This window comes from Triticum aestivum, chromosome 3A (genome assembly GCF_018294505.1).
Source record: "Triticum aestivum cultivar Chinese Spring chromosome 3A, IWGSC CS RefSeq v2.1, whole genome shotgun sequence".
NCBI classification, from domain to species: Eukaryota; Viridiplantae; Streptophyta; class Magnoliopsida; order Poales; family Poaceae; genus Triticum; species Triticum aestivum.
Window position 1 is genome coordinate 364,404,339 of NC_057800.1, and position 72,089 is coordinate 364,476,427.

At 47.5% G+C, this 72,089-nt stretch overlaps 1 protein-coding gene across 2 annotated transcripts; it reads right to left on the reverse strand.

Annotated features, from left to right (window-relative positions):
- Positions 1-13,484: 13,484 nt before the first annotated feature.
- LOC123061297 (zinc protease PQQL-like) lies at positions 13,485-43,898 on the reverse strand. Of its 2 annotated transcripts, none has more exons than XM_044484361.1 (21): positions 43,579-43,898; positions 43,216-43,462; positions 43,007-43,132; positions 42,638-42,775; positions 42,413-42,550; positions 42,064-42,321; positions 41,617-41,754; positions 41,238-41,307; positions 40,863-41,076; positions 40,587-40,692; positions 16,230-16,463; positions 15,915-16,079; positions 15,671-15,820; positions 15,499-15,590; positions 15,266-15,347; positions 15,094-15,177; positions 14,871-14,987; positions 14,674-14,784; positions 14,397-14,477; positions 13,988-14,182; positions 13,485-13,894 (listed from the first exon to the last, which is right to left on the reverse strand). In XM_044484361.1, exons 1-21 carry the CDS (start codon positions 43,818-43,820, stop codon positions 13,817-13,819), a joined length of 3,066 nt encoding a protein of 1,021 aa, XP_044340296.1. In that variant the 5' UTR covers positions 43,821-43,898; the 3' UTR covers positions 13,485-13,816. The 2 variants fall into 2 exon arrangements, with proteins under 2 accessions (XP_044340296.1, XP_044340297.1); XM_044484362.1 differs by having other exon boundaries at positions 43,584-43,872.
- Positions 43,899-72,089: the final 28,191 nt, after the last annotated feature.

Below are 72,089 nucleotides of genomic sequence, written 5' to 3' on the forward strand. Positions count from 1 at the left end.
AGATAGATCCCCATAGGTCTTTGGGTCAGCAATGAGGTGTGATACATAGCTCTCTTCGTCCGAATCCTGAGATGACATCTTGCTCCAAATCTGCTACAAAAACAGCTCGAAACAAAAACAGAGGATATTTGTGTGATACAAGAGTCAAAACCTTTGGGAGATTATATAATGAATTTTTAGCGACCAAAATAGGTATTGTGCAAGAAAACGGAGTCCGGAGAGCACACGAGGTGCCCACGAGGTAGGGGGCGCGCCCAGGGAGGTAGGGCACGCCCTCCACCCTCGTGGAGCCCTCGTGTCCTTCCCGGACTGCTTTTTATTTTTCTAAATATTTCAAAACAGAGAAAAATTGCCATTAGAACTGTTTTGGAGTCGGTTTACTTACCGTACCACATACCTCTTCCTTTTTGGAGTCTGAAACATTCTGGAAAGTGTCCCTTATGTATTCCTTCGGGGTTACGGTTTCAATAACATTGGTTTCAACATTTATAGGATTACCTGAGATATAGTGTTTGATTCTTTGACCGTTCACCACCTTCGGATGTGTGCCTTCGAAGTTGTTGATTTTTATGGCGCCGGAATGATAGACCTCCTCGATAACGTAAGGACCTTCCCATTTAGAGAGAAATTTTCCTGCAAAAAATCTTAAGCGAGAGTTTTATAACAATACATAATCACCTACATTAAACTCACGCTTTTGTATCCTTTTGTCGTGCCATCTTTTAACTTTTTCTTTAAACAACTTGGCATTCTCATAGGCTTGGGTTCTCAATTCTTCAAGTGAGCTAATGTCAAATAACCTCTTCTCACCTAAAAGTTTGAAATCATAGTTGAGCTCTTTAATATCCCAATATGCCTTATGTTCTAGTTCGAGAGGTAAGTGACATGCTTGTCCATAAACCATTCTATACGGAGACATACTCACAGGATTTTTATATGCAGTTCTATAGGCCCATAATGCATCATCAAGTTTCTTGGACCAATTCTTTCTAGATCTATTAACAGTCTTTTGCAAAATTAATTTGAGTTCTTTATTACTCAATTCTACTTGACCACTAGACTGTGGGTGATAAGGAGATGTAATTCTGTGATTAACATCATACTTAGCAAGCATTTTATGGAAAGCACCATGAATAAAATGTGAACCACCATCAGTCATTAAATATCTAGGGACTCCAAACCTTGGAAAAATAACTTCTTTAAGCATCTTAATAGAGGTGTTATGATCAGCACTACTAGTTGGAATAGCTTCTACCCACTTAGTAACATAATCAACAGCAACTAAAATATGTGTATATCCATTAGAGGCAGGAAACGGTCCCATATAATCAAAGCCCCAAACATCAAATAGTTCAATAACAAGTGAATAATTCATAGGCATTTCTTCACGTCTACTAATATTACCAATTCTTTGACATTCATCACAAGATAAGACAAACTTAAGGGCATCCTTGAAGAGAGTAGGCCAATAAAAACCGGATTGTGATACCTTATGTGCAGTTCTATCTCCAGCATGGTGTCCTCCATAAGTTTCAAAGTGACACTTGCATAGGATATGTTCATGTTCATGCTTAGGTACACAATGCCTAATAACACCATCTACTCCTTCTTTATAAAGATGTGGGTCATCCCAAAAGTAATGTATTAAATCATAGAAAAACTTTTTCTTTTGTTGGTATGTGAAACTAGGTGGTATAAATTTAGCAACAATGTAATTAGCATAATCAGCATACCATGGAGCAGTATGAGAAGCATTTATGACATTTAATTGTTCATCAGGAAAGCTATCATCAATAGGTAGTGGGTCATCAAGAACATTTTCTAACCTACACAAGTTATCAGCAACGGGGTTCTCAGCTCCCTTTCTATCAATAATATGCAAATCAAATTCTTGTAGCAAGAGAACACATCTAATAAGTCTAGGTTTAGCATCTTTCTTTTCCATAAGATATTTAATAGCAGCATGATCAGTGTGAATAGTTATTTAGAATTAACAATATAAGGTCTGAACTTATCACACGCAAATACAACTGCTAAAAATTCTTTTTCAGTAGTGGCATAATTTCTCTGGGCATTGTCTACAGTTTTACTAGCATATTCAATAACATTTAATTTTTTATCAACTCTTTTCCCTAGAACAGCACCTACAGCATAATTGCTAGCATCACACATAATTTAAAAAGGTAAATTCCAATCAGGTGGTTGAACGATAGCTGCAGAGATTAATGCTTTCTTAAGTATTTCAAATGCTTCTACACAATCATCATCAAAGACGAATGGTATATCTTTTTGTAATAAATTAGTCAGAGTCCGAGAAATTTTTGAGAAGTCCTTAATGAACCTCCTATAAAAGTCGGCATGGCCAAGGAAACTTCTTATACCTTTGATGTCCTTGGGACACGGCATCTTTTCAATAGGATCAACTTTAGCTTTATCAACTTCAATGCCCCTTTCAGAAATTTTATGCCCCAAGACAATACCTTCATTAACCATAAAGTGGCACTTCTCCCGATTCAAGACAAGGTTAGTTTCTTCACATCTCTGCAAAACTCGATCAAGGTTGCTTAAGCAATCATCAAAAGAGGATCCATAGACGGAGAAATCGTCCATGGAAACCTCACAAATCTTTTCACAAAAATTAGAGAATATAGCCATCATGCATCTTTGAAAGGTAGCAGGTGCATTACATAAACCAAAAGGCATACGTCTATAAGCAAAAGTACCGAAAGGGCAAGAAAAAGTGCTCTTTGATTGATCATCAGCTGACACAGGTATTTGAGAGAAACCAGAATATCCATCTAGAAAGCAAAAATGGGTATGTTTGGATAATCTTTCTAGCATTTGATCAATGAAAGGTAAGGGGTAATGATCTTTTTTAGTAGCCTTATTTAATTTTGGAAATCAATTACCATCCTATAACCTGTAATAATTCTTTGCAGAATCAATTCATCTTTATCATTAGGAACGACAGTAATACCTCCCTTCTTAGGAACACAATGGACAGGACTTACCCACTGACTATCAGCAACGGGATAAATTATACCTGCCTCAAGGAGCTTTAGTATTTGTTTTCTTACCACTTCTTTCATCTTAGGATTCAGCCGTCGTTGGTGATCAATAACTGGTTTGGCATCTTTCTCCAAATTTATTTCGTGTTGACATAGAGTGGGACTAATGCCCTTAAGATCGTCAAGAGTATATCCAATAGCAGCACGGTGCTTCTTCAGAGTTTTCAATAATTTTTCTTCCTCCTTCTCTGAAAGGTTAGCACTAATAATGACAGGATATATCTTCTTTTCATCAAGATAAGCATATTTAAGAGTATCAGGCAATGGTTTAAGCTCAAACACGGGATCACCCTTGGGTGGAGGAGGATCCCCTAAGATTTCAACAGGCAAGTTGTGTTTCAGAATAGGTCCATATTTAAAGAACAGTTCATCTATTTCCCTTCTTTCATTCATAAACATATCATTTTCATGGTCTAGCAAATATTGTTCTAAAGGATCACTAGGAGGTACGACAATAGAAGCAAGACCAATAATTTCATCTTTACTAGGCAGTTCCTCTTCACGGTGTTGTCTATGAAATTTAGAGAAGTTGAACTTATGAGACATATCACCTAAACCAATAGTAACAACATCCTTTTCGTAGTCTACCCTAGCATTAATAGTGCTTAAGAAGGGTCTACCAAATATAATGGGACAAAAGCTATCTTGTGGGAAACCAAGAACAAGAAAATTAGCAGGATATTTAGTTTTCCCACACAAGACTTCAACATCTCTAACAATCCCAATTGGTACAATAGTATCTCTATTGGCAAGTTTAATTGTGACATCAATATCTTCTAACTCAGCAGGTGCAATATCATGCATAATTTCTTTGTATAAGTCAATAGGTATTGCACTAGCACTAGCACCCATATCACACAAGCCATGATAACAATGATCTCCTATTTTAACAAAAATAACAGGCATGCCTACCACAGGTCTATGTTTATCTTTGGGACAAGGTTTAGCAATTCAAACAGTTTCATCACAGAAATAAATAACATGCCCATCAATATTATCATCCAAGAGGTCCTTAACAATAGCAATATTAGGTTCAACTTTAACTTGCTCAGGAGGTGTATAGGTTCTAATATTGCTTTTACGAACCACAGTTGAAGCTTTAGCATGATCTTTTATCCTAACAGGAAAAGGTGGTTTCTCAACATAAGCAGTAGGAACAATAAGATCATTATAAGTGATAGTCTTTTCTTCAACTTTAATAGGTGCAGCTACTTTTACTTCTATGGGAGGATGATATTTAAACCACTTCTCCTTAGGGAAATCAACATGAGCAGCAAAAGATTCACAGAAAGAAGCTACTATCTCAGAGTTAAGTCCATATTTAGTGCTAAATTTACGGAAAACATCGGTATCCATAAAAGATTTAACACAATCAAACTTAGGTGTCATACCTGACTCATTACCTTCGTCGAGATCCCAATCTCCAGAGTTGCATTTAATTCTTTCCAATAAATCCCATTTGAATTCAATAGTCTTCATCATAAAAGAGCCAGCACAAGAAGTATCGAGCATGGTGCGGTTGTTATCAGAAAGCCAAGCATAATTTTTTTGGATAATCATTTCTCTTGGGAGCTCATGATTGGGGCATGAATATAACATTCATTTAAGCCTCCCCCAAGCTTGAGCGATGCTTTCTCCTTCGCGAGGCTAAAAATTATATATATAATTGCGATCACGATGAACAAGATGCATAGGATAAAACTTCTGATGAAATTCCAATTTCAATCGTTTGTAGTTCCATGATCCCATATTATCACATAGCCTATACCATGTCAATGCAACTCCCTTCAAAGATAAAGGGAAGATCTTCTTCTTGATAACATCATCGGGCATACCTGCAAGCTTAAATAATCCACAAACTTCATCCACATATATTAGGTGCTCATCATGATGTAATGTTCCATCTCCTGCAAAAGGATTAGCTAGCAGTTTTTCTATCATACCCGAAGGAATTTCAAAGTAGACATTTTCATTTTCAGTAGGTTCAGTAGGTTGAGTAGGTTGAGGAGCAACTCTTTGCTCTACTGATCGAGGTGAAGATACCCCGAACAAGGCCCCTCAAAGGATTACTTTCCATAGTAACAAGTGACAGTAAATTTCAGCACACTATATAAATTTTTCCTTACCAAATTCCACCTACCAAAGGCGCTTCACTCCCCGGCAACGGCGCCAGAAAAGAGTCTTGATGACCCACAAGTATAGGGGATCTATCGTAGTCCTTTCGATAAGTAAGAGTGTCGAACCCAACGAGGAGCAGAAGGAAATGATAAGCGGTTTTCAGCAAGGTATTCTCTGCAAGCACTGAAATTATAGGTAATAGATAGTTTTGTGATAAGATAATTTGTAACGAGCAACAAGTAACAAAAGTAAATAAAGTGCAGCAAGGTGGCCCAATCCTTTTTGTAGCAAAGGACAAGCCTGGACAAACTCTTATATAGAAGAAAGCGCTCCCGAGGACACATGGGAATTATCGTCAAGCTAGTTTTCATCACATTCATATGATTCGTGTTCGGTACTTTGATAATTTGATATGTGGGTGGACCGGTGCTTGGGTGCTGTCCTTACTTGGACAAGCATCCCACTTATGATTAACTCCTATTGCAAGCATTTGCAACTACAAAAGAAGTATTAAGGTAAACCTAACCATAGCATGAAACATATGGATCCAAATCAGCCCCTTACGAAGCAACGCATAAACTAGGGTTTAAGCTTCTGTCACTCTAGCAACCCATCATCTACTTATTACTTACCAATGCCTTCCTCTAGGCCCAAATAATGGTGAAGTGTCATGTAGTCGACGTTCGCATAACACCACTAGAGGAGAGACAACATACATCTCATCAAAATATTGAACGAATACCAAATTCACATGACTACTAATAACAAGACTTCTCCCATGTCCTCAGGAACAAACGTAACTACTCACAAAGCATATTCATGTTCATAATCAGAGGGGTATTAATATGCATATAGGATCTGAACATATGATCTTCCACCAAATAAACCGGCTAGCATCAACTACAAGGAGTAATCAACACTACTAGCAACCTACAGGTACCAATCCCAGACTTAGAGACAAGAATTGGATACAAGAGATGAACTAGGGTTTGAGAGGAGATGGTGTTGGTGAAGATGTTGATGGAGATTGGCCCCCTCCCGATGAGAGGAGCGTTGGTGATGACGACGGCGATGATTTCCCCCTCCTGGAGGGAAGTGTCCCCGGCAGAACAGCTCCGTCAGAGCCCTAGATTTGGTTCTGCCAAGGTTCCGCCTCGTGGCGGCGGAGTCTCGTCCCAAGAGCTTGCGTATGATTTTTCTTCGGACGAAAGACTTCATATAGCAGAAGATGGGCACCGGAGGGCCAACAGGGGGCCCACGAGGCAGGGGGTGCGTCCAAGGGTGTAGGCGCGCCCCCCCACCCTCATGGCCAGGGTGTGGGCCCCCTCTGGTATTTTCTTCGCTCACTATTTTTTTATTACTTCCAAAAATAACTTCCATGGAGTTTTAGGACTTTTGGAGTTGTGAAGAATAGGTCTCTAATATTTGCTCCTTTTCCCGCCTAGAATTCCAGCTGCCGGCATTCTCCCTCTTTATGTAAACCTTGTAAAATAAGAGAGAATAGGCATAAGTATTGTGACATAATGTGTAATAACAACCCATAATGCAATAAATATCGATATAAAAGCATGATGCAAAATGGACGTATCAGTGCGCCACCGTGGCGCGGCGGCTATGGCCCTGGCGCGGGCGACGGCGCTCGGCGCCCCTCTCTCCGGAGCCCTCGACTTGGGCGTAAAAGGGCAACGGATACCCAGGAGGTGGCCGCTCATACCACAGCCGCGACACTACCGGCCTCACGACTATCTCGCGACAATGGGATCGCCTCTTCTTCGGTGGGAGTAGCTCGGGCTCGTTGAGGGGAGTCTTGCCCTTCTTCGCGGCCGAGAACCTCTGTATCGATGCCATGACCGCGCCAGCAAGCAGTGGAACAAGGAAGAAGAAGGAGCGGGAGAAGCAAAGGAAGGGATGGATTACGGGGCCTCCGCCCCCCACTTCCCATTTATAGCCAAGGGGAGGCCAACCGCTGGCATCCACGATCTAAGGTAATAATGATCTTTTCTGCATGCAGCAGGCACTCGTCAAGTCGGGCAGTTGCCGAGACAGCGTGGGAGGCGGAGACGCCCATGTCCAATCAGTCGCCACACGCCAACCGTTGCCGCAGGCTGTTGGGGCCTGCGGCGCTCCGCACTTGCCCTTTGGCTTCGCCTCGAAGCCAAGCCCGAGCGTGCCTTGGGCCCGGGGGCTACTGTCGGCGTTCTGGGAACAGGGGTCCCCAGACTAGCCACCACCATGGAGAGAAAGGGATCAGCTCATCCAGATCATCCCCAATCACACAAGTTCACCAAGCACAAGAACACCTCTCCTCAGGAGGTTGTTCTTCCCTTGTAACTGTTCATCCTCAGCCCAAGAGGCAATCCACCACACCACATTGAAGTAGGGTATTACACCACAATGGTGGCCCGAACCAGTATAAATTTTGTGTCTCTTGTTCTTCGGGTTCGTCGAGCTAGGCCATGAGATCATACGGAGTGCAAGCTATAAGAGGGAGAGCTCTTTGTGCGCACCCCAGTGTTCGAACCTCAAGGGTTTTGCCGGAACCCGAAATCCGACAGACTCAACATTAGTCATAAAGAACTCACATGCTTATTGCAAAAATCTATTAGTCATCGAAACAAAGTACTACGCGCATGCTCCTAGGGGGATAGATTGGTAGAAAAAGATCATCGCTCGTCCCCGACCGCCACTCGTAAGGAAGACAATCAATAAATACCTCATGCTCCGACTTCATCACATAACGGTTCATCATACGTGCATGCTACGGGAATCATAAACTTCAACACAAGTATTTATACAATCCACAACTACCCACTAGCATGACACTAATATCACCATCTTTATATCGCAAAACTATTGCAAAGAATCAAACATATCATATTCAATGATCTACAAGTTTTATGTAGGATTTTATGACTAACCATATGAATGACCAGTTTCTGTCATCTCTCTAAATAGATATAAGTGAAGCAAGAGAGTTTAATTCTTTCTACAAAAGATATGCCCACGCTCTAACAAATATAAGTGAAGCAAAAGAGCATTCTACAAATGGCGGTTTTCTATGTGTAGGGAAACAGACAATCCAAACTTCAAATGATATAAGTGAAGCACATGAAGCATTCTATAAAGCCATATTCAAAAGATATAAGTAAAGTGCAATGAGCATTCTATAAATCAACCAAGGACTATCTCATACCAGCATGGTGCATAAAAGAAAAGTGAAAACTAAATGCAAAAGACGCTCCAAGATTTACGCATATCACATGAACGAAACGAATCCGAAAACATGCCGATACTTGTTGAAGGAAGATGGGATGCCTTCTGGGGCATCCCCAAGCTTAGACACTTGAGTATCCTTGAATATTTGGGTGCCTTGGGCATCCCCAAGCTTGAGATCTTGTATCTCCTCCTTCTCCTCACATCGAGACCTCCTCGTTCTTCGAACACTTCATCCACACAGAACTCAACAGAAAGCTCGGTAAGATCCATTAGTATAATAAAGCAAATCACTACTCTGAGTACTGTTGCAAACCAATTCATATTTATTTTTGCATTGTAGCTACTGTAATATAACTTTTCCATGGCTTAATCCACTTTTAGAAATCGATAGTTTCATCAAAACAAGCAAACTATGCATCAAAAACAGAATTTGTCTTAAACAGGACAGTCTGTAATAATCTGAACATTCACCATACCTCTGGTACTCCACAAATTCTGAAATAATTAGGAAAAATAAAAAAATTGTATAGAAAGATAGTGCAAAAAGTTTCAGAACCGTTTGAAGTTCCAGTAAAAAATGTAAAATCGCGCACTACAGCCAAAGTTTCTGTTCTACACCGCACAAACCAGCAAGCAATGTAAACATCCTAAAGGCAAATCTTGGCACATTATTTTTTTAATACAATGAAATTGTATAAGGGGATAATTATTTTTGTTGAAAAGTTTCTGTAATCAAGATTCACAAAGTTTCCATGAGCATGAACAAAGTTCAAGGAGCTCCCCCACTTCAACAATGCTTGTCTCTCTCACTTCCACTTTCCTTTTTGAAAAGTTTTGGGTTCCCCTCTTTATTTTTTATATTTTTTTAACTATATAAAAGAACTCAACAGAAATAATGACTCTCTAAAACTTCCGGGTTGTCTCCCTGGCAGCGCTTTCTTTAAAGCTATTAAGCTAGGCATATAGTGCTCAAGTAATGGATCCACCCGGATCCCAAGGTATATCAAAGTCAATTTTTATTAACAATGATTTGTGATTTAGTAGTGAGCACAAAGTAACATATATCATGCAACAACGAAGTCTAACTCTCTTCCTATGCATCGGCATGTCATAGAAAAATAATTCATGCACACATAGTAAAGGCCAATGCATAGTATAAACAGTTTCTTGCAATTTTATCATATTGGAAACATGGAGAGGCGGAGATGTAGTCCTTCTCTCGTAATAATTGCAAGTAGGAGAAGCAAGCACATGCATATTATATCTATCAAAATCATCATGTGTAGTAGTAAAACGCAACCCATCAATATAATCCTTAATAAGGGCAAACTTCTCCGATATAGTGTAGCCGGGAGAATTCAAAAAGATAATAGGACTATCATGCATGGGTGCAATAGCAACAATTTCATGTTTAACATAAGGAACTATAGCAAGTTCATCTCCGTAAGCATAATTCATATTGGCATTTTGGCCACAAGCATAGCAAGCATCATCAAAAAGGGATATTTCAAAAGAATCAACGGGATCATAACAATCATCATAGCAACCATCCTTCGGTAAGCATGAAGGGAAATTAAACAATATATGAGTTGAAGAGTTGCTCTCATTAGAAGGTGGGCATGGGTAGCTAATCCGCTCTTCCTTCTTTTGTTCTTCGCTCTCCTCATCATCTTTTTTCATCCAATGAGCTCACAGTTTCATCAATTTCTTCTTCCATAGACTCCTGCAAAATATTAGTCTCTTCTTGGGCAGCGGAGACTTTCTCAATAAATTCATAAATATCATAATTGTATTTATAATTCTCATAGCAATATTTAAGGATAGCTAATTTTTCAGGTCTATAAACTGAATCATCAAAATCTTCAAACTCTTTAAACAAAGATTCAATTTCATAAGCACCCATAAAAGCAACGAATTCTTCTATTTGTTCCACATCATAATAACCATATATACCATTAGTATAAGAAGCCAAGGTTTCATTATCATTAAATTCACATGAAAAGGGCAGGTATGGAGCCTTCATCCTAGAGCAACAAGTATAATCATATCTCAAGCATAGTTGCCGAGCATACCAATGCAACATATAAATTTGATCCCATAATAGTTTTCCTTTTTGAGTCAAGCGATAATCCCTAAAGTATTCACGTTGATCCAACGTTACTCCCATTATAAAGTTGAATGGGGTTTTCTCGAAATTATCAAAGTAGTACATAATATCTTTCACATAATGAGCATCGAGGGTTTTAGGAGGTTCCCCATCTCCATGAGTAGCAAGTAAACCTAATTTTTTTGGTATTTCGTGTTCCATATCCATAACTAAAGATAGAGAACAACTTAGAACAGCAAATAAAAATTACTTAGTAATAAAGCAAACAAGCGCACACGAGAATATTCACCCCACGCTATAACTCCCCCGCAACGGCGCCAGAAAAAGGTCTTGGTAACCCACAAGTATAGGGGATCAATTGTAGTCTCTTTCAATAAGTAAGAGTGTCGAACCCAACGATGAGCTAAAGGTAGAACAAATATTCCCTCAAGTTCTATCGATCACTGATACAACTCTACGCACGCTTAACGTTCGCTTTACCTAGAACAAGTATGAAACTAGAAGTACTTTGTAGGTGTTTTTGGATAGGTTTGCAAGATAATAAAGAGCGCGTAAATAAAAAGTAGGGGTTGTTTAGATAAAGAAGCAATAAAGTTAGTATAGCGAGTGTGGAAAAGTGGTGGTAGGAGTTGCGAAATTGTCCCTGAGCAATTGACTACTTTATTAGACCGATAGTAAGTTTTATGTGGGAGAGGCCACTGCTAGCATGTCATCCCTGACTTGGAATTCTATGCACTTATGATTGGAACTATTAGCAAGCATCCGCAACTACTAACGTTCATTAAGGTAAAACCCAACCATAGCATTAAGATATATTGGTCCCCCTTCAATCTAGTATACATCAATTTCTATGCTAGGTTGAAGCTTCTGTCACTCTTGCCCTCCAATATGTAGTCCTATCAACATACAACTAACCCTATAGTGTGATCCACGCGCGCGCTCATATGATGGGCACCAAAGGACAACAACATAACCACAAGCAAATTAAACCAATCATAGCGATTCACCAATTACCAATAGGACACCGAAAATCTACTCGGACGTCATAGGATGGCAACACATCATTGGATAATAATATGAAGCATAAAGCACCATGTTCAAGTAGAGGGTACATCGGGTTGCGGGAGAGTGGATCGTTGTAGATAGATGGGGGAAGGTGATGGAGATGTTAGTGAAGATGACGGAGGTGTTGGTGTATATCACTGTCACACGATGATGGCCCTGGCGGCGTTTCGGCGCCACCGGGAGAGAGGGGGAGACCCCCCCCCCCCCTCCTCCTTCTTCTTCTTCCTTGACCTTCCCCCTAGATTGGAGAAGGGTTTCCCCTCTGGTCCATGGCCTCCATGACGGCGGAGGGGCGAGAGCCCCTTCAAGATTGGATCTGTCTCTCTGTCTCTCTCTGTTTCCGCGTTCCAGATTCTGGCCTTTCACCGTTTTTCAAATTCCCAGAGATCCGTAATTTCGATTGGGCTGAAATTTTAACAAGATCTCTATCTGGATATTGGCTTTCTTGTGGCGAAAGAAGGGCACCAACCGCCTTACAGGGTGGCCACGAGGGCCCAGGGCGCGCCTGACCCTCTGGGGCGCGCCCCTGCCTCGTGGCCCCCTCGGGCATCGTCTCGCGTTGATTCTTCTTCCCAAAAATCATGTATATTCCAGAAAAAATCTCCGTCAGATTTTATCCCGTTTGGACTCCGTTTGATATTGATTTTCTATGAAACAAAAAACATGCAACAAACAGGAACTGGCACTGGGCATTGGATCAATATGTTAGTGCCAAAAATAGTATAAAAAGTTGCAAAAAGTATATAAAAGTTGTAGAATATTGGCATGGAACAATCAAAAATTATAAATACGACGGAGATGTATCAGCGCTCGGTCATCCGGGCGTTGTAGAGTGTCAGACGTCTAGTGTCTTCCGGTCGTCCGGCCGCTGTAGACTCCGCAGCTCCGTCTTCTTCCGTTTTTGCTTCCACGCTTTCCTCGCGGATGGTGTAGTTGTACACTTACGCTCGCACTCCTTCTCGATGTCCATAGCGTTCCAATATGCACACGAGTGAAGTGTCAAGTAGTATACCATCCTCAAAGGGGTCAAGTAAGCACGTGCAAAAGAAATGATTCATAGAATACTTTTTATGTATGTGAAGTAAATGTCGCACGAATCACTTGTCAAACAAGCTCTTGACATGATATGTTCATAGGATACTCCGTGTCATCTTTCTTACAAGTGAGAGCGGCAACACAGCACTGCAAACGAGGGCCTCTGTACTATATGTGTTCACTATTGTGCGTGTATGTTTCACAAAGACCTGGGATAGGGGTGCACGGGCCGACAATTGCCGAGGCAGCTCGGCCGAAAGATCCCACGATGGTAGCCAAACAGCACAGTGTGATTGGCCAAAGGCTTATTTGCCACAGCCGACCAAGTTTGTTTGTTTTTTTTTTTTTTTTTTGAGGAAAGCCATCATGGCAATTTTTATTGATCTAGAATCACAGTTACATCATCAGCTAGAACAGCACGAGTAAAATCTGGCTCCCAAGAACGGTTCCCCTCACTGATCTAGCCAAATTATGGGCTGCTCTATTTGCCACGCCCGACCAAGTTTGTTAACAACAACGGAGTGACATCTTTAGTTTGCAGATCACGTTTGCCAAATTTCTGGAACCCCAGATGCCGTTACCTCTTTTTCTTTTACTTTACAAAATGCCAAATCACCGCTTTGGTCGGTGCAGCTAGTGGTGTCAGCCGGACGGCCACCTATGTGCCGATTCATCTCTTGATTCTCTTCTGCCGACTCCTGATGCAAATCGTGTGCATGAGGCAAAGGCCGAAGGGACAATGCAGCAATGCGTTATGAGACTTTTGCCCAGATGTTTGCAAGCACGATTTTAGTCTTGTTAATAGGAAAAACCATGGCCATGAGAAGAAGAAAAGGATGCAAATGGTGTTGATGTAAAAAAAATGGCAAAGCATATATGAAACGGTGCATCTATTATTTTGCCATCCTGGGTACACAAAGCACGTGCAATCGATCTCGACAAAACTGAATCTGGCATAAGCGTTCTACCATTTGAATCAACTGGGAGGTGCCAGTAGTAATCAGCGGCTGTTACACGCACGCATGTGGCAGTAAACCAATGTTGTTACAATCTTACACACACGCAGCAACGAATCAGTTAGCTACCGATTTCTGTATACCTTCTTCCGTGATGAAGAATCACCGCACCAACAACCAGATTTGCTGGCTGATGGTGAGATGGTAACAAACATCTACCAATTTGGCTCTTAACTTAAATGTGCTGTGCACTACGATCTCAATGCACCCCGTGAGTATCTCCACAAACTGGCTGCTAAGACCAGTGCACCAGCCATGCCAGCCAAAATCTGCAGAGTGGGCGAGAATTATCAAAATGATCGCATTTTGGGTGAAAAATTTAACTGAGAGAATTGCATGCCATGGTAAATACAATATCTAACCTTGGCATCTCTGCTAAATCCACCAGAACTCCAACTAACCACCGATATCAACGAATTCCAACGAGATGACTTAGGCATAAGGATTACTACCGTGTACTGTTTTTTACATGGGAAAGATATCACCCTTCGCAAGGCCATTTGCATGGCCTGTGGTGTCAAAGCTTCTCTAACTTTTACACGTCCCTCATCTTGAACCTGCGCAAAACAGAAAGTAAGCACTCAACAACACGTCATTTCAAATATACAATTTAAACTAGAGGAAAGTAAGGCTGAAAAATATATGTTCTGGTGATGATCGGTAATATCTGTAAAATATGAAGGCACGTCCCTCTGCTGATAATATGTTTTGTAAGCCAGCAAATAACAGGAGAAACATGAACTCAATAACAGATAGAAAGCTTCACACTACCATGAAGGTGGATCCAACATCTCCTGAATAAATCCTTGATTGATAGCTCCGCAGAATTCGATCCAACCAGTAATAATTTTCCTGCAGTTTCACAAGAAAAAAACTGTAAATATAAAGTGCCAAACCATATCAGCATTAATATTTACATAAAGAAAACTCCCACTAAACCTGCAATCCGTTTTCATGCACTCTTTGTTCAATTTCTAGGATGGTCGTAAATATTAAAATGCCAAACCATATCAGGATTATAAGTACATAAAGAAAACTTCAACTAAACCTGCAATCCGTTTTCATGGGCTCTTTGCTCAATTTCTAGGATGGTCCATACATCTTCTTCAGAAGGGCCTTCTGTCTGTAGATATGATATCTCTTCCAGAACAAAATCAACCTGAAAAAATTCTGAGTGTCAACTCCGAACTGAAGCCTCTTATAACAAGACTACATAATTTTAACCAGAAAGTCAATAAATCATACGAGCCTAGATGACATGTCTGGATCGCATGAGAAATTCACACTTATGTCTCCACGAACATCTCCACTTCTAGAAGGTTTGTTGCCACCTAAGAAGACACCTACATTAACTGAGTAGACCTGCAAAATGAAAAATATATTATACGTACTAAACTCTAAATGCTGCAGTCCATGTTGGAAGGGAATAATCAATCCAGATGGTCTTTGCTTGCCCAGGATATTTTACCTGTCCATATTTGAAGCGGAGTACTTGCATGATTTTTGTTTCAAGAAGTTTACTTAGAAATCCAACATAGTGAATATCCTCCGTCTTCGCATAGAGCAGAATATAGTGTAAGATCAAGGTTAGGTTTTGAAACAAACTATTACAGTATTATATTATTTCAAGGGCTGCATACCATCATTGTGCTCTTTAGAACCACTGGAAACCCTAGTTGGACGAAGCACTGAGCTTCAACCATAGGGCTGCGGACAACTTCTCTGCAAAACAAAAAAAAAACAGTTCAGGGTAAGATTACTAGTGTTTGGCAGGATAATTTCTGGAAAAGGAAAAAAGAAACTGTGTGGTTGCTACACCCTGCACGTGTGCAACTGATATAATTAGTGCAAGGAAAAAAAAACAGCAGCAAACCTAATTATGGTTTCCGGAAACTTGAAGGGCAATCCCTTTAGATCCTCACGACTAAGTGGCTGAACTGTATCCTGTACCTTCGGTATCCCACCCTACAAAAAAAGAAGAGTCCATCAGCATTACAAGGGTTTGGCATCTACTTTGTAACAATCAGAAGAGGAACAGAACATACCAGGTACTCCAATATCAGTGGGATTGAGATGTCTGGGTCTATGTTTCCAACTACTACAACGGTAAAAGCTGATGGATCCTTGAAGCAACTGTTGAAATATTCACATGCTCTGATTGGATTCACTTTCTTCAAATCACTTATTCTAATTGGCTGCATAATGGAGCTTGTAAATTTAAATTTAAATAAAGAAATAATAGGAAGAAAGCATTGGGAACTTATCAGTGTTCAGCTTATTAAGGTGTACCTTAAAGAAGTAGGAGTTCCCATAATTTATTTCCCGTGAACGATTTGCAAATGCAGTGTAAGGATCTCTTTCCTGAGCATAGATAGCTTCCTCCGCCATTTGCATGACTATTTTTACTTCTTCCTCCCTTGGCTCCACCTTTGTTGTAAATAGTTGGTAGACAAGCTGTATTTCAGAAGGCAGTCAAGGATAAGCATAGACCCACTTTTCACAGATACAAGTGATATGATTGCTATGTGTATAGTGCCGTCAGCATGTTCCTGTAAATTAGAACACACTTTATGCTCAATTAAGAATGCTTGAAGATAGGCAAACCTGTAAACCAGTCTCAAGATCTGAAGGTGAACAATCGCCAGAAAATGATCTCATGTACGCCCCAACTTTTGTACCAACTTCAGCTCTCTTGCCAGCAAGCATGTCCATCAAGACAGAAGGTTTGTAGCCAAAAATACCAATTTCTCCTGCTATTGTCGAGCCCATTGTGCATGAAGTATATTCATCTTCAGATAATTCGGACAGACCACCATAGGCAAACCCAGTAAAAACAACCTTCATATAGTTCAACATATAAAAAGAATGAAACATGTCCTTATCACAAAGTAACAAAAGGTAAATGACAACAACAACAACAACAACAACAACAACAACAACGACAACAACAACAACAAAGCCTTTAGTCCCAGACAAGTTGGGGTAGGCTAGAGCTGAAACCCATACGGTCTAGAAACCAACTCATGGTTCTGGCATGTAGATAGCTAACTTCCACACACCCCTGTCCATGGCTAGTTCTTTGGTGATATTTCAGTCCTTCAGATCTCTGTTTACGGACTCCTCCCATGTCAAGTTTGGTCCGCCCCGACCTCTCTTGACATTATCAGCACGCTTTAGCCGTCCGCTATGCACTTCTGGAGGCCTGCGCTAAACATGCCCACACCATCTCAGACGATGTTGAACCAGCTTCTCTTTAATTGGTGCTGCCCCAACTCTATCCCATATATCATCATTCCAGACGGGTCCTTTCTTGTGTGGCCACACATCCATCTCAACATGCACATCTCCGCTACACCCAACTGTTGAACATGTCGCCTTTTAGTCGGCCAACACTCAACGCCATATAACATTGCGGGTCGAATCGCCGTTCTATAGAACCTGCCTTTTAGCTGTTGTGGCACTCTTGTCACAAAGACTGCCAGAAGCTTGGCGCCACTTCATCCATCCAGCTTGCTCTCACATCTTCATTGATATCACTATCCTTCTACAACATTGACCCCAAATATTGAAAGGCGTCATTCGAGGTACCACCTGCCCAACAAGGCTAACCTCCTCCCCATGCCTAGTAGTACTGAAATCACACCTCGTGTAATAAAACCTTTTGATTCCAAGATTTGTCTCCTAACTTTCTATTAACCCCCGTCCTGACTATCATCGACTAGCATCACATCATCCGCAAATAGCATACACCATGTATGATAATGTTGTGACAAGTGTTCGAACAAGGGATGGCGACACTGATGACTTCTCATTTAAAATAGGACTGCACCAAGGGTCAGCCTTGAGCACTTATCTTTTTTGCTTTGGTGATGGGTGAGGTCACAAGGGATGTATAAGGAGATGTCCCATGTCCTTGATGAGGGTAATGTACTTTGTTGGGACTTTGTGTTTCTCCAAGGCCCACCAGATGACATTCTGCGATATCTTATCGTAGGCCTTCTCTAAGTCAATGAACACCATATGCAGGCCCTTCTTTTGCTCCCTATATCTCTCCATAAGTTGTCGTACCAAGAAAATGGCCTCCATGGTCGACCTCCCAGACATGAAACCAAACTGATTTTTGGTCACGCTTGTCATTCTTCTTAAGCGGTGCTCAAATACTCTCTCCCATAGCTTCATTGTATGGCTCATCAGCTTAATTCCACAGTGATTAGTACAACTTTGAACATCCCCCTTGTTCTTGAAGATTAGTACTAATATACTCCGCCTCCATTCTTCTGGCGTCTTGTTTGCCTGAAAAATGAGGTTGAAAAGCTTAGTTAGCCATACTATCATTATGTCTCCGAGGCCTCTCCACACCTCAATGGGGATACAATCAGGGCTCAACGCCTTGCCACCTTTCATCCTTTTTAAAGCCTCACTGACCTCGGACTCCTAGATTCGCCGCACAAAACGTCTGCTGGTATCATCAAAGAAGTCGTCCAATTCAATGGTAGAGCTCTCATTCTCACCATTGAACAGCTTGCCGAAGTACTCCCATCATCTATGCTTAATCTCCTCGTCCTTCCCCAGAAGCTAATTTTGCTTCGTCCTTGATGCATTTGACTTGGTCAACATCTCTTGTCTTCCTCGCTTGGATCTTGGCCATCTTATAGATGCTCCTTTCGCCTTCCTTCATGTCTAAGCGCCAGTAGAGGTCCTCATACGCCCGACTCCTTGCTTCACTCAAAGCTCGCTTTGCGGCCTTGCCACCATTCATCCTTTTTAAAGCCTCCCTGACCTCGAACTCCTAGATTCGCCGCACAAAACATCTGCTGGTATCATCAAAAGGAGTCGTCCAGTTCAATGGTAGAGCTCTCATTCTCACCATTGAACAGCTTGTCGAAGTACCCCGTCATCTATGCTTAATCTCCTCGTCCTTCCCCAGAAGCAAATTTGCTTCATCCTTGATGCATTTGACTTGGTCGGACATCTCTTGTCTTCCTCGCTTGGATCTTGGCCATCTCATAGATGTTCCTTCCGCCTTCCTTCGTGTCTAAGCGCCAGTAGAGGTCCTCGTACGCCCGACCCCTTGCTTCACTCAAAGCTCGCTTTGCGGCCTTCTTTGCCACCTTGTACTTCTCTATGTTGTCTGCACTCCTACCCAAATGCAGGTGTCTGAAACAATCTTTCTTCTCCTTAATAGCCTTCTGGGCATCATCGTTCCACCAGGTATCTTTAGCTTCACTTCTACTTTCCCTGGTCATCCCAAACTCCTCTGAAGCCACCTTATGAATGCAAGTCGCCATCTTCATCCACATATTGTCTGCATCACCTCCTTCGTCCCAAGGGCCCTCCTTAATGACCCTCTCCTAGGAAGTATGAGTTGCCTCCCTCTTGAGCTTCCACCACTTCATTCTAGCGACTTTGGCGCGCTTCTACCGCTGGACACGAATCCGAATGCGGAAGTCAACCACCACAAGCTTATATTGAGAGGGACGACACTCTCTCCAGGTATCACCTAACAATCTAGGCAAGCACGGATGTCTTCTCTTCTCTCGAGGACGAAATCAATCTGGCTAGAGTATTGACCACTACTAAAAGTCACTAGATGTGATTCTCCCTTTTTAAAGAGGGTGTTAGCTATGATCATGACCTGGGCTAGAGTGAAGCTCGAGACATCTTCTCCTTGATTCCTGATGCCATATAGCCATAGCCAAAGCCCCCATGCACCCCTTCAAAACCTGTATTAGATGTACCCATGTGGCCATTGAGGTCTCCTCCTATGAAGAGCTTCTCACCAATAGGTACACTCTTAACCATGTCCTCCAGACCTTCCCAGAACTCCCTCTTGGTGTTCTCATTATGGCCTACTTGCAGGGCATACGCGCTAATAACATTGAGAACTAAGTCCCAAACTACCAGCTTGACCAGAATAATCCGGTCCCATGCACCATGAAAAAAAAACTATGACTCAAGCTTCCAATTGATAGCAATCACTAAATTAACTTTCTGAGTGCATGGTTAGTTCATCAAGGCCAAATGATTAAAGAGAGACAGAAAAACCAAAGGTCACCAATGTCTTGTTTCTACTATACTACCCAGTATACATGAGATTGGGCAATACCTTCATGTCTGGCTGGCGATCGAGCACATCACGCTCTCGAACGCCCCTGACCAGCTAGTTTGGAGATGGACGGCCTCCGGTACTTAGGGCCTGTTCGTTAGCCCTCCACGGCCACCAACTCCTCAACTCCATCGTCAGGATCCTCTCGCCAGCTTCTCCCGAGCGAGCCGGGAGCGGGCGAAATGTTCAGGGACACGGCTTCTCGCTCGTTCCAGGAGTCAGTCCGAAGCCCATGAAATTGTCCCAATCTGGCCCATTCAACTCGAAATTTGTAGCAGGCTCATAGCCCAATTCGTTGTCGGTTCCTTTTTCTTCGCGGTGGGATTGGTCGGTCGTGGGGGTCGTGGGATTAGAAGCTCAAACCGGTACGCTCAGACTCACTTCGTGGTGGCAGCATCATGTAATTTTGATCAACTCCTGCTTCTTCAGATCCTGGGAGCTGGGAATTGCTCGCTCCTCAACTCCACATAAAATACACTACCGTGATAGCCAGCTTCTCTCCTCCATAACCATGATTTGGAGCGTTCGGCTCAGCTCCAGACTTGAGTCATGGAGTTGAGGAGCCGGAGGGCTCCCGAACACGCCCTTACACTACTAGCTCCTGCTACCTAACCACCTTCCAGGGATCCACAATTTCCTTCTCTTGGAAGCTCGTCTGGAAGAATTGGGCGCCACCGCGGGTGAAGTTCTTCCATTGGTTGGCAGACCAAGATAGGTGTTGGACGGCTGATCGCTTGGCTAGGCGTGGTCTCCTCCAGGCAGACTTGGCACGAAATCCTCTCCTGGCTACGGATGACCACCGCAAGACCAAGCCACGAACATTCGCTCATGGACTGGTGGCTGCACGCCAGGCAAAACACGCTGACACCGATGCGCAAAGGCCTAGCCTCCATTGCCCTCCTGGCGTCGTGGATAATCTGGAAGCAACACAATTGCATCTTCCACGGCGCCCAACCCTTGGTTCACGTGCTGGTCTCCAGGATCAAGGATGAAGCCCAGCAGTGGGCACGAGCTGGTGCCCGCGGCCTTCGTGCTGTCCTACCGTCCACCTGGGATGTGCACTAGTTTCACTGATCCTCATTTGTACTTGACCTCCTAGGAGGATTGTATCCAAACTCTACTTTTTCCATGCAATGAAACACAAAGGTCCTTTGTGTTTTCTCGAAAAAAAATAACTATAGTACCCAGTACTGGAGTTCATGCGCTTGCCTGGTAATCAATAACAATTACTCTTAACTATTTTGTCCAAAACTAAACTAAATGCTGAATTATATATCTTACTAGCACATATGCCCGTGCGTTGCAACGGGAGATATAGTGACGTATCCACCGAAATATCCAGCAACATGTCCCAAGAACATCTAAATGATGCCACCCAGCAACGGCAAGAAGGCGTGCACCAAGGTCTAGTAATACTTCATAGCAATTGTACGGGCATGGCCAATTCACGCGAATTCAAGTGGGTGAGATTAGTTAGTGTGGGCCCCACAGTTGAATTAGGGGGGTGATTAGTTAGTGTGGGCCCACCCTTGAATTCACCGGGGAGAGAAATTAATTAGGGTGAGGAGAGATTTACGTGGCTTCGTCCCCAGATGCGTTGCGGAGCGTTACAACGCTTGCAGGTGAGTAAGTCTTTTCCCAATTGTACATTAAGAAGCATGCTATATATACAATGCTTTTGATATGATTTTTATACGACGATTCTGATCTTAAAAGGCCCCCTAATTTTTAAATCTTAAAGGCATTATTTGTAATCTGTCGTGAAAGAAAATCTCACTAAGCATTAGAAATAATGAATTATAATTCCTTCGCATTTGAACAAACAATCCCTACACATACAATACTTTTGGTACAACAATTCTAACCCTAAAGGACCCCCTAATTTTCAAATTTTAAAGGCATTATTTGTAAATTGAAGCAATTTTAAAATCTCATCAACTTTGTGTTAATTGCATGCCATGTCTGGGTAATTGCTTTGTGTCATATCATACACCTTTCTTTCTTTCTTGTTAAACTCTTCTTCCTTATTTATGCATACTGATCATGCCCTCGTATTATAATTTCTTTGCAACATATTATTATCTCCTTCCTTCTCCCTTGCTTTAGGGAGCTCACCTTCCTTATTTATGCCCAAGGATCACAACGCTGGTATTATATGGTCATTATCCTCTCCTTTTTCTTTTTCGAAAGTCTCTTTCCATATATATATATATACCCTCTAATCACGCCACTCTTTTTCCTTATTGATGCCCACTGATCACACGCCACACATCTCATGAAATCTAAGCCATATATGTCAGCCACCTTTGTTTCCTTATTCTCAAAGGTGTTTTCCTCACAAACAGGGCCCATTATTACTAATTAATTCTCCAGGCTGCTTATTGATGTTGAATCGGAAACATATATAAATCGGTAGAACGGCTTGTAAAGCAGCAAGGTGGTACTAATTTATAAACAAACAAACGTTTTGTTTTGTATCCTGATGCTTTAGCTGTGTTGGTTGCAGCTTTGGGCCTCGACGTGCAACATTGTGAGTTCGATTCCATGTAAAGACGTTTATTTTCTGCATAATCTCGGTTGCATGTCATATTTTTTGCATGGGCCGATTTCGGGTCAAGGCCCAGTAAGGTGATTTAGCTCAGCCTGGCAAAGTTGTATCAAGGATGAAGAGTACGAGCAGGAGCAGCGTGACGGACGAAATTGTCGTGGTTCCCCAAATTAGTACCACCTCGCATATATGTTTTTAAATTCAAATTGAAAACGTAAATTCACAGGAAGAAAGCGTATTGTGACGGTGAACCCACGGAGTCAATCCATGCTTTATTATTAGGGAAAGATAAGTATGATACGTCATTTATTTCTTTTATCATGTAGCAAAACACAAACTCCGCCTATGTTGTCTCAACATAGCCGGTCCCAAGCCCGGGTAAAGGAGGAGGGTTGTGATAGGCTTGGCGAGCCAACGTAAAAACTCAGCCACTCTTATGGAGATGAAACCCAAAAGATATGGACAGGGGTGCGTGAAAGCTTGCTATCCATGTGCCAGAGCCATGAGTTGGTTGCGAGATCTTATGGGTTTCACCTCTAGCCTACCCCAACTTGTTTGGGACTAAAGGCTTTGTTGTTGTTGTTGTTGTTGTATGTAGCAAAACACAAAACAGCAAATATACTACTAAGTGTTGTACTGTCTCGAGATCTTCAAACTAAAAGTAGCAGCTTTCAACTGTTATCCATGACTCACAAAATGGATGTGCCATAGGTAGGTCCCCACAATGCACAAAGTTAGTACTTTTGCAGTAATAATTGCTCATAGGAAGAACTGTTATCTATGAATCTCTTGTCTTCCAGCCGTAGGTGCGGTGCTGACAGAATCATTGAAAGCTACATTTTCATATCACTCATTAGAGAACATATGTCAATGTTTTACCACTGGAAAGGAAAAATGTCAATACAGAACTTCTAAAAGTTTGGCAAATGAATTCAAGCTGGCAAGACAGCACCGCCTCAAAACACCCAAGGACAGAAATTTATCCTCGATCGCCATAACCCTATTATATTTAGAAGTTAGACCCTATCTTCATTCTAATTATACCATATATGTGGTTTATCCTAATAAACTTGCAATAAAACCTGATATGGAGAGGTATGCAGATCTGTGGTATATGTGCCCAAGTACTGCTGGCCCATAAAGGCCCAGGCCCATGTGTGTGCTGACCTATAGGAGGAGGAGCACGACGCTGTCTGGACAACAGCACCACAACAACACATATCGAACAGGTTAGGCATCCCTCCTCTGCTCCACATGGTATCAGAGAGAGGTTCATAGGCGGAGGCGACGGCGACGGCAATGGCGGGGTATGGCAGGGCGACGTGGCTGCATGCGAGCTGGATACGGGGCGCATCTCCGGCAGGCGAGGCGCGGCGGCTTTGGCTGCACGTGGTGTGCGTTCGCCGGGATAGAGATTGAGAGAATGCTGCTGCTGTGTGGTATGTGCTGCTGCTGTGTGGTACTTGCTGCTGCGTACGTGCTGATTTTAGAGTAGGGGGGCACAAAATAGTGGAGAAGAAGAGATTGCGTATGACTGGAGCTGCTGCTGCTGCTGCGAGCTGCTTCTGCTGATTGGAGAGGAAGGAGGTGGAAGAAGAGGTGGTGCTGGAGGTGCCGACGAGCTGCTGCTATCTTGGGAGTGTAAAGTAGGAGCTGGTGGTGCCTGTGTTGTGCTGCTTCTGCTGGAGGTGTTGCTGCTGCGTGTGGCTATTCAAGGAGGAAGGCTAACTGCTGCGTGTGGCTGCCTGGGAAGATCGTAGATGATGTGGTTGTGGATATGTTCAACGACTTGGCAGAGACCAGGGTCATGGATTCACTGCAGCCGGATGATGGGTGTTTGTGCGACACAGAGGAAGGAGGAAGGCATGTAGGAGATGAAGGAGAAGACCATGACCGGAAGAGGACGCATGTGTTGGGCAGGTGTGAGCTGCGTGAGGCAGAGAAGGCGACGGTGAATGGTGTTGGTTTGCTGTGGACATGTGCAGCAAGTATGTGGCGGCAGGCGTGTGCTTTGCTGCTTTCCCCCGGCGAAGAGATGCATGAAGTAGAGAATACGGGTGAGACCGAACAGCATGATAGCCACGAGGATACAAGTCTTCCAAGTTTGGCTCATTTTATCTATACAAATGAGGCCAACACTGAAAAGGCCACAATTGCTGCTCACATAACTGATCCGGAGTGGGTATTAGACTCTGGTGCATCTCAACATGTTGCAGGTGACTTCAGGGAATTTGAGTCATATGATCAGCACATTCCCTCTCCATGTAACAGTATATGTACTGCTGACGGGAAATTGCGGCATATTAAGGGCATTGGGACAGTTCAATGTACCCCTACTATTAAGCTATCTTCGGCCCTACATGTGCCAGCTTTCCAGGTCAATCTGGTGTCTCTGAGTGCTCTAATCAACCATGTGGACTGTAGGATAACACTGACAGAGGAATGTGCTTGATTCAGGACAGAGCCGACTGGAATGAGAATTGGGACTGGAATAAGGCATAGGGGACTATGGAGGTACATGGACTGTGAGGGGCTTGGTCAGATGGGCAGCTCAGTGTTTGCGGCGATTGTGGAAGAAAGAGTCATCGATGATGAAACATCACTGCGGAATGGGGCATGTATCCTTTGCTAAATGTACAAGTTGTTTCCTGCTGTAATGAATGTAGTAGATAAGACCGTTTCGAAAAAAAAATGTAGTAGATAAGAACAAGCTAAAATGTGATGCGTGTGAGTTTGCAGAACACACGAGGACATCTTATGTGAGCAAGGGACTTAGAAGTATATCTCCATTCATGCTTGTTCACTCGAATGGATGGACAAGCCATGTGGTGTCAGTTAGTGGTGCAAGGTATTTTGTGACCTTTATTGTCATGGGTCTATTTGATGCATCACAAAGATGAAACTTTCCAATGCTTCAAGAATTTATATGCCTATGTGAAAAATCACTACAATGTTCAGGTACAAAATAAAGAATTGATAATGGCACTGAGTATGTGAACAAAGCGTTTGGGACTTTCTTATCAGAGCAAGAGTTTTGCGTCAAACCTCATGTCTGGACACTTCTCAGAATGGAGAATGGAGTGGCTGAAAGGAAGAACTGATACATTCTGGAGGTTGCTCGATCACTGATGCTTACTATGAATGTGCTGAAAGTCTAGTAATTGGATCCCTGACAAACCAACATATTCTTGTGGAGTGAAGTTGTGATGGCTGCAACATACCTGATCAATCGCACATCATCGAGAGTACTAGGTATAAAGTCACCTTCTGAGTTGCTTCTGGGAAAGAATGATTTTGTGGTTCCTACCAAGCTGTTCGGTTGTGTCTGCTTTGTCGGGGATCACAGGCCATCTGTGGGCAAATTAGATCCACGGGCCGTCAAGTGAATCTTCATCGGGTATTCTTATGGGCAGTGAGGCTACAAGTGTTGGAGTTCTTTTGAACGGAGGACCTTTGTGAGCATGGACGTCACCTTCACAGAACCCGACTGAAGCAGCACAAAGGTTGTGGAGGAGCAACTCCACCTTGCTGCTACAATGTGTACAGCACAAGTGTTGAAGGAACAACTTCAACGTGCTGCGCTAGATATCGCTCTAGAGGCGAATGTAGGCTGATAGGGCAGCAAGAGTTCAATCCAGAACTCCTAGGGCACAAGATCTACTCCAAGATCTTAGATAAGAACAACAAGTTCTATTATAGGTAGGGGTACATAGTCTGGGTATGAGGTGAGGACCTCTATTTATAGGGCTTTGGGAAGCCTTCACATACTTCTACTTATAGCTGGAATACTCTAGAAACATTATTTAAGGTTCACCATTCTACTCATAGTTACTCACAACTAGAAGACTCTAGAAAACAGTAGGTAGGATAAAGAAAAGAAAAGAAATACTAGACCACAACAAAGTATCTAGAAGTAGCCAAACAGATTTGACATATGATTATATTTTCATGTTCCTCATCATTCTCCCCTGGTTGTTTGAAACTCGCCCTCGAGTTATCTTCATGGAGCGCTTCTTCTGGATGGTAGAGAGTCAAGTCCGCAACATTGAAAGTGTTGGAGATACCCATATCGCTTGGAAGATCTATCACATAAGCATTATCATTTATCTTCCTCACGATAGAGAAGGGTCTATACCTTCGCTGCCTAAGTTTCCCTTTAACACCTAAAGGCAGCCTCTCTTTCGGAGGTAGACCATCACCTTATCACCAGCTTGGAATGATTTTGGCCTCCTTTTGCAATTAGCAAGTTGTTTATATTTCTGATTTTGTGCTTTCAAAGAACCGCGAATCTCTTCAAATAACTCAGTGTAATTATCAGCAAAGGACAATGCTGATTTTGAGTTTTCCCTTGATGGTAGCTTCATCAGGTCCACCACATGTGATGGAACTTTAGTGTAGACAATGGAAAAAGGGCTCCTTCCTATGGATCTATGCTTGGAGTTATTGTAGGAGAATTCTGCAAGAGATAAAGCCAAATCCCATTGTCCCTTTCTCCACAAATGCAACGGATCAGATTACCCAAAAACTTGTTCACCACTTCCGTTTGTCCATCTGTTTGTGGATGAGCAGTGCTAGAAAATTTCAATTCAGTGTTGAATGCATCCACAAAGTGAGCCAAAATGCAGCAAGAAACTTGCTATCACGGTCTGAAACAATGGACCTTGGAACTCCATGAAGTCTGACCACTTCTCGAAAGAATAGGTTCGCCACATGATGAGCATCCGTTGTCTTGCGGCATGGGATGAATGAGCCATCTTAGAGAATCTATCCACGACCACAAGTACAGCATCACTTCATCGCCTTGTTCTTGGCAAGCCCAAGACGAAGTCCATAGAAATGGACTCCCATGGAGCAACAAGAACAGGCAAAGGCATGTATAACCCTGTGTTCTGGACTTGGCCTGTGCAGGTCTGACATACGGGGCACCGTTGAACGAACTTTCCAGCATCTCTCTTTAGTTGTGGCCAAAAGTAGCGAGCTTCCAGGTTAGCGATAGTCTTGTCCCGTCCAACATGGCCACTAAGATCACTTGAATGGAGCTCTCTAACCAGCTTGTCACGTAGAGTTCTTGGAATGCACAAACGATCATTTTTGAAGAGATATCAATCTTGCATCAAATAGTCATCACCTAATGGTTGGCCCCTTGCGTGCTTTACCCAAACATGGCCAAAGTCTTCGTCACCCTCATACAACTCCTTTATTTGATCCATGCCCGAAAGTTCAGCTTCAAAAGAAGTCAAGAGGCATGCACGACGACTCAAAGCATCGGCCACTCTGTTAGTTATTCCAGATTTATGCACGATGAGATAGTTAAACCTCTCCAGATATGCTGCCCATCTTACTAGCATGCGGTCAACATGCTTTTGATTTCTAAAATGCTTCAAGGATTGATGGTCGCTATAAACAATGAACTCTTTAGGCAGCAAATAGACTTCTCAAGTTTTCAACGCTTTGAAAACGGCGTATAATTCTTGCTGATAGGTACTCCATTTCTGTCTAGCTTCACTTAACTTCTCACTAAAGAAAGCAATGGGCTTCCTTTCTTGAGATAGGACAGCCCCAATGCCTACTCCACTTGCATCACACTCCAACTCAAAAGTCTTGTTGAAATCAGGTAGTACCAAGACAGGAGCTTGTGATAGCTTTTGTTTAATCTCATTGAAACTAGCTTCAGCTGCTTCTGTCCATTGGAACTTTCCTTTCTTCAAACACTCGGTAATTGGTGCCATAATAGTGCTGAAATTCTTCACAAATCGCCTATAGAAAGTTGCAAGGCCATGAAAGCTTCTTACCTCAGAAATGGTCTTAGGAGTTGGCCATTCTCGGATTGCTTCAACCTTAGAATCATCAACACGAATGCCGTCACATGTTATGACGAATCCTAGGAAAAGAAGTTGTGTTTGTAGGAAAACACATTTCTTCAAGTTGACGTAGAGCTCATTTTCCCTTAGTACTTCTAGCACCTTCCGAATGTGATCAAAGTGTTCATCCTCATCCTTGCTATAGATCAAGATGTCATCGAAATAGACCACAACCAAGTGGAATAAAAAGGGTCTAAGGACTTGATTCATTAAGTGCATAAAGGTACTTGGTGCATTTGAGAGTCCAAATGGCATGACTAGCCATTCAAACAACCCTTCCTTTGTCTTGAAGGCGGTCTTCCATTCATCCCCGGGTCTTATACGGATTTGATGATATCCACTTCTTAAATCTAGCTTTGTGAACACTCTTGCTCCACTAAGCTGATCCAACATATCATCCAGACGGGGAATAGGGAATCTATACCTTACGGTGATCTTGTTAACGGCTCTACTGTCCGTACACATGCGCCAAGATCCATCTTTCTTTGGCGCGAGTAGGGCTGGTACAGCACATGGGCTAATACTTTCTCGAATGTGCCCCTTTTGCAACAATTCCTCCACTTTCTCCTTCAATATATCATGCTCCTTTGGGCTCATTCGATAGTGTGGAAGATTAGGAAGACTTGCTCCCGGAATTAAGTCAATTCTATGTTGAATTCCTCTCATCGGTGGCAAGCCATGTGGCTCCCCAAGTATGTTCTGAAATTCTGCCAATAAACCACGTACCTTTGCTGGAATTTCAACAGTCAGGTGCTCTTCTCCCTTTACAACAAGTGCAGCACACAAATCTGCCTCCTTCAAGTCTTCCATAAACTCATGAGAGGTATGGGAGATAGTTAACATAGTTTTCCCCTCCTCCTTAGAGGTATTACCTTCGGTTTTGTTTGGTAAGATAATGATCTTTCTCTTGTTCCAAATGAAAGAGTAAGAATTTTCCTTGCCCTTGTGTGTAGTATCCACATCAAATTGCCAAGGCCTTCCAAGAAGAACATGACTGGCATCCATGTCAACCACATCACACAACACATTTGAGCGATAATGCTTACCCAAAGAAAGTGGCAGGTTGCATTGTTTGGTGATCCTCATATTCACTCCTTTCTTGATCCATCCAATAGTGTAGGGATTCGGATGATCATGGATTTCAAGCTTTAAATGGTCCACCAACTTCTGGGAGATAAGATTCTCGCGGCTGCAACTATCAATCACTAGTTTGCATACCTTGCCATTCACCGTGCATTTGCTCTCAAGTATTTTCTTCCGTTGTGTGTCATCGAGTTGTGGTGTGGAACATAGGAGACGCTGGATCACACATACCACCTCTTCGCCTTCTTCTTGACAAACCTCTTGTCCGTCTACATCTTCAGATTCGTATTCTTCCTCATCGCTTTCACCATCATGGATAGTCGTGTTAACAAATTTCCTTAGTGGGCAACCGCTGGATACGTGTCCCTCTTTACCACATTTATAGCACTTTGGGCCTTCATTTGCCTTACCCTTGCTTCTAGTTTGTTTCGGGATTGGCTGTTTTGTCTTTGGTGGAGTGGCCTTTTCTTCCACTCTATTAGGTTGGCTCCTAGATGAGCCTTCGGTATGAGGATATGGAGGATATGGAGCCTTAGTTGTCTTTCTCATCCTCACAAACCTCTCGGCCTTTAAGGCTAGAGTTTGTGCTTGATCAACGGACCAGATTGTTGCATCATCAATCGATCTTGAATAGTATCATTGAGACCATTGATGTACCTTGCAACTTGTTGCCCTTCAGTTTCAGCAAGGTTGCACCTCACTTGTAGCCTTAGAAACTCCTTCGTGTAGTCTGAAACAGTCCTATTTCCTTAAGCACAATTTTGAAATTGGATAAATAGGATCTGGTCATAATCAGCGGGCAAAAATCTCCCTTTCAAGAGGCCTTTCATTTGTCGCCAAGTTCTAACACGAGGTTCTCCTCTCAGCCTGCGCTCCTCTTGAACGCGATGCCACCATGCAGCGGCTCCTCCTTTCAACTTGTATGCGACCAAAGGAACTCTACGATCTTCCGGAACCTCCATGACCTCAAAGAAAGTCTCCACTTCATATAACCAATCCAGGCACCCTTCAATGTCAACATTTCCATTAAAACTTGGGATCTCAGCTTTCACCTTGTATGTATCTCTTGCATATGTAGGGTTGGGTGCTCTTCGATATGCGTGGAGATTTGGTTCTTCAAGGGCATCATCGTATTCTTCACCTTCAGAAGCTTCAACATAAATTGGCCTTCTTGAAGCACGTTGAACAACATGTTGTTGTGGCGGTCTTGCTCCAAGATTACCTCTCCTTCTTCCTTGATGAACATCTTCCTCTTCTTTAGATGAATCTCCTTCATTGGTAGCAGGGGGGACACCCTTTCTTATCATATCAACCAGCTGGTCAAATCTCCTATTAAGATCTTCACGCAGCTCTTTGATTTGTTGTTCAGCAGCATCCAGCCTCTTCTCCAATTGCTCCATTGCTTGCTCCAACTTGCCCTCGAAGAGGACAGCAAGAACGATTATGGGTCAACGAGGCTCTGATACCACCTGAAGCAGCACAAAGGTTGTGGAGGAGCAACTCCACCTTGCTGCTACAATGTGTACAACACAAGTGTTGAAGGAACAGCTTCAACGTGCTGCGCTAGATATCACTCTAGAGGCAAATGTAGGTTCATAGGGCAGCAAGAGTTCAATCCAGAACTCCTAGGGCACAAGATCTACTCCAAGATCTTAGATAAGAACAACAAGTTCTATTATAAGTAGGGGTACATAGTCTGGGTACAAAGTAGAGGTGAGGACCTTTATTTATAGGGCTTTGGGAAGCCTTCACATACTTCTACTTATAGCTGGAATACTCAAGAAAATTATTTAAGGTTCACCATTCTACTCATAGTTACTCACAACTAGAAGACTCTAGAAAACAGCAGGTAGGATAAAGAAAAGAAAAGAAATACTAGACCACAATAGAAGTATCTAGAAGTAGCCAAACAGATTTGACATGTGATTATATTTTCATGTTCCTCATCTATTGTTCCTCATCACCAACCCATTTTATGGTGAGAAAATTGATCTTAGTGGATTATTTGAAAGTCTTGACCATACCCAGTCTACTGTGATAGGTCAAGAGGGGGAGAGTGGTAGTTGTGGTGGTGCCAATTTAGTGTTGCGGCTGTTAGGAAAGCAACTTGTATTTCCAGGTGGCCATAGGCCAGTATATATACATGTACAGGTGTGGAATATATGCAGGAAACCCCTTATACAATAGGGTAAATACGAAAGGTTACATGGCTATATATATAACTCTAACACCCCCCTCAAACTCATGGTGGATTAACAACACTGAGTTTGGAGATATAGAAGCCATGTTGCGCTCTAGTCTGGGCCTTCGTCAGAAAATCCGCCAACTGTAACTCAAAAGGCACATACTGAGAAGCAATAACCTGATCCTGCACACCAGCACGCACATAGAGAGCATCAACACCAATATGCTTGGTGAGCTCATGCTTCACAGGATCGCGCGCAATGCTAATAGCACATGTACTGTCAGACAAGAGCGGAGTAGGTGTAGTAACAGAAACACCAAAATCCTGAAGTAACCACCGTAACCAAGTCACATCTGCCGTCAAAAGAGCAATAGCTCGTAACTCAGCCTCTGCACTCGAACGGGAAACTGCAGTCTGTTTCTTCGTCTTCCAGGCAATGAAAGAACCAACAAGAAAAACACAATAAGCAGAAAGTGAACGGCGATCGGAGGGATCACTAGCCCACGTAGCATCCAAATAGGCCTGAAGTTGTAAAGAATTGGAGCGAGGAAAGAATAGACGGTGAGAGATCGTGCCCCGAAGATATCGGAGAACACGAAGGAGGTGACTATAGTGAACCGAAGTGGGAACGGAGACAAACTGACTCAGAATATGAACCGGATAAGAGATATCCGGACGAGTGACAGCTAGGTAGACAAGACTCCTAACAAGATGACGATAACGCGTCGGGTCAAGCAAGGGGTCACCATCAGTATCACGGAGGTGAACATTGAGCTCCATGGGAATCTCAAATGCGCTCATCAGTAAGAGCAGCACGAGCAAGAAGATCCTGTATATACTTTTTCTGGGATATAAAAAAGCCATCAGAGGTAGAAGAGACTTCAATCCCAAGAAAGTAGCGAAGAGGTCCAAGATCGGACATAAAAAATTGCTCACTAAGACGGGCCTTTACAAAGGTAATATACTCGGGGTCGTCGCCAGTGATGATCATGTCATCAACATAGAGAAGAAGATGAGTCCGACCACGAGGAGAAAGGTGGACAAACAATGCTGGATCATGAGCACTCGCTGAAAAACCAGCGGCAGTCACCACAGAGGCAAAACGCTCAAACCAGGCGCGGGAGGCTTGCTTAAGGCCATAGAGAGAGCGACGAAGACGACATACCATGCCATCAGGAACAGAATACCCAGGTGGTGGCTGCATGTATACCTCCTCACGCAGCTCACCGTTAAGAAAGGCATTCTTAACATCAAGCTGAGATACAGACCAGTGCGCGCAGAGGCCACGGCAAGAAGTGTGCGGATAGTGGTCATATAGGCCACAGGAGCAAATGTCTCATCATAATCACGACCATGCTCCTGCTGAAAACCACGAACCACAAGACGAGCTTTGTAACGCTCAAGAAAACCATCGGAGCAAGTCTTAACCTTGTAGACCCACTTACAAGTGATGGGACGGACACCTGGAGGAAGAGAAATAAGATCCCATGTACCAGTGCGTTCAAGAGCAGCAATCTCCTCTGCCATCGTAAACTGCCATTCAGGATGAACAACAGCCTCACGATAAGAAGTCGGCTCAAGAACAGCAGCACCAGCGGTTGAAAAACCAAGGCGATCAACAGGCGGAAGCGGACGAGGACGCAAGCCATAGGTAGGCTGAGACGAGAAGGACGACACGTCAGCAGATGCATCCACATTACGTGAACGATGAGTGTAATACTGAGGAAAAGATGGAAGAAAAGAGGAGGAATAGCCGAGGTAGAATCAAGAGGTGGAGACGAAGAAATCACTGAGGATGAAGGTGCAAAATCTGGTGACATACGAGGTGAGGAAATTGTGGGAGATGGTGGCGGCAAATCGGCAAGAGGTGGAGAAGTAGAGTGAGCAGGACGGAGAGACAAGGGCTCAACTGCAGTGATAGGTGTGTCGGGAAAAGTGAGAAAAGAGATATCCTCCACAGAAAAGGTCAAGGAAGACGGACGCGGGTAGAAGGGACGAGACTCATCAAAAGTCACATCCCGAGAAATACGCATCCGACGACCGATAGGATCCCAACAACGATAGCCCTTATGCTCATCACTATAGCCTAAGAAAACACACTCAACAGACTGAGCGGTCAGTTTGGTGCGTTCGCGAGGGGCAAGAAGAACATAGCAAACACAACCAAACAAGCGAAGCGTCGAATAATCAGGATAACGGTCAAAAAAACGCTTGAAAAGAACACCACCCTGCAGAGCAGCGGAAGGCTGAAGGTTGATGAGATAGGTGGAGGTAAATATAGCCTCGGCCCAAAAATGAGGTGGAAGAGAAGCGGCGATCATCAACGCACGAGCCGTCTCAAGAAAGTGGCGATGCTTACGCTCAGCCACACCATTCTGGCATGAGCACCAGGACAAGAGAACTGAGAAAAAGTGCCCTGCTCAGCAAGAACACCACGCAACATCTTGAAAATATACTCGCCAGCGGATTCAGCACGGAACACACGAATAGGCGAAGAGAACTGAGTGTGAACCATAGCAGCAAAACGCTTATAGATGGAAAGAACCTCACTACGAGAAGTCATAAAATAAAGCCAAGTGTAACGAGAGAAATCATCTATGAAAATAATATAGTATCGATGGCCCCCTTTCGAAGCGAAGGGAGCCGGAACCCATACATCAGAATGGACTAAATCAAAAGGACGCTGAGACACCGACTCACTAGTAGGGTAAGGTAACTGAATCTGTTTTCCTAGTCTACAACCCTGACACTCTAAAGAGACATCTCCTGAGACAGACCCCAGAAGACCTCGACGAACTAATGACGACAAGCGAGACCCACAAAGATGACCAAGTCGATGATGCCACTGCTAGAAGGAGCCGATAGCTGAAGTGACAGAAGCGGATGGACTGGCAATAGTGGTGGCAGCGGAAGGAACATGAAGCCAGTCTAGCTCCCAAAGACCCTGAGAGTCACGGCGGCGAGGGCAAGCCCCAACCAAAGTGTGCGTTCGACAATCCTGAACAGAACAAGAGTCAACGTCAAGGATGACGCGACAACCAGAATCAGTAAGTTAACCGGCAGAAAAAAGATTAATGTTAAGTCGAGGAACATGAGCAACATCAGGAACAGAGTAAGAAGGTGTGGTAAGATTGCCTCAACTAGCAACAGAAAGAGGAGTACCATCAGCAGCGAGTACATGAACAGGAAAATCAAGCGATTTAAGATAGGACAAATTTAAAGAATGAGAAGGCTATTCCAACTTATGCTATGTCAGTTTTCAGGCTCTCCAAGCAGGTATGCAAAGGGATAATCTCTGCAATATCCCAATTCTGGTGGGGAGATGATGACCAACAAAAGCATATACACTGGTTTGCATGGTGGAAAATGTGCGTTCCAAAAAGACAAGGAGGTATGGGGTTCAAGGATTTGGAGAGTTTTAATTTGGCTATGCTAGCTAAACAATGTTGGAGACTACTTTGTGAGCCAAACTCCCTATGTGCCCAAGTGCTTCGTGCAAAATACTACCCATCAGGGGACCTTCTGAATTGTGAATTGAAGAAGGGAAGTTCCTATACTTGGCAAAGCTTGTGGGCAGGTATACAAACTTTTAAAAGTGGACATATTTGGCAAGTTGGAGATGGAAACAATATTGATATATGGGATGATTGCTGGATTCCGAGCAGTCCAAACAGGAAGATTTTGACTAGGAGAGGGAATATTGTATTCACAAAAGTTGGTGAACTGATTGATCACGAAGCTCGAGTTTGGGATGAAACACTAATCAGAGAGCTGTTTTGGGCGGTAGATGCGGAAAGGATTCTCAAAATACCCCTGGCTATAGGGATGATGGAAGATTTTGTGTCATGGAATCATAATAAGAATGGATTGTTCACAGTTAAATCAGCTTATTATTTTGAATGGGATCATCAGCATGGTCGGAAGTTACGGATCACAAGACTATATGATACTTCCTCACGTAATCCGGTATGGAAGGCCTTATGGGATTTAAAAACTCCGGCTAAGGTTAAGATCCATTGTTGGCGTGCTTTGTATGGCACAATCCCACGCTATGGCGTACTTGCAAATCGTCATATACAAAGCTGGAGCGAATGCCCTATCTGCTCAATTGATTGTGAAAGCATTGGCCATATGTTTTTTAAATGCCAAAGAGCGAAAGAAATCTGGTCTCACCTGGGTATGAATGGAATTGTTGAGGAGGCTTGTTTTGTGGAGGTGGATGGGATTGGCCCCCTTGAACGGCTACTGTTAGACACTAACAATGTGCCTATGATGGCAGGTATCCGGAGGTGTGATATTGTGGCTGTAGCCTCCTGGTACACATGGTGGGAACGGAGGAAGTTCACAAGAGGTGAGGCGCTGCAAGCACCGGTCAGATCAGCTCAAGCCATCTCGGTGCTGGCTTTAAACTTTGCTCGAGTGAAGAAACTCAGAACTGCCAAAGTGATCAGACATGGCTGGACTAAACCATCAGAGGGATTTGTGAAATTAAATGTTGATGCTGCTTTTAATGAGGAAACAGGTACAGGGCGAACAGGGGCAATTATTCGTGATTATACACGAGCTCCAATTGCCGGGGGTAGCTCATGTATGTCATTCATTGATACACCGGCGACCGCTGAAGCGTGTGCACTTCGTGATGGTTTGATCATTGCAGGTAATGTAGGATGCAACAAACTCCTAGTCGAAAGTGATTGTATGGAGGTAGTGAAGGTCATGCAAAATGGCGGCAATTCTCTAGGTGTGGCGGCAGCCATTTATGAAGAATGTACTTTTCTATGCCGAAATTTTACACGTGTAATTTTCTCACACTGGCCTAGGGAAGCTAATAGAGCAGCCCATAATCTGGCTAGATTTAGTGAGGGGAACCATTCTTGGCAGGAACCTCCAGGTTTTATTCGTGTTGTGCTAGTTGATGATGTAACTGTGATTCCAGATCAATAAAAATCGCCATGATGGCTTTCCTCAAAAAAAAAGAATGAGAAGACATATGAAAAGAAGCTCCGGAGTCCAGAACCAACGAGGATGTATCTGACTGTGTAGAGGGTGGTTGCTCAGTGCGGGAAGCATCAGTCACAGAACCTGCAGTACCCGTCGAAGGAGAACCTGAAGCGGCAAATAGACACTTAAGTCGCAGAATATCCTGCTCAGTCAAAGCGGTGGTTGAAGATATCGAAGTAGAAGAAGACCCTGAAGCTGATGATCGCGCCTTACACATGTGTTTCTTCTTCTGGAAGCACTGAGACTCAACATGACCATCCATCTTGCAGTAGCCGCAGTGAGGACGAGACCGACCCTGGCCGCCCTTTAGAGTAGGCAAGAGCGGCGGAGCACTCGAGTGGGAAGGAGTCGGTGCAGCGGGCATAGCAAGAACTCGAGTAGCGAGCACAGAGGGAACCTCAAGTAAACCAGCGCCACAAAGGCGAGTCTCCTCAGCACGGATCTCAGAAAGCGCCTCCATGAGGGAGATACGACCACGAGCAAACAACTGAGCGCGTGGGGGCTCAAACTCCTTACGGAGTCGAGACAAGAACTCATAGACACGATGAAACTCAAAATCAGCCCGCATAGCCTGGCAACACTGACAAGTACGACAACCAGCAGTGCGGAGAGAATCAAGCTGATGCCAGATAGCAGAACTTTGTGCATAGAACTCATCAACAATGGAGTCACCCTGCTGAAGAGCATGCTCCTGACGAACCACAGACAGGTATAAGGCATCACCAGAGGGCTGATAACGCTGACGAAGCCGAGTCCACATCTCAAATACAGTAGAGAGGCCGAGAAACTCAGAGGCAAACTGAGGCAGAACACTAGCAGTGAGAACAGCTGCGGCACGAGCATCATCATCAAGCCATTGAGTGTAAGCAAACAAAGCTGCATGATAATTCTGAAGTGCGTCCTCATAGGTCTGAATCCGTTCATCATAAGCATGAACGGCGGCGTCATCAGCCAGCTTAGATGCATCCTTCACAGCCTGATTAGTGTTGGCAGTAAGAACCAGTGGCGTCGGCGGAGTAGGAGCCACAGGAGGAACCGACACAGCGGACTGGGGACCTCGCCAGAAAGAACGCCCCAGAGACGAAGGCCACGCATATGAATGCGCATAAAGCCAACAAACTCAATGTAGTTGGTACCATCAAAAATCATCGGACAGCGAGGGACAGCAACATAGCCTGAGGACAGAGACATCGCACCTGTATTTATTTATTTTTGGTCAACGAAAGGGAACCAGCAGAGGGTCCGGATGAGAACAACAGTAGCAGTCAGGGGCCGGGCAGGACCCCGAGCGAAGCAGCAGCAGGGGCAGATTGGAAAACGGGATGGGGTTGGCGTCCTGGGCAACAGCAGCACCTGTTCAATCCTTAACAAGCAGCAGCAGGAGGAGGATTGGATGGGAGTGCTCGGGCTGGAGGCGGAGACCAGCAGACGGGCCGACCGGATCGAGCAGCACAGAGTTGGCCGGCTAACTCGAGGACGGAAGCAGCCGGCCTGGGCGCTCGATGAGGAGAGAGCAGCGCCGCTCGGAGAAGGACGACGACCGCTCGGAGATTGGATCGGGAGCACGAGTTGCGCGTGCGAAAAAAAACCTAAGGCTCTAATACCATGTTAGGAAAGCAACTTGTATTTCCAGGTGGCCATAGGCCAGTATATATACATGTACAGGTGTGGAACCTATGCAGGAAACCCCTTATACAATAGGGTAAATACGAAAGGTTACATGGCTATATATATAACTCTAACAGCGGCAAACCGTTGAGGATGTTATTCCGGTAAAGCGAAGCGTGCAGCAGCCTCAGAAACCAATAATACCACCGAGTGAAGGACCGATTGTGACTGATGGGGTGCCGAGCCAGGCAGACGGTGCTCCCACCAGACTGGTAGTGTACCGAGGTAGACGGCAGAGCAAGAGCAACAACTAAAGGTGTATTCACGGAAGCGAGGTGATGGCGTTGCACATCAGGAGGAGCAACTAGATCAGCCACTGACTGAACAACAGGTTAGTACTTACGTGATTTCCATCTCTGATGGGGATCAGGCTGAAAGGTCGATTGATTGGCCAATTGCTGTGAGGAGAACTACTCGAGCAAAAGCAGGCATACCAGAAAAACGATGTGCGTTCGATGTCAATGATTTTGGGAATTATGTCTCCTATGAAGCATTATCTCCAGCCTACAAAGTGTTTGTTGCTTCTCTTAGTCTATGTCAATTCCGACTGACTTGAAGGCAACGGAGGCCTCAAAATGGCGTATGACCATGGTGGAGTTGGAGGCTTTGTGTAAGAAAATAAGACATGGGTACTGGCACCTCTTCCATCAGGAAAGAAGACAGTCAGCTGCAATTGGGTATACATTGTGAAACAAAATGCAGAAGGGAAGATTGAAAGGTCTTTTGGATCCTTTAGATCACTACTCCCTCTGTAAACTTCTATAAGATCTTTTAGATCACTACTCCCTAACTTCTATAAGATCTTTTAGATCACTACTTTAGTGATCTAAAAGATCTTATAAAAGCTTCGAGGGAGTACAAAGCAAGGCTTGTGGTGAGGGGGTACAACCAAACCTACGGCATTGACTATGATGAGACCTTTGCTCCAGTAGCGAATACTGTATGGATTCTGATCTCCTGTGAAGCAAATTTCGGGTGGTCTTTACATCAACTTGATGTGATGAATGCTTTCTTGCGTGGGGACTTGCAAGAGGAGGTCTACATGGAGATCCCACCTGGTTTCTTGACTTCTGAGACTGCTGGCAAGGTATGCAGGTTAAAGAAAGCCCTTCACGGACTGAAGCAGTCTCCAAGAGCTTGGTTTGAAAAGTTCAGACAGGCGGTGTGTGACATGAGGTATCAGGTATGAACAATGCAATGGTGACCATACACTGTTTTATACAGTCCGAAGGGAAAAATCCATTCTTGTAGTTTATGCAGATTATATCATTATAATCTGAGTGATGGCGTAGAGATAGCAAGGTTAAAGAGGTGCTTGAGTAAGGCCTTTGAAGTTAAGGATCTTGGTCGACTCAAGTACTTCCTTGGTATAGAAGTGGCCAGCTCTTTCTCAAAGAAAGTATACCTTGGACCTTCTCTGTGATGTTGGCAACTTCGGATGTTGGGTTGTCAAGCAGCTTCAACCCCAATTGAACAAAACCATAAGGTGATCTGGTGGATAAAGAAAAATATCAACAATTGGTGCGAAGATTGTTGTACTTGTGTCATACACGAGTACACGACCATGCATTGCATTTGCAGTAAGTGTTGTGAGCAGATACATGCATGAGCCTAGAAGTGAACATCTTGAGGCATTACATAGAATCTTGAGATACTTGAAAGGTACTCCTGGGAAAGGACTGTTGTTCAAGAGTCATGGACACCTTGTTGTAGATGGTTATTGTGATGTTGATTGGGCTAGCTACCTGGATGGCAGGAGATCAACTTCAGGCCATTGTGTTTTTGTAGGAGGAAATCTAGTGTCTTGGAGAAGCAAGAAACAACCTGTTATTTCCAAATCAACTGCAGAGGCTGAATAGAGCCATGTCTCAGGGACTGAGTGAGTTATTATGGACAAGGAATCTGTTAGAAGAGCAGAAGATATTGAAGACTAGTTGCATGAACGTATGGTGTGACAACAAGTCGGCAATTAATATAGCAAACAACCCAGTTCAACATGACAGAACCAAACATGTGGGGACAGACAGATTCTTTATCAAAGAACAGCTGGGCGTTGGGATTATCAAGATAGAGTATGTGAGTTCAAGGCAACAAATTGCAGATTGCTTGCTTGACTAAAGGATTGGAACCAGAGAATGCAACTTAGTGTGTGACAAGATAGGAATGATAGATAGATATCACCCCTCTTGAGGGGGGGTGTTGTATAAGAGCCCAAGTACTGCTGGCGCATAAGGCCCAAGCCCATGTGGGTGCTGACCCATAGGAGGAGGAGCACGACGCTGTCTGGACAACAGCGCCGCCACAACACACATTGACCAGGTTTGGGATCCTTCCTCTGCTCCACAAGAACTTCATAGTGAATGCAAGAGAGTTTTCTTTCAAAAAAATGTTCTAAAAAGATGGAGGAAAGGTTACAACATAAATTGCAGATGTGTGACTTTCATCAAGAATAATAAGGTAAAAAGGCCTGGATGTTGCCAAATAGTATTAGCACCGTAATAGTACTAACCTGATCATCAAGAAAGTCAGTACACTTGTAGCAAACTCGCATCCCATTAGATAGTATCATCTCAGTGGCACCTATGCCTGGGTGCTCCACTTTATCAACAATAATTCTGTGATGAAATTTGGCAAGTACAACAGTAAGAATGTGCGGAATACTAAGATGCTTCTGTGGGCAGAAAAATGCACACAAATTATTCAAATAATCATTTAAAAAGACGGTTCATCGTGAGCAAAAGATCAATTCCATTTGTATAAGAAGAAAATGATAATGCCATAATACCCTGGCACTGGACTTCGGCTAACAATTTCTTCAGGGATTTGCTCTTCCTCCCAGGGAGGAATACTCCTCTTTTCTTCTAGAGTGTTAACTTTCAATACAACAGCTTTCAGATCCTCCAAAGAAGCATGGGCCCGGGGCTCAACTACCTTGATAACACAGCTACTGGTTGTTGAAAAGTTTTCCGCAAACTTCACCACTTCAGCAGAAGAAATGTCTGGTTGAAGTAAAGATAGAGACAGAGACAATTTTGAAGAAAAAAATTGTCAGAATAACACTGTAAACTGAAAAGCAATGAATTCATTGAAAAGAAAATTGAATAGCATAACAAAGCCTAAAAATGAACTCTTACACTAGGTAGCACGCGAGTGTACTTACATGGAAGAAGAGTCTTCTGCAACCGTGCTTCATATTCAATCCCGACAACAGGCTCCTCGCGAAGAAAATGCTGCAATGGGTGAAGGAAATGCCACTAGTATGCTTAGCAAATTGATGATGGGGCATCATGTGACTTAACTGATATATTAAGCAAACCTGTAGTTCGTAATCATATTACTAGAACAATTGATCGCATAAGTACCAGGGAAAAAATACAGGAGCTGAGATAATATTAACTACATTAAGATCTGAAGAATAAATTCATAAAACACATGGCACTTGACCGAACCTAGTTAATAGTTTGGTTGCTAAACATGCAATGAGATAAATTCTACAAAACCTAAACTGGAGAAATGTTAAGAGACAGAATTATGAGAACCTGCAGATACTCATCACGTAAGCTGGTTGATTGCATTTGATCACGCTCCAGATATGCAGACTCGATCTCTGACATCATTAAAGCACTCACAATGGATATCTCACGTTCAGAAAACCCATAGAGCCGTGCCCTAGCAACCTTCAGAAAAGATATTGTAAAAGGGATCACTTTGAAGTCAAAACATCTCAAGATTAGATAAACCACATTCTTTCAACCATAAAGCGTAATTCTCTGTATTAAGAAATCATTGCCAGTGTGCCAACGATTGGCTCCGCAATGAGGATACAATCAAACAATAAAGTAAGGGTGGTCTTTGCGTACTAATTGTTTTCTGCCATTGGCTCACTGGAACTTCCCATGATATTTTGTTATTCTAACCAGTTGGTTGACCATTAGATTTTTGTTAATGCAGGGTGCCATGGCAAGGAATCTATCTCCGTTTAATACCTCAACTAGCATAGACTCAAGAGCCTCAACCGTGCCTTTTTCGCGACAACTGGATGTCATAATATATGCCTTCACCGGACGGACAAGAGCATCCGCAGCTGAAGAGCAAGAGAAGTATGGAGGATCCCTCCTACGAGATAGTTTGAAGAGCCTCTGGTTCAGAGCACAATGGAAAATTGATTCTGCCAATGAGTCCCTATAATCCTTGACTGTTTTAATTTCACCGGCAGGCATCTTGCAGCTAATAACAACAGCTGACTGTTTTTGGTACAAGAAAACAGATAAAAGGTGTCTTATTAGAAACATCACAGTTAGATACAAAATATATCCCAGATTATAAAGTACTGACCCCTGCAGCTTCGGATTCCACAAAGCATGAAAATCGAGGTTCAATATGCGATGGAACTGGAAACTCCGTTATAACTGGTGGAGGGCAGGAAATTGAGGCTTTCTGGCCAAAATGCTCCTTTATTAACTCAACAACAGCCTGCAGTAAGTCAAGAGTTACACACAAAATGGCAGTAATATTATGGATAAATGGATTTCAAGTATGCCAACGGGAGCAAATACAGACCTGTGTATCTGGGAAGTCTCCCACTGCAAAGACAGCCATATTGCTTAGATTGTACCACTTATGATAAAAATTTCTAACCGTCTCATGTGTAACAGTCCGTATCACCTTCTCTGTACCTATCGGCAAACGTTCTGCATACTGAACAGAAGGACATTAACAAATCATACCATTTACAAAGGTCTATAGTTGTAAATACAACACCATTGAATCCCATTAGGAAAACACAATGCGCCACAGAGCACAGACCCTACCCTTCATAGAAGAGGTTCACTACTTAAACTGAAACCCACAAACCGCTCTTGCACATCGATGTGATGGAACAAGTGATTATTGTCGATTTCCCGTTTATAGCAGGACAGAGAGCAATACCTTAGAACCCTCAAACAACAATGTCCAGTGGGAGTCCTGCATCCGCCCAGTGGCGTTGCGCCCGCCCCTGTATTCCTCCAGCACAGCACCCCTTTCTTTCTCCAGATCCTCCGCTGAAACCCGAACCTTCTCGCCAAAATTTACGAGCATCAGCCAACTACACACACTAGTTAATGGCAGTGGATGGAAGGCCAAAAGCCCATTATTACCTCGGAGCTGAACTCAGCGAGGACGGAGATTGCCTGGGAGAGCAGTCCGGGCTTGTCCACAGGCACGAGCAGCTCATAGATGGTTTCGTCAGAGGAAGTGAGAGCGTTCTGGCAGGCACCAAACTCTGCGCCAATGCTCTCGAGGAACCTAACGATGTCGTGATTGGTGTAGCGTGACGTTGCGCTGAAGGCGAGGTGCTCCACGATATGCGCCACCCCGCGCTGGTCCTCCTCCTCCACCACCGACCTGCGCGCGCGAATCAAATCCAGCCACATACAGATATACGCCCAAAACAAAACGAACTAAGGGAACGGAAGAGCAGGGCGAGCGAAAGGAAGGCACGCTCGAGAGTGAGTACTGACCCGACCTTGACGGCGAGGGAGAGGGCTGCGCGCATGCGGGGCTTGGGATTGGAGCGGACGTAGTAGGTGAGTCCGTTGGCGAGGCGGCCGTAGGCGACGCCGACGGGCTCGGCTGGGAGGGCCTCTTCCATGGACACGTTCACCAGCTTGAGCGACCGGAACCCGACCCCGCGTCGCAGCCCTCGCCCCCCAACTGCGCCGCCACCGGCCGGCGCCTCCGACGCCGGCGGTAGTAGATCCATGTCTGCTGCTGGTACTGCGCGGCGAGAGCGAGAGAGGGAGCAGGGATCGGATGGGACGGGTACGTCGGGGTCGGGGTCGGGCTAGGGATGCGCGTGCAATGAGATACGTGGCGGACCGGCCGTACACCGTACGGTGACGTCGGATCACTTTTTTTCTAAGAGCATCTTCAGACTACACCGGTAAAAGCATGCTTGGATCTAGGGGACTATTTTTAGTCTGATTAAAAATAGTCTCTTTTAGAGGCTAAAGTTCCAAGCACCCTTGACTAAAGAGAGGCTAGGACTAGTCTTGAAGCTAAAAAAATTTAGTCATAGGAAACCTACTAAAATATGTATTAGCCCTCTCTCCTTATTTAATTCCTCTTCCTTAACACATGCGAGTTCTGAATTGGGGGGTTTGGAGGATAATAAATGCTCAATAACTTTTAGTCTCTTTAGTATTTGGATCCAAGCATGGGTGAGGCTAGCAAGTTTTAGTCTCACTACTTTTAGTCATGGGACTAAAACGTATCCAAGCACCCTCTAACATACACATATCTATATTACTACCTTCATAGTGGGTAGTAACATAGGTGTGGTGTCATGCAAAGCTCCATTTATTAGGTTATAGACTCATACTGCATTGGGACATGTGATGTTACAGTAACTAGCTAAGTTACTAGAACCACCTCTCTCTTCATTAACTCATTGCCACGTAGACAAATTTGCTGAGCTGGACTTGAAGTTACTGCTGAAATTACTCCCATTGTGGCTAGTCTCAGCGACGCCAAAAGACGCGCGGGGTAAACTTTCACTTTAACGCACGCGGGATGTTTGGACGCACTCCAGCGATGGCGGAAAACTAGCACGCGGGAAACGTTTGCGTGCGCGCGGGAAAAGACGACAGTGCGCGCTAGATTTGGCGCACCGCTTCGAGCGCACCTATAAATTGTCGCGCTCGCCACGCGGCCTCCACACTACGCGCGTTCTCCTCGCTACTTTGTCGCGCACTCTGTCGCTTGCTCGCCGCTTCCTCGCCCCCGCCACCACCGCGTCACCATGTCGCCGCGCTGCCGTGGATCGTCTGGCTACCGCGACGTCCGCGAGCGCCCCGGCGGCCGGCTCGGCCTCGGCACATTCGGGACCGCGCACGAGGACGCCCCGCGCGTACAACGCGGTGGCGTGGCGCCTATAGAGGCCGCCGACGCAGATGAACTTTCACGACGTCTTCACGCGTGAGCAGGCGCAGGACGTCGTCCCTCTGCCTTGTCTTATCACGGACCAGGACCGTGTGGAGCACTGGCGGCGGCAGCGCCGCCTCCTCGTCGCCGAGGAGGACAAGCGAGCCATGGAGGAGTGGCGCTGGCGCCACCCGAAGGACGTCGCGGCGGAGCACGCCTTCTGGGTGGAAAGGACGACACAGGGCCGCGCAAAGCGGTTGGAGAGGCGTCGGCGGAAGGCTCTGGCGATATCGCAGTGCAATATTATTGAGGCAGGTGGGGTGTCGATCTTTGAGGATAATGATTCTCGTTGGAAGGACATGTGGATCGATATCTCGGACAACACTAGTCCGGATGAGGACGAGAACCACTCGAAGTAGGGTGTAGTTCCACCATAGTTCATCTAGTTGTACCATAGTTCATGTAGTTGCACTGTAGATTTATCTATCTATATATTGTTTATCGATCTATGCTATGAACTACGTAAAATATCTATGTATCATTTTTATTATCTATGAAATATGTATTGTTTTTATTTTAAAAATATATATGCAATGTTTCGTCAAATAGCGCACGCCTGCTGAACCTACACGCGTACTCAATTTTTGCGCGCCGGCGGGAGTCAGCGCCGTCTACCGCACTTTTCCAGACAATGGGCACGCTGCAAAATACTAGTTATAGCGCGCCGTGCATTTGGCAGCTATTGGAGATGCTCTAAAAGCATTTTCAATCTAAAAATTTTTAGAGCGTCAAAATAGTGTTTTAATGCGCCGGATGACCATCGCTGGTCGATGCCATCAGTGCGAGGGACGGCAGCGGCAGCTCGGTCACGATGTGTCGTCGTCGGGATCCTACTGCTTTGTTGGGCTGTCTAGCACCCTTTTTTGGCTGGGCTTTTTTCAGCTGACCGAGGTTGCCTGGTTAAAAATCGAACCGAACTAATTGTTCGTGGGACAACCCCTCAAAAAAAGTTGTTCATCAGACCGAGAATTGCAGCTCGACACACCGTATTTACTAATGGATCAGGTCCCAACAGTCTGGATTAGAGCGGGATTCAAACGGATGCATCTCCAGCAGACGTCCAAAAATACACTGTCACCTAGCAACAGTAGCATCTTCAACAGGCGTCCAAAATTAACCACGCGCATCCGTACCCAGCTCGCCGCTCGTGGCCTGCTCGCTGTCGTGGTCATGGCCACGCCCCACCGCCCGTGGCCTGCTCGCCGCCGTGGCCGTGGCCGCGCTCTGGCCCACCATGGCCCGCCGCCGCCGTGGTTGGTCTTGGCCACGCTCCGCCCCGTCGTGGTCGCGTCGCCCGTGGCCGTGGCTGCGCTCCTCCCCGCCCCGCCGCCCGTGGCCGGCTGGCCGGCTGGCGGGCACACGCGAGGAGGCCGGCCGCGGGCGCACGGGACACTTCTCAGCGTGCGTGGGAAGTTTCAGCGCGCTGGAGCTCACGCGCTAAATATACAGCCTGCGGTCCAGTTTCTCCCAGCGCGTTGAACACTTTTTACAGCGTGCTCTATTATGCAGCGTCCACTGGGGTGCTATTTTTAACTCCGAGTGCGCTAAACTTGCGATTTTTTGGACACGACGCTAATATTGGGCGTCTCTTGGAGATGCTCTAAGCATATACAACCAGACCCCTCAAACCCTTCTCAAATGCTTCGACCGGACAGTCCGGTCACCGCTTGGACCGAAAACACCACTGAACCAGTTTGTCTGTACCCAGTATAAATAGTCGGGTTGTCTAGCACCCCTCAAACCTAGCCCATATGTGGGACGGATAACAGACGTCTGGACACATCTATCACATCAGGTCCGACGGGGCGACCCACATCCCGAATCTCCCCATCACCAACCTATCCCGGCCTGCATTCTTCCTCTCCTCTCTTCAGCATTGTCCACGTCGCCATCACTCTAGCTCTACCTTCACCCTAACCATGTTGTTGTCCCAACCCACGACGCCGCCACCGAAGGGCCCAACCCACAACATCGTTGTCTATGCCATCACCGGGCGCCGCCCCGGTACGTCCAACTTCTCTATACATACAGCTCGCCCTCTTGTGTTGGATGAAATGTTTGAGCAGTTTTCAATTCTTTGCTCATTTGTAGGCAAATGATGGATTCGTCAGATGAGGACTATGGGAGCAAGGACCTTGACAAATTCATATACAAAGAATTAATCAATTAGTCGGGTTCGGACGAGAAAGACGCTAGAATGATGATGATGATGATGATGATGATGATGATGATGATGAGTATCTAGGAAGAAATAGAGAAGTGAGAGGAGCATATTTTGAACTTCAAGGGTTCAATAAAAAGGGCATTAGAGTTTGAAAGCCCAAGCGCTCCCAGGGTGATTTTGGTAATTAATGTCAAATATATCTCTTGTTTGACTAATAGTTTTATCTAGTATATTTCAGAGAAGTTCAACAGTGGAGTGGCAAGGACAAGAGGATGTGGAACCCCTTCAGGATGCTAGGGACAAGGATTGGCAAAAGCTCAAGACTCTACATTCTTGTTTGAGTGGTCCAAGGTCACATTGAGTCCATATGAAAGCCAATACTATTAAAAGGGGATGGGGTGTTGCTTAATGATCTATTTGATCAAGTGCTTGGTGATATTGCTCCAAAACCCTTAGCCACTTTCTCTACCCAAATATGTCCAAACCCTGCATTCCAACTCGGCCCCGCCGAAATTTCCCATTCGAAACCACCGAGTTCATCTTGACATAGCCACTGCCAAAACCCTAACAATTCGGTTCCACCGATACGGATCTCGGTCCCACCTAGATGGCCTTGCTAGCTCTCTATGACTTGTTGCAATCACTTAGGTCTCATCGAGATGTTGCAATCGGTCCCACTGAGATGGCTTGACTGATTCTATATTACCTTGTTGCTTGACTTGGGTCCCACCAAGATGATGAAGTCGGTGCCACCGAGATGAGGTTTGCCCTAAACCCTAGCACATCCGTCCCACCGAGTTGTTCCCGTCGGTCCCACCAAGATTCCTAATGTTCATATTCTTGCACAAATCAGTGCCACCGAGATGGGTCAAAAGTGTGTAATGGTTGGATTTTGTGTGGAGGCTATATATACCCCTCCATCCCCTCTTCCTCATCGAAGAGAGCCATCAAAATGTGCCTACACTTTCACCATTCATTTTTGGAGAGAGAACCACCTACTCACGTGTTGAGAACTTGAGATCAAGAGATTCCATTCATACCATTTGAACCTTGATTTCTAATCTTCTCCAAGTTGCTTTCCAGTCAGATCCTTCTTCCACCATAGCCAAAACTGTGTGAGAGAGTTGAGTGTTGGGGAGACTATCATTTGAAGCACAAGAGTAAGGAGTTCAGCATCAACACACCCTCTATTACCTTTTGGAGAGTGGTGTCTCCAAGATTGGTTAGGTGTCGCTTGGGATCCTCCGAAAAGATGTGGAGTTGAACCAAGAAGTTTGTAAGGGCAAGGAGATCGCCTACTTCGTGAAGATCTACCCGAGTGAGGCAAGTCCTTCGTGGGCGATGGCCATGGTGGGATAGACAAGGTTGATACTTCGTGGACCCTTCATGGGTGGAGCCCTTCATGGACTTGCGTAGCCGTTGCCCTTCGTGGGTTGAAGTCTCCATCAACATGGATGTACGATAGCACCACCTATCGGAACCACGCCAAAAGATCTCCGCGTCTCCATTACGTTTGCACACTCCAATCCCAATCCCTTTACACTCTTGCACTTGCATGCTTTACTCTTTCCGCTGCTCATACTCTTGCCATGCATGTGTAAAATGTATTGTGTGTTGGGGAACATAGCATGCAATTTTAAAAAAAAATCCTACGATCACGCATGATCTATCTAGGAGATGCATAGCAATGAGAAGGGGAGAGTGTGTCCATGTACCCTCGTAGACCAAAAACGGAAGCGTTAGGTTAATGCGGTTGATGTAGTCGAACGTCTTCATGATTCAACCGATCTAGTACCGAACATACGACACCTCCGAGTTCAGCACACGTTCAGCTCGATGACGTCCCTCGAACTCTTGATCCAGCAGAGGGTCGAGGGAGAGTTTCATCAGCACGATGGCATGGTGACGGTGATGGTGATGTGATCCGCGCAGGGCTTCGCCTAAGCACTACAACGCTATGACCGGAGGAGTAAACTATGGAGGGGGGGCACCGCACACGGCTAAGAGAACAACTTGTGTGCCTTGGGGTGCCCTCTGCCCTCGTATATAAAAGAGGAGGGGAGGAGGCGGCCGGCCTTAGGGGCGCGCCATGGGGGGAAACCGAATAGGACTCCAAGTCCTATTCGCCCCCTTCCTTTCTTATAGAGGGGGAAATGGGAAGGGAGAGGGAGGAGGAGAAGGAAAGGGGGACGCGCCCCCTCCCCTAGTCCAATTTGAACTCCCCATGGGAGGGGGCGCGACCACCCCTTGTGGGCTGCCTCCTCTATCCCCTATGGCCCATGTAGGCCCATTACTTCCCCAGGGGTTCCGGTAACCCCTCGGTGCTCCAAAAAATACCCGAACCACTCCGAAATCATTCTGGTGTCCGAATACCATCTTTCAATATATTAATCTTTACCTCTCGACCATTTCGAGACTCCTCCTCATGTCTGTGATCTCATCCGGGACTCCGAACAATCTTTGGTCACCAGAACACATAACTCATAATACAAATCATCATCGAACGTTAAGCTTGCGGACCCTACGGGTTCGAGAACTATGTAGACATGACCGAGACACATCTCCGGTCAATAACCAATAGCGGAACCTAGATGTTCATATTGGTTCCTACATATTCTACGAAGATCTTTATCGGTCAAACCGCAATAACAATATACGTTACTCCCTTTGTCATCGGTATGTTACTTGCCTGAGATTCGATCGTCGGTATCCTCATACCTAGTTCAATCTCATTACCGACAAGTCTCTTTACTCATTCCGTAATGCATCATCCCACAACTAACTCATTAGTCACATTGCTTGCAAGGCTTATCATGATGTGCATTACCGAGAGGGCCCAGAGATACCTCTCCGATACTCGCAGTGACAAATCCTAATCTCAATCTATGCCAACCCAACAAACACCTTCGGAGACACCTATAGAGCATATTTATAATCACCCAGTTACGTTGTGACATTTGATAGCACATAAGGTGTTCCTCTAGTATTCGGGAGTTGCATAATCTCATAGTCAAAGGAATATGTTTAAGTCATGAGGAAAGCAATAGCAATAAAACTTAACAATCATTATGCTAAGCTAACGGATGGGTCTTGTCCATCACATCATTCTCCTAATGATGTGATCCCGTTCATCAAATGACAACACATGTATATGGTTAGGAAACTTAACCATCTTTGATTAACGAGCTAGTCTAGTAGAGGCATACTAGGGACACTTTGTTTTGTCTATGTATTCACACATGTATCAAGTTTCCGGTTAATACAATTCTAGCATGAATAATAAACATTTATCATGATATAAGGAAATATAAATAACAACTTTATTATTGCCTATAGGGCATATTTCCTTCAGTCACCTACTTGCACTAGAGTCGATAATCTAGATTACATAGTAATGATTCTGACACCCATGGAGTCTTGGTGATGATCATGTTTTGCTCATGAAAGAGGCTTAGTCAACGAGTCTGCAACATTCAGATCTGTATGTATTTTTCAAATCTCTGTGTCTCCCACCTTGACTTGATCGTGGATGGAGTTGAAGTGTCTCTTGATGTGTTTGGTTCTCTTGTGAAATCTGGATTCCTTCGCTAAGGCAATTGCTCCAGTATTGTGACAAAAGATTTTCATTGGACCTGATGCACTAGGTATTACACCTAGACCGGATATGAACTCCTTCATCCAGACTCCTTCATTTGCTACTTCTGAAGCAGCTATGTACTCCGCTTCACACGTAGATCCCGCCATGACGCTCTGCTTGGAACTGCACCAACTGACAGCTCCACCATTCAATATAAATACATATCTGGTTTGTGACTTAGAGTCATCCAGATCAGTGTCAAAGCTAGCATCGACGTAACCATTTACGACAAGCTCTTTGTCACCTCCATAAACAAGAAACATATCCTTAGTCTTGTTCAAATATTTCACGATGTTCTTGACAGTTGTCCAGTGATCCACTCCTGCATTACTACCTCCCTGCTAAACTTATAGCATGACACACATCAAGTCTGGTACACATCATTGCATACATGATAGAACTTATGGCTGAGGCATAGGGAATGACTTTCATTTTCTCTCTATCTTCTGCAGTGGTCGGGCATTGAGTCTAAGTCAACTTCACACCTTGTAACACAGGCAAGAACCCTTTCTGTGACTGATCCATTTTGAACTTCTTCAAAACTTTATCAAGGTATGTGCTTTGTGAAAGTCCAATTAAGCGTCTTGATCTATCTCTATAGATCTTGATGCCCAATATATAAGCAGCTTCACTGAGGTCTTTCATTGAAAAATTCTTATTCAAGTATCCTTTTATGCTATCCAGAAATTCTATATCATTTCCAATCAGCAATATGTCATCCACATATAATATTAGAAATTCTACAGAGCTCCCACTCACTTTCTTGTAAATACAGGCTTCTCCAAAAGTCTGTATAAAACCATATGCTTTTATCACACTATCAAAGCGTATATTCCAACTCTGAGAGGCTTGCACCAGTACATAAATGGATCGCTGGAGCTTGCACACTTTGTTAGCACCTTTAGGATTGACAAAACCTTCTGGTTGCATCATATACAACTCTTCTTTAAGAAATCCATTAAGGAATGCAGTTTTGACATCCATTTGCCAAATTTCATAATCATAAAATGTGACAATTGCTAACATGATTCACACAGACTTAAGCATCACTATGGGTGAGAAGGTCTCATCATAGTCAACTCGTTGAACTTGTCGAAAACCTTTTGCAACAAGTCGAGCTTTGTAGACAGTAACATTACCATCAGCGTCAGTCTTCTTCTTGAAGATCAATTTATTCTCTATGGCTTGCCGATCATCGGGCAAGTCAACCATAGTCCATACTTTGTTCTCATACATGGATTCCATCTCAGATTTCATGGCCTCAAGCCATTTCGTGGAATCTGGGCTCATCATCGCTTCCTCATAGTTCTTAGGTTTGTCATGGTCTAGTAACATGACTTCTAGAACAGGATTCTCGTACCACTCTGGTGCGGAACATACTCTGGTTGACCTACGAGGTTCGGTAGTAACTTGATCTAAAGTTTAATGATCATCATCATTAGCTTCCTCACTAATCTGTAGGCATTAGTGGAACTGATTTATGTGATGAACTACTTTCCAATTCGAGAGAAGGTACAACTACCTCATCAAGTTCTACTTTCCTCCCACTCACTTCTTTCAAGAGAACTCCTTCTATAGAAAGGATCCATTCTTAGCAACAAATATCTTGCCTTCGGATCTGTGATAGAAGGTGTACCCAAAAGTTTCTTTTGGGTATCCTATGCAGACACATTTCTCCGATTTGGGTTTGAGCTTATCAGGCTGAAGCTTTTTCACATAAGCATCGCAACCCCAAACTTTAAGAAATGACAGTTAGGTTTCTTGCTAAACCATAGTTCATATGGTGTCGTCTCAACGGACATGGTGCCCTATTTAACGTGAATGTAGCCGTCTCTAAAGCATAACCCCAAAATGATAGTGGTAAATCGGTAAGAGACATCATAGATCGCACCATATCTAATAAAGTACAGTTACGACGTTCGGACACACCATTACGCTGTGGTGTTCCAGGTGGCGTGAGTTGTGAAACTATTCCACATCGTTTCAAATGAAGACCAAACTCATAACTCAAATATTCGTCTCCGCGATTAGATCATAGAAACTTATTTTCTTATTATGATGATTTTCCACTTCACTCTAAAATTCTTTGAACATTTCAAATGTTCCAGACTTATGTTTCATTAAGTAGATATACCCATATCTGCTCAAATCATCTGTGAAGGTCAGAAAATAACGATACCCGCCGCGAGCCTCATGGTACGTCTCCAACGTATCTATAATTTTTCATTGTTCCATGCTGTTATATTATCAATCTTGGATGTTTTATAATCATTTCATAGTCATTTTATATCATTTTTTGGTACTAACCTATTGACATAGCGCCATGTGCCAGTTGCTGTTTTCTGCATGCTTTTTACATCGCAAGAAATCAATACCAAACGGAGTCCAAATGCAATGAAGCTTTACGGAGATTTTTTTTGGACCAGAAGACACCTAATGGGCCAAGGTTGCGCCTAGGGGGGCTCCGTGGAGAGCACAACCCACCAGGGCACGCCAGGAGGCCTGGGCGTGCCCTGGTGGGTTGTGCCCACCTCGGGTGCCCCCCGGACCACCTCTTTGCTCTATAAATACCTCAATATTCCAGAAACCATAGGGGAGTCGATGAAAATCAATTCCAGACGCCGCAGAGCGCAGAACCACCAGATCCAATCTAGACACCATCACGGATGGGGTTCACCACCTCCATTGGTGCCTCTCCGATGATGCGTGAGTAGTTCTTTATAGACCTTCGGGTCCGTAGTTAGTAGCTAGATGGCTTCCTCTCTCTTGCTGAATTCTCAATATAATGGTCTCTTGGAGATCCATGTGATGTAACTCTTTTTGCGGTGTGTTTGTTGTGATCGGATGAACTTTGATTTTATGATTAGATCTATCTTTTTATATCCATGAAAGTATTTGAGTTTCTTTGATCTCTTTTATGCATGATTGCTTATAGCCTCGTATTTCTTCTCCGATATTTGGGTTGTGTTGGCCAACTTGATCTATTTATCTTGCAATGGGAACAGATGCTTTGTAGTGGGTTCGATCTTACGGTGCTTGATCCCAGTGACAGAAGGGGAACTGACACGTATGTATCGTTGCTACTAAGGATAAAATGATGGGGTCTATCTCTACATAGATAGATCTTGTCTACATCATGTCATTGTTCTTATTGCATTACCCCGCTTCCCCATGAACTTAATACACTAGATGCATGCTGGATAGCGGTCGATGTGTGGAGTAATAGTAGTAGATGCAGGCAGGAGTCGGTCTACTAATCTTGGACGTGATGCCTATGTAATGATCATCGCCTAGATATCATCATGATTATTTTAATTTCTATCAATTACCCAACAGTAATTTGTTTACCCACTATTTGCTATTTTTCTCAAGAGAAGCCACTAGTGAAACCTACGACTCCCGGGTCTCTTTCTCATATTATTTGTCTTTGCGATATATTTTCCTTTGCTTTTTATTTTCAGATCTATTAAATCCAAAAATACAAAAATACCTTGCTACAATTTATTTTATTTGGTGTTTGATCTATCAATACTTACAACTTTCTCCCGTCCACGTACCAATTTTTGGCACCGTTACCCGAAAGGGATTGACAACCCTTTTAACACGTCGGGTTGCGAGTATTTGTTATTTGTGTGCAGGTGTTGTTTACGTTGTGTTGCTTGGTTCTCCTACTGTTTCGATAACCTTGGTTTCATATCTGAGGGAAATACCTACCGCCGCTGTTGTCAGCGTTCTGGGAACGGGGGTCCCCAGACCTACCTGCCTGCGGCCCACGGCGTGGCTGAGCCAGCAGGTCGTACGACCCATCTTCACCAACAAGGCACCCAAGACCCTCGCGAGGGGCCAAGCCTCGCGAGGCGGACGACGCAAGACCTCCTCCCGAGTGGCCTAGTCAGGCAGGCTCGTGAGGAGCGGAGATATCAAGGCGGGGCAAACCTCACGAGACCCTCGTGACGTGAGCCATGACGATCGACACCAGACGGGCGCCAGCGCGCGTAGTGTCCTTGTTTCCTCTTTGGTGCAAAGGAGGCAAGCGCAGCCATGGAGTACCGAGGCCTCAGGCAAAGGTTGCCATTTCGGTGCAACAAGACCAAGACCATGGATTGCAAGACGGAGGTCATCGTGGAGCCCAAGACGACGTCACCCCAGAGCCTTTCACAGGCGCAGACTACCTTTTGTCAGGATAGCTTGTACTAGTTGTCCCCCTTCAAATTAGCCCGCCATTGTTGGCTCCCTTCCCGCTCAATATTTGGGAAGAGGACCAGAGCTTGTATAAGTAGAGCTAGCCACCATAGTAGAGGCACCGGATCTTAGCTGGGGGGAACCTACACACCACAAGTTTATACGCACAAGAACACTTCAACCTCAGGAGGATGTTCTTCCCCTTGTATGGTTCATCATCAACCCAAGAGGCAATCCACCACCACCACACTGGAGTAGGGTATTACACCGCAACGGTGGCCCGAACCAGTATAAACCCCGTGCCTTTGTGTGTTGTGAGTTCGTCGAGTTCGTCCGCAAGATCTTAGCGAGCTAGAGCGTAGATTGGTAGAAGGAAAAGACTTCGCGTGCACCCCAGTGTTCGAACCTTAAGGGTTAGCCGGATCCCCACATCCTACATTTGGCACGCCAAGTAGGGGTGCGTCGTAGCTTCCTTTCCGTCAGTCCGTCGCTACGTCGCTCCGTCGTCTCCATGTCGGATGCTCGCCGTGCTCGAGCTGAGCGTCGGGCTGCCCTCGCCGCCCGCATCGCTCAGACGGCTCCCGTCGGCGGGCCACCTCGTTGTTCTCCATCCTCCACCGCCAACGCTACCACCGGCCCAGTGGGGAACGAGCAGCAGGCGTCCTCGCAGCATCCTTCGGTGCGGCAGGACGGCCGCACCGCTACTCCATCACTCACCCCTGCTGGTTCTTCGTCTCACGCGCACCGCGCTCCCATGGAGGCACGGGCCATGCTCATTGCGGCGAACGAGCTCCTGGGTTACCGCCCCGTCGACGAACTCTATGAGGAGTGGCTCGACCGTGTCGCCGAGCTCGTCTGTGCCGCAGGGGGCTCTGTGGCGCCATCCCACTCTCTGCCTCCCCCTCAACCAGCCACGGGCGACGGGGCTCATGGCGTGCCTCCATCGCCTCGACCCCAAGATGGTGCCTTGGCACCAAGGCGCGCGCCTCCGCGGCGTGATCCACCGCGCCCGGCGCCCGCGCGTGAAGAAAGAAGCTGCCAAGAAATCCCGCGACCGTGAGAAGCTGCACCGGCGCTCCTCGTGCCACCTCGTCAAGACCGCGTGCCGCCTGTAGTGGCGCAGCGCGGACCTCGCCAAGACCTAGCTCAACCTCCGAAGCAGGCCCCGACAACCACGGTCGGCTGCCGCGCCTTCACCCCTGAGCTGCATAGCGTTGCCTGGCCAGGCAAGTTCAAGCCAGATCTACCTCCTCGATACGACGACACTGCCGACCCCGCGGAGTTCCTGCAGCTCTATGAGTTGAGCATCGAAACGGCCAACGGCGACGAAAAAGTCATGGCGAACTGGTTTCCCATGGCTCTCAAGGATGGGGCCCGCTCCTAGCTCCTGAACCTGCAGCACGACTCGATCTCCTCCTAGGACGAGATGCGCGACTGCTTCGTTGCCAACTTCCAGGGCACTCGCGACCGCCCATCGGCTGCGGGCGATCTACGCCGCATCAAGCAACATCCAGGAGAGGCTCTCTAGAAGTACATCCAGCGCTTCAACAACACACGCCTCAAGATCCCCAAGGTCATGGACGAGGCCATCATCTTCGCGTTCTCCGATGGCGTCCGCGACGTCAAGATGAAGGAAGAGCTGGCTATCCATGAGGAGCTTTGCACGTCTCAGGAGTTGTTCAACCTGGCGACCAAGTGCGCAAGACCTGAGGAGGGGCGCCTCTCTCTCCTTGAGCTGCCAGCTGCAGGAATGGAGGAGAAGAAGGCCAAGGCCAAGGACATGAAGCGCAAAGAGGCAGTGGTGCTCGCAGCGGAGCCCGACACCAAGCGAGGCAGAGATCAGCCCGAGTCATCCAAGAATGGCCGTCCGTTCTGCGCCTTCCACAACCTGAACACCCACAACACCAACGACTGTCAAGAGCTCAGAGCTATTCGGGAAGGACGCTTCGGTCGACGCCCCGAGCGCAACGACCGAGGCTACGACCGCAGAGGAGGATGCGGAGCCAAACGCTGGGACGACCACGGCCCGTGCCAGGAGTGGCGCGACCGGCCTCGTGAGGACCGCTGGCAGGACCAACCTTGCGAGGGCGCCTGGAGAGACCTGCCTCGTGAGGATCGCCCCCAGGGCAACGCCGGTCCTCCCTCATTGTTGCCACCAAGAAGGAACGACGACCACCACCAGGACGAGGGGGTTGGGGGCTTTCAGGAGCCGCGTGCGATCGCTTGCATCTTGGGCGGTGCTCAGGCCCCGGCCTCTCACCACATCTTCAAACAATTCGCTCGCGAGGTGAACGCGACGCTCCCCAAGCTCGAGGCCACGCGCCCGCTTAGGTGGTCCCTATGTGCCATCACCTTCAACTCGGCAGACCAGCTCAAGTGTGCAGCCACCGCTGGCACCCTGCCTATGCTGTGTTCCCCAGTCATCAGCAATGTGCAAGTCACCAAGACTCTCATCGATGGCGGCGCAGGGCTCAACGTCATATCTGTCGACACGTTCGACAACCTCCAAGTACCCTATGAGCAGCTCCAACCAACCAAGCCTTTCTCAGGAGTGACTGACGGTTCTACCACACCGATAGGGCAAGTCCGCCTGCTTGTCACCTTCGAGGAGCGCAAGAACTACCGCACCGAGCTCATCGATTTTGATGTCATGCACATCCGCCTGCCGTACAATGCCATCCTCGGGTATCCAGCCCTGGCCAAGTTCATGGCAGTCACTCACCATGGCTACAACATCCTCAAGATGCCAGGAAGCGGGGGAATCATCACGGTCCCATGTGAAGAAAGGGATGCGGTGTGCTCCCTTGAGCGCTCCTTCCAAGCCGCAGCAATCGACAACCCTGACAGCAGAAGTGAAGGCCCTCCGGAGACCACCCCCAAGAAGAAGAAGCCGCGCCACGTAGGACCCCAAGAAGATGGCATCACGTCAGGAGCCTCATCAAGATTAGTGCCCGCTCCAGGGGCGCCTCCCTCTACCGCATAGGAAAGCGCGTCCGGCGCCCTCCTCAGGCAGGACTCGGGGGCTCTCTCCTGGAGAGCCTCAGACCTTGCCAACCTCACGAGGGAGGTGCTTGGGCACCACTTGGAAGCGTGCTTCATGGCACACTTTCCTCAGGAGAGCACAGGGCAAGGAGTGCCCACTGCTCAGGAGTTCATCACCAAGACCACCAAGAAACTGCAAGAAGCAAGCGCCATGCGCGGCCACGGCCGCTCACAAGGCGCAGCCCCCCATCCAGGCGAGGATGTCGGGCTGCGCGCCTGCATCGACATCCCAGGGCTCAACAGGGCCGCAGCTCAGGAGCGCTTCTGGCCTTCGCGTGCGGGCCGCTGTGAGGGTCCACCACACAACTACGTTCACATGCCCTTCGGCTTGCCGAGCGTCGCGTCGGCCTATCAGTGTGACGTGCGGCAAGTCCTGGTGGCTCAGGAGTCCAGTTTCCACACCGTTCAGGAGGAGATGGGGACGGTCTCCAGGAAACCTCCTGAGCCCCCAGAGCCTCCCGAGGCTCAGGGTCCCGGTGGCTCATGAGGAACCATTCCTTCAACGCGTGGCTTCAGCTGCACCAACTCTACTTCGTCTACAGGACCAGGTGACATCTTCCAAGTTCATTTAAGCTGGGAGCACCCCTCGGGCTACATTATTCTCAGGCCACATGGGTCCGTCCCTGTGGCATGTATCCCTTTTGCTATGTCTTTAGCTTACCTTGCTGGGGGTGCCCCTCGGGCTGCATCATCCCCACACCGCTCGGGCCAGACCCAGTGCCATGTATCTTCCTGCATTTACCCAAGTCGATCTGCTCGTCATGCTTAACCCGCCGATGGCTATCGCTTGCTCGGTTGCCGCCCGCTGCGGGCCTGTTTATCCTATACAACCCGCTTGCACGTTAAAAGGGGAGCTCCTGAGCATCGCGACTCATGAGCTCTTACTGGCTCTCCATCCCTCACCCCCTGGCCTTGACCACGGCATCGCGACCTGGCATACCAGCGGCGGCCGAGCTCGCTCGAGGGCCGGGACCTGAGGACGTAGAGTGCTTGCATATAACCGCCTTGCAGGGACATACAATCAACAAGACTCAAGACCAGGCGCAACTCACCTTCAGGTAGGGCCTCGTGAGTCCTGCGCTGGCTCACGAGTGCCCAGATACACCTCGCAGCCCTGCCTTGCAAGCCACGTGTCAGGGCGGGGCTGTACACGCCCCGGGAGCTCCTCCCGGAGGAGGCCCCCATCCCACGCCCAAGTGGAAGCTCCATGCTCCGCGCTGGCTGTCGACACTGCCGAGGAGTGGCTATGCCCATGCACAAGCGGAAGCACTATGCTCCGCACTGGTGATAAACAACCGAGGGTGACCCCACGGTCGTGCCAACCTTAGGGAGCCCAGAGCTCAGCGCCCAGCCTCACCACGACGCCTCCCCTCGGGACAGTTGCGCGAGGGGGCTGGGCACGGGGGCTGCGCTCGGGTCACGCCCAAGCGCACGCCATCCAACCAGGTCCCCCGGACCTGGGTGCCGCGCGCCCCTCCCGAGGCCTCGGCGAGGGCAGGTATGGAAATTGTTTGAACGTCAAGGGGGACTCCCGAGCATCGCGACTCAGGAGCCTAACTGGTCACGTAGCCCCTCACTCCTTGGTTCGTCCTGGTCTCCGCTCGGCCCAATGGCGGTTGAGGTATACGCGGGGCCGGGCTCTGCCGATGTAGAAGATTAATCTATCCTCACGAACTCTCCCTATATGTTGTTCACACGTCAAGAGGGACTCCTAAGCATCGCGACTCAGGAGCCTAACTGGTCACGTAGCCCCTCACTCCTTGGACCGTCCTGGTCTCCGGTCGGCCCAATGGCGGTTGAGGTATGCGCGGGGCCGGGCTCTCCCGATGCAGAACAAAGCAAATATGAAGGAAAACGCAAAATCTCGAAGCAAATATTACAAGCATATTGTTCACACAATACCAAATGAAAAGTCTAAACGCCTCCACGAGGCCTGATGTATGTCGCAGGAATAAAACGAGAAGAATAGCCGCAGGTCACCCCTGGATGTCGCCGTCGCCTGTGGAAGGTGCTCCCCCCTGGGCGACGATGTCCTCACCTTCACCACCAGCCGCAGGATCCGCGGCATCGCCAGACAGAGGATCGGAGACGAAGCCCTGGAACTTCCCCAACAAAGCCTCCACTTGACCTTGAACTACTGCAGCGGCGACTTCGTAGAGGTCTTCAGCCACAGGCTCCAGCAGCTTGTCAAGGCGGGCGTTGGGGTCACGGAGGTGCAGATGGCCGAGGACGCGAGTCAGTGCGGCTGAAGACAGAACGTGAGCTTCTGCCTCCGCCATGGGACAACAACCTCCTCAAGCGCCTTCACCACGAGAGGAAGCAGTTGAGCGGGGCCGTCCTTGTCAGTGTCCAGTGGCTTCTCCAGGCCATGCTCATAGAGCGTCCTCAGCGCCTTGCGAGATCTCTTCTGGAGATCAGCAAAGGCCACACGGTCTTCGGCCAGGACTCACGCCTTGGCGTCAAGATTGGCCTCCCTCGCCCCCATCTTCTGCTCCAACTCTTCCAACCGGTTGCGCTCGGTAGCCTGCTTCTTCCCCAGCTCCGCCAGCTCAGCATCACGGTTCTTGACGGCTTCTTCGCGGGCCTTCATCTCCTTCTCCTCTGCTTGGCGGCGGCGTACCTCTTCGGCGTGCTTGTCGCGCAGGCTCTACAACTCGCCCTCCAGCTCTTGGCAGCGGTCACGGGCGGCCTTGGCGTCTTTCAGCGCCGCCTCACGATCGGCTGCAGCATCGACGGCCCCTTGCTTCTCCCTCTCGGAAGCCGCAACAGCCTGGCCCAGCGCCGCGCTTACCGCCAGGTCAAAATGAAGCCAGTCGGAGGCCAACTCCAGACGCCCGGCCACCAGGCGCGGGTCATCGCTCAGGAGATCCACCTGCAGTTGGGCCATCTCTGAAAGGGCACGCTCCAAGACAGCAGCAGGAGCATAAGAACCAAGGAGTGGAGGTGTAGCAGTAGGAGGAAGCGACACCGTCACCAGGGCTTGGGAGACCGCGGGCCTCGGAGCAGCTGGGACCTCTTCAGCCACGCCAAGCACCGGCACTTCCGGAGCCAGCGGGTCTATGGGGGCTGATTCCACGCGGTGATGTTCCTCCTGGCCCCGCAAGGGCGGCCGGGCTGGGGAGACACGGGCGATGTTGCCTCCTTGCTCTGCGGAGGGAGGCACAACCGTCGTACCCTTTTTCCTTCTCTTCGCCGAAGATGTCGGCTTGATCAACCAAAGGCGAGCATCAAGAAATAACAAGTACCAGTAGGGATAAAGCGAAGCTCGAGACACCTACCGGTCCACCGCAAGGTACTCCACCCTCCGCTTGTGAAGCTTGAGGCCTGACAGCATTAGGACCTAAGGGGCAGGCGTCTGGGCCCCGGCGGTGCCATGTGGTGCAGAGGCAGAACCGAATCCAGCCCCAGGAGGTGTTGGGGTGGAGGCGGCACCACGGTCCACCAGCGACGACCTACCCTTCATCGGGACGAGGGGTTGCCCCCTCCCCCCTTGGTAGGCGTCGGCCTTGGCATCATCAGGAAGGGCGTGGAGAATCTTGGCCTTGCTCGGAGGGGAGGTCTCCCCCACCTCTTCCGGAGTCTCCTCCGAGTCCACCTCCTCTTCCCCCTCTCCGCGGGACTCGCCAGAAGACACCTCCACCGGTTTCTGCACCGTATGAGCTCCCAAAAACACCGGCGGCACCAGCCCGCGCACATCAAAAGTCACCCTGGAGGCGACGAACTTCTCTCGGTCCCTGCATTGGAACATGGGAATGAAGGCGCTAGGCAGGTACTTCTGGTTGTCCCCGACTATGAGGTGCAGGACGACGTCCAGTTCATCGTCAGGCAGGTCCCCTGGCCTTAGGCGGGCCTTGTTTTCCCCTCCTTCAAGCTCCCAGAAGGGGAGCGCGCGCGCCTGGAGCGGGGCAACCCGCAGCGTCAAGAACTCCCTCAGGAGCATCGCTCCCATTATTTTGGCCGCCCTCGCATTGCCCGGCTTCAGGTCAGTCGTCATCTGCCCCAACACTGACGATGCCCGCTCGTCGGCAAGCTCCGCCCTGGGCCACTCCTTGCCTTGTCGGGGCGCCTCCGTCGGCAACACCAGGCGCGGATGGGCGAGCTTGGCGTCCACCATGACCCATTTGGATTGAATGTTGTCGGCCCTCTTCCCGGTGCTCGAGACCGAGTTGGCCTTGCCGGACGCAACGAAGTTGGCGCATCCAGAGATGTGACCCTCGCTGACGCGAAGGAAGAAGAAATGGCACAGGAGCGCCATGGATGGCATCACGCCCAAGTACGCCTCACAATAGTAGGCAAAGATGGATAGGAGGAGGACAGAGTTGGGATGGAGATGCAACGCTTGCAGCCCATAGTGGTCGAGGACTTCATAAAAGAAATCAGAGAAGGGATGGACCAACCCGACGGCAACGCTGCTCGAAAAGAAGGGAAAGAAGGTGCTCCCCTCAGGCTCCGGCTCGTCGGAGGAAAGCCGGAGCTCCGTCTTCCCCCACTCGCTGCTCTCTCCCATCGTCAGCAGGCGCATGGAGGCAAGGCTCTTCTCCGTGACAGTGGGCGCCTCAAGAGCGGGCTCGTACCAAGCCGGAGCCGAGGAAGTATTGGCCTTGCGCGGTGCCATGGGTGGCAGATGCAGAGCAAGGCCGGAACAGATTTGTAGGTAGAGGCGGTGAAGAGCGAAAAAGGGGATCTGGGGCGAGGCAAGGAAGAAGCAATGAAGGCAAGTGCCGCCCGCGCAAGCCTTTTGTCAGGTCAAGCAGTTGCCAAGGCAACATGGGGAAGCGGAGACGCCCACGTCCAATCAACTGCCACGTGTCAACCAAGGCCGCAGGCTTTAGGGGCCCGCGGTGCTCCGAGCTTGACCCTTGGCTTCACCGTGAAGCCAAACCCGAGCGCTCCTTGGGCCCGGGGGCTACTGTCGGCGTTCTGGGAACGGGGGTCCCCAGACTTGCCTGCCTGCGGCCCATGGCGTGGCTAAGCCAGCAGGCCGTACGACCCATGTTCACCAACAAGGCACCCAAGACCCTCGCGAGGGGCCAAGCCTCACGAGGCGGACGACGCAAGACCTCCTCCCGAGCGGCCTAGTCAGGCAGGCTCACGAGGAGCGGAGATATCAAGGCGGGGCAAACCTCACGAGGCCCTCGTGACATGAGCCATGACGATCGACACCAGGCGGGCGCCAGCGTCCTTGTTTCCTCTTTGGTGCAAAGGAGGCAAGCGCAGCCGCGGAGTACCGAGGCCTCAGGCAAAGGTTGCCATTTCGGTGCAACAAGACCAAGACCATGGATTGCAAGACGGAGGTCATCGTGGAGCCCAAGACGGTGTCACCCCAGAGCCTTTCACAGGCGCAGACTACCTTTTGTCAGGATAGCTTGTACTAGCTGTCCCCCCTTCAAATTAGCCAGCCATTGTTGGCTCCCTTCCCGCTCAATATTTGGGAAGAGGACCAGGGCCTGTATAAGTAGAGCTAGCCACCATAGTAGAGGCACCGGATCTTAGCTGGGGGGAACCTACACACCACAAGTTCATACGCACAAGAACACTTCAACCTCATGAGGCTGTTCTTCCCCTTGTATGGTTCATCATCAGCCCAAGAGGCAATCCACCACCACCACACTGGAGTAGGGTATTACACCACAACGGTGGCCCAAACCAGTATAAACCCCGTGTCTTTCTGTGTTGTGAGTTCGTCGAGTTCGTCCGCAAGATCTTAGCGAGCTAGAGCGTAGATTGGTAGAAGGGAAAGACTTCGCGCGCACCCCAGTGTTCGAACCTTAAGGGTTAGCCGAATCCCCACATCCGAAAGCTGTGCTACATCATCCCTTCCTCTTTGGGGAAATACCGACATAGCTTCAACCGACATCAAAAGGAATTTCTGCCGCCATTGCCGAGGAGGATCTTCAACATATACTAGGTTCCTAATCACAAATCTCATCTCCTTGCAATTTACATTATCTTCCATTTGCCTCTCGTTTTCCTCTCCCCCACTTCACAAAAATTTCCCGTTTTATTTGCCCCTCTTTTTTGTTCACCGTTTTCTTGTCGGATCTGTTTTTGCGTCCGCTCTTGTTTGCGTGGTCATGATGCCTCAAAGAAAATATTATGATGTTCCTTACCCCAATATTTTGCTTGAAATTGAGGAAAGTACTAAGGAATATATGACTACACAATTTGAGCATAATAAGTATTTTACCGAAGAACTCAAGGAGCACTCCGTTGTGCTTGATGCTATCACAAAACACTTCATGATATTAGTACAGAAGTATGCAATCTCCAATCTAAATATGCTTTTGCTGAAAGTTTGCTAGGAAAAATATCCGATGCACAAGCTACTCTAGTAAATCAAATGGCCGCTAAACTAATCTCTGTCTGTGTACTAGAATAGGGGTACCCTAGAACCCCGAACTTGTGCACGGGCAGTTGCAGCACCCCGTGGCAAGGCTTGCCGGGCGAACGCCAAGATCCTCCATGGTCCCCTTGGAGCCATTCAAGAACAAAGTATTTAAGCTCAGGAGACAAGGCCCCGGCAAGAGGAGCTTGCCGGGAAGGCCAACCAAGGCACGCCAAGGAACTTGCCGCGACGCGCCACGCGCTCCGGCAAGGCAACAAGGCCCCGGCAAGAGGAGCTTGCCGGGAAGACCAGCCCAGGTACCTCGAGGCCCGGTGAGCGACAACCTTCCGGACCCGACAAGATAACAGCAGCGGCAAGGCGCTCGCCACGGCAGGCGGCCACTCTGTGCCCATGCTCCAGCACATCCACCAACGTGTTGCCCTGAGGGCCTCTCCAGGCGCGCGTGGCGGGAGGCTGTGCAGCCAGCGGTGCGCAGTGGCATGCGAAGCTGACGAGATCGCCATCATGGCGAACGGTGGCGCCCCTAACGGTCCTTTTCTGCACTGTTTGTGCGACTCAGACGGGCATTTAATGCCCTTGTCCCCTGCCGTCAGGGTTAGGTAGGGTACACTGTACAAGCAACTGTACCAACCACCTCACTTTTTACATTTGTACCCTCCTCTGCGTTGCCACCTGTCGGTGATCCCTTTAGCGTATAAAAGGAGGCCCATGCGCAACGTAGAGGGGGTTCGAACAGTTCGCTTCGATTCATTCGTAGCCCAGAAAACACCACGCTCTCTCTCGAGAGCAAGAACACAAGATAATACAACCAGACAAGCAGCAGTAGGAGTGTTATCTCTCCGGAGAGCTCCGAAGCTGGGTAAACTGCTCGTGTGCTTCGCCTCGATCCGCTCTTCGTGCTATCTCCGCCCCCACCGAACCTAAGGGGGCCCGGTCCGCCGGCCCCATAGGTGTCCGTGGATCAGTTTCCCCCGACATATTTGGCGCGCCAGGTAGGGGGGCGTCGAAATTTTGTGAACCTGATCCGGCGTTCACACGAGCTAGATCTTCATTCCCTTCATCAACATGCCACCGAAGAAGAAGACTTCGGCGGCAGCTGCTCCGTCCACGTCACTTCCGCCACCGTTGGAGCAAACGGGTGGTGGAATGGACGCCGGCGGAAGAATGGACGTCGATGAGGAAGCTCATGATGCCGCCAGGTCCAAGAACAAGGCTGCACAAACCTCGGCGGCTGTACATGTTCCACGGCACTCTCAGGAGGCGCAAGATCAACAGCGTCATGGCACTAGCAGTGCCATACGCATGATAGGCCAAGACCAAGCTGGTGGATCTCGGGGCGCTCAAGACCAGCATGCACGCCAGCATGCTGGCACGAGCGGGGCACGGTCGCCTGGACGGGATACTGCTCCTTCTAACATAGTTAGAAGTTCGAGCACGTCCCGCTCCTCGCGCCGTCCGCCACTGCCACCCACCACTCCAGCAGAAGCTTTGGCGCGAGCTCAACTTCTCCTAGATTACCCTCCGACGTCGGACAAGATCGACGAATGGAGGGCCACCATTCAGAGTCTCATCGGCTACGCCAACGGCGACACTCCGCGGCAGCCGAGCGCGTCGCCGCCGCGGCAGGGTTGCCGGGCGCGAGCCGGTGGCGACGAAACGGGTGGAGGTGCAACTACCATGCAATCACCACCCCGAAGGCCAAGATCGCCGACTCGCCGGATCCACCTCGACAACGACTCCACCGCATCTTCGGATCCACGAGCTCGTCGCGATCAGCGCCAAGTTCTTCATGATCGACAACAAGAAGACGCTCGAACCCGCATCGAGCGCCGAAGAGAAGCGCGACGTCAATCCGACAAGCGCGCTGGGCCCTCTGTTGACATGCATGCGCCAGGGGAACCAGGCGATCTGCCGTACGCGGTAGGTTGCCCTGCGTTCACTCGTGAGCTGCGGCAAGTCCAGTGGCCCAGCACAAAGAACTTCAAGCCAGACGTACCGGAGAAGTACGACGGCAAGACGCATCCGTCGGAGTTCCTCAGCATCTACACCATTGCGGTGCAGGCTGCCGGGGGACGAGATGACAAGATCCTTGCCAACTACTTCCCACTGGTGCTCAAGCCCAATGTCAGATCCTGGCTCATGCACTTGCCGGACAACTCCATATCCTCTTGGGCTGATCTGTGCCATCAGTTTGTCGGCGCCTTCACAGGCGGACACAAGCCTCATGGCCAGGAGAGTGATCTTCATCTGCTCGCCCAGAAGGAAGGAGAGCCCCTGCGCAAGTACATTCAGAGATTCAGCAGTGTGCAGCACAACATCCCAGACGTCCACCCCGCCGCGGTGATCAGCGCGTTCCATCAGAACGTGCGAAACCGCAGGATGCGGGAGGAAATGGCGATGTGCAAGATCAGGGACGTCAGTGAGTTATATGCACTGGCCGACAAGTGTGCACGTGCTGAGGAAGGGAGGAGACTCCCCGGAGAAAATATAGGAGCGGGAGGATCTGACAGTGAAGATGCTGCCCCGGCAAGAAAAAACCGGCGGCGGAACAACAGAAAGAGGAAAGGCAAAGAAGTGCTAGTTGTTGAGCAGTCCGGCAACGGTGGTGGCGCCAAGGAAGCCAAAGCTGGTGACTCCGGCAAGGAGGTTGCCGCGGAGGTGGCGGTCGCCGACAAGCAGGACGTCACCAACAAGCAGTATTGCAAGATCCACCGCACCAAGGGCCATGATCTCCAGAACTGTAAGAAAGTCGAACAGCTTGTTGAGCAACAGAAAGCTGAATACGAGCGGCGCGACAAGGAGAAGGCCCAGAAAGGTGCTGGGGGATCCGGCAAGAAACGTCCCGGCCGAGGAGGACGCCGCGGCAAGGCCAAGCAGCGGCAAGGAGACAGACCTCCTCGCGGCCACGACAAGGATGAAGATGACGACGACGATGAAGACACGGATGATGAGGAGACTGATGAGCAGGAGTTCCAGAAAGCCACAGAGGTCCTGTGCGTCGACGGTGGTGCTTCTCTGCATGCCTCGCACCGCCAGCTCAAGCAGTGGGTGCGGGAAGTTAATGCAGCAGAACCACCCGTCGAGTCACGCAAGCCTCTGAAATGGTCCGGCACGCCTATCATCTTTGACATTGAGGACCATCCTGATCGCATAACTGCGGTCAGGTGCTTGCCGATGCTGGTTTCACCAACAATCCGCAACCTCAAGGTCACTAAGATGCTAGTTGACGGCGGGGCCGGCTTGAACCCGATCTCCTCCGCGGTGCTTCAGAAACTCTAGATCCCTGACAGCGAGCTCGAAGAGACCGGTACATTTCAAGGAATCAACCCGGGAAGGAGCAAGCCGAAGGGAAAGATCACGTTGCCGGTAACATTTGGGACATTGCCGACTTTCCATTACCTTACAATGGAATCCTTGGCCGACCGGCACTCGCCAAGTTCATGGCAGCCTCTCACTATGCGTACAATGTACTAAAAATGCCAGGCCCGATAAGTGTCATCTCTGTCCCTGGCGACAAGAAGGATGCTCTTATCTGTGCCAACAAGATCTACCGGGAAGCAACAGCCGCATCAGAACGCAAGACACTTGCCACTGAAGCTCCCGGGGGGAAGAAGAAGACCAAGTCCGGCAAGAGCTCTGATGCCCACTCCGGCAAGCGCACCTCTTCGGAGTGCTGCGCTACCGTCGAGGACGCACCATCGAGCTCCGCCGGCAAGTGTAAGAAGGCAATGGCAGCTCCACCTGAGACCAAGAAGGTGTCCGCCAAGGAGGATGGCGCTGGTGGTACCTTCACCATCAGCGCCACTCTTGACCCCAAATAGGAAAGCGCGCTCGTTGCTTTCCTGCGGGCGAATGTCGACGTGTTTGCATGGCAACCGTCTGATATCCCCGGTGTTCCCAGGAAAGTAATTGAGCACCACCTTGTCGTCTGTCCTCATGCACGGCCCATCAAGCAGAGAGTCAGGAAGCAGGCAGTGGAGCGCCAAGAATTCATCGCAGAAGAAATCAAGAAGTTGGAAGCAGCAGGCCTTGTCAGAGGAGTGCTCCATCCCACGTGGTTGGCCAATCCTGTTGTTGTGTGCAAGGCTAACGGGAAATGGAGACTTTGTATTGACTTCACGGATGTTAATAAAGCTTGTCCCAAAGACCCATTTCTCTTGCCGCGTATTGACCAGATTGTTGACTCCACAGCCGGATGTGATTTGCTTTCATTTCTTGATGCATACTCAGGATACCATCAGATCTTCATGGCAGAAGAAGATGAAGAGAAAACCGCATTTATCACCCCGTGTGGCACGTACTGCTTCATACGGATGCCTTTTGGTTTGAAGAATGCCGGTTCAACATTCGCAAGGGTAGTCCACCACGCTTTTGAGCCGCAGATGCACAGAAATGTGGAAGCCTACATGGATGACATAGTGGTCAAGAGCAAGAACAGGGCGACCCTGATTCAAGATTTAGACGAGACATTTGCAAATCTGCGCAAGATCAACCTCAAGCTTAACCCCGAGAAGTGCGTGTTTGGAGTCCCTTCCGGCAAGCTTCTCGGGTTCTTCGTGTCTCAGCGGGGAATTGAAGCCAATCCCGACAAGATCAAGGCCATTGAGCAGATCGAAGCACCAAAGCGCGTCAAGGATGTACGAAGGCTTGCCGGTTGCGTGGCTGCTCTCAGCAGGTTTATCTCTAGATCTGCTGAGCGCGCCCTGCCATTTTTCAAAATTCTGAAAAAGGCAGGTCCAATGAAATGGACTCCGGAGGCGGAGGCTGCGCTGCAGGACTTGAAGAGATACCTGTCCTCCACTCCAACACTTGTCGCACCTAAGCCACAAGAGAAGTTGCTGCTGTATATAGCGGCGACCAATCAAGTGGTTAGTGCTGCGTTAGTGGCGGAGAGGGAGGCGGATGACGAGCCAGCAACCATGGCAGATGCATCCAGCGACAAGCAGGGGGCTTCGCCGACAAGCTCTGGTCCCGACAAAGATGGATCTGCGCAGGAGCATGATAAAATGCCGAAGAGAATGGTGCAGCGCCCAGTTTACTTTGTCAGTTCTCTTCTGCAGGGGGCTAGATCAAGGTACTCTGGAGTGCAGAAGTTGCTTTTCGGCCTCCTCATGGCCTCAAGAAAGCTGCGCCATTACTTCCAAGCACATGAGATCACAGTCGTCACTCGCTTTCCGCTGAAGAGGATACTGCAAAATCCAGAAGCAACAGGCAGGATTGTCGAGTGGGCGCTGGAACTGTCAAGCTTTGGCCTCAAGTTTGAGAGCACTTCAACTATCCAAAGCAGGGCATTGGCAGAGTTCATAGCAGAATGGACGCCAACACCAGATGAAGAAATTCCAGAGACGAGCATCCCCGTCAAAGAGGCAAGCAAAGAGTGGCTGATGCACTTTGATGGTGCCTTCTCGCTGCAAGGCGCCGGCGCGGGCGTGCTGCTTGTCGCACCCACCGGAGAGCACCTCAAGTACGTAGTCCAGATGCACTTTCCCAAGGAGCAAGCAACCAACAATACTGCAGAGTATGAAGGATTGCTTGCCGGTCTCAGAATCGCAGCAGACCTTGGGATCAAGAAGCTCATTGTCAGGGGTGACTCACAGCTCGTCGTCCGACAAGTGAACAAGAACTACCAGAGTCCATTGATGGAAGCATATGTTGATGAAGTGAGGAAGCTAGAAGAGCACTTTGACGGCCTACAAATGGAGCATATCCCAAGAGCTCAGAATGACATTGCTGATGGCCTGTCAAAGTGCGCCGCACTAAAGTTACCTGTGGAACCAGGGATCTTTGTGCTCAAGTTGACTCAACCATCCGTAACACCATCAACTGGACAAAGCAAGAAGAGGAAGTTGATTTCTGGTGACTACTTTCCGGCAGAGCTCCCCGAAGCCGCCGCCAAGAAAGTCCCCAAGATCAACACCAAGGTTGCTGAGGGGCAGTCTGCTCCGGCAAGCCTTATGGTTTGTTCCGTTGAAGCAGACGCTCCCGACAAGTTTTGCTCCGGCAAGCTTGCCGGGGAACATGAAGCTCCGGCAGGGCCGCAAGTCCTTGCCGTGGAAGCGGATGTTCCCGCAGCAACAGATGTGCCTTTAGTCCTTGTTGTCGAGCCACGAGCTCCAGCATGGGCACAGCAGATTGTCCATTTCCTTCAGACAGGAGAACTTCCCGAAGAGCAAGAAGAAGCGGAAAGAGTAGCCCGGCAGTCAAGTATGTACCAGTTTGTCGATAGCATACTGTACAGAAGAAGACTCAACGGTGTGAAATTGAAGTGTATTCGCCGGGAAGATGGACAAAAGCTGTTGGCAGAGATACATGGAGGCATATGTGGCCACCACATTGGCGCAAGAGCACTTGCCGGCAAAGCTTTCCGGCAAGGTTTCTTTTGGCCGACAGCCCTCCAGGATGCAACTGCACAAGTAACCAGGCCCAAACCAAGTGTGAAGCGTGCCAGTTCCACTCCAAACAGATACACCAGCCAGCTCAAGCTCTCCAGACGATCCCTTTATCCTGGCCATTTTCGGTCTGGGGGCTCGATATCCTCGGCCCCTTCCCCCGAGCTGTCGGGGGCTTTGAGTACTTGTACGTCGCAGTCGACAAGTTCACAAAGTGGCCGGAAGTGCAGCCAGTGAGGAAGGTGACAGCACAGTCAGCAGTCAAGTTCTTCAGGTCAATTGTTTGCCGTTTCGGGATCCCTAACAGGATCATCACCGACAACGGCACGCAATTCACGAGCCGCACCTTCATGCAGTACGTCCAAGACCTTGGCGCCAAGGTCTGCTTCGCTTCTGTTGCTCATCCGAGAAGCAACGGTCAAGCAGAGAGGGCAAATGCTGAAGTGCTGCGCGGGCTCAAGACCAGAACTTTCGACAGGCTGCGTAAGTGCGGAAGAAACTGGATCGAGGAGCTGCCGGTGGTTCTTTGGTCGATCAGAACGACGCCAAATCGAGCCACTGGCCAGACACCTTTCGCTCTAGTCTATGGAGCAGAGGCAGTTCTCCCCACGGAACTCGTATACGGATCGCCTCGAGTGCTCGCTTATGATGAGCTTGAGCAAGAACAGCTGCGACAAGACGACGCGCTGCTCCTTGAGGAAGATCGTCTTCAGGCTGCTGTACGAGCTGCTCGATACCAGCAAGCTTTGCGCCGCTATCATAGCCGCAAAGTTAAAGCCAGAAGCTTCGAGGAAGGCGACCTTGTTCTTCGGCGCGTTCAGTCCGCCAAGAATTCCAGCAAGTTGACGCCAAAGTGGGAAGGCCCTTATCGGGTGAAACGAGTCACAAGGCCCGGCGCTGTCCGCCTTGAGACCGAAGATGGCATTCCGGTGAGCAACTCCTGGAACATAGAACATCTTCGTAAGTTTTTCCCGTAGGGCGCGGTTGCCGGAACCCGTTCCGGCAACCACCTTTTGTACAAGTCTTGCCGCTGTTGCATGTAATCCTTTGTACAAAGCCGGGCGCAGATCCCGTGCATAAGTAAAACCCCATGTGCTCCGCACAACTTGTCCATTTCATGCATTAGTTTCTTTCTCGCATGTGTAATCTGACACTTTGTGCAGCACCTACATCCGGTAAGCAATAACGAGCCGAAGGGCTCCATATTATTATTTTCTCTTCTTTCTTCTTTTCAACAAAGGAAAAGGAGGTTCCCTCGCACACAAGTTTGCCGGGGGGGAAGGAGAAGA

Coding starts and splice junctions, on each gene's coding strand:
- LOC123061297 (XM_044484361.1), bottom strand. CDS start 43,820: ATGGATCTACTACCGCCGGCGTCGGAGGCGCCGGCCGGTGGCGGCGCA. Junction 41,077..41,237: donor GCAGAAGACTCTTCTTCCAT/GTAAGTACACTC, acceptor TACTTCAACCAG/ACATTTCTTCTGCTGAAGTG. Junction 16,080..16,229: donor ATCTTGAGACTGGTTTACAG/GTTTGCCTATCT, acceptor TCTGAAATACAG/CTTGTCTACCAACTATTTAC.